The sequence below is a fragment of the Arachis hypogaea genome, chromosome 10 (genome assembly GCF_003086295.3).
Source record: "Arachis hypogaea cultivar Tifrunner chromosome 10, arahy.Tifrunner.gnm2.J5K5, whole genome shotgun sequence".
Lineage (NCBI taxonomy): Eukaryota > Viridiplantae > Streptophyta > Magnoliopsida > Fabales > Fabaceae > Arachis > Arachis hypogaea.
The window spans coordinates 104,434,116-104,506,204 of NC_092045.1; the positions used below are offsets into that span (position 1 = coordinate 104,434,116).

Consider the following 72,089-nt stretch of genomic DNA (forward strand, 5'->3'; position numbering starts at 1 on the left):
GTTAAGGTTTCCGAGATATTTATTTTTTGGATTAACTTTTCTTACCAACTATTTTAATCATGCAAGATTCAATTCATGGCAAACTATATGTGACTAAACCCTAATTCCTTAGACTTTTCTAGTCTCCTCTAACCTTCATCAACCGCCAATTCCTTGGTCACTTGATTCCAATTAGAGGGTTAAGTTCAATTTTAGTTTATATGCCACAGAAATCCTAATTATCCAAATATAAGAGGATTATATGTCATGTATCCCGTTAAGTCCAGATAATTAGAAATTTAGGAGAAATTATTTTCAAGCTATTGTTCAAACAAAGAGCTTTTTCAAGTTTTACTAGAACTCAATTAGAATAAACTTCCATTCCACCCAGATTTATAAGATAAAGAACGAAAATAGTTCTTGAAATTGAAATCAATACATGAATTAAAATAGAACAGTAATAGTATTAATCCATAGAATAAACAGAGCTCCTAACCTTAACAGTGGAGGTTCAGTTGCTCATGGTTCAGAGAGAAGAGATCCGAAAGAGCTAAAACTTTCCCTTTTATATCTAATCTTAATTAATTTAAAATATTTTTCTAAAACTAAATAATATATTTTCCTAATTATAATTAAAATAAATGTTTTAATCAATAATCAAATAAAAGACTCATGCATTGCTTCAATTGGCGTGGGGACCATGCCTTGATGATGAACTGGCGCCTAACTTGGGAAATTCCAAGTTAGGCACCACCCTTACAGTGCCTCCAGGGAGTGTTGTGTGTTGAACTGGCACCTAACTTCAAGAATTTGAAGTTAGGCGCCACTATGGTAGTCTTGAAGATGAGTTGTTGAGGTTGAACTGGCGCCTAACTTCAAGAATTTGAAGTTAGGCGCCACTATGCCAGTGTAATTTTGAAGAAATGGTAGACTATTATACATTTTGTTGGAAAGCACTAGAAGTTAGATTTCCAATGCCGCTAAAATCATGTCAATTGGATCTCTATAGCTCAAGTTATTCTTGTTTAAGTGCAAGGAGGTCGGGATTGACAACATCATTCGCTTTCTTCCTTTTTTACTACAAAACTCCGTCAAATCCATCCAAATGCTACCTGAAATAAATAGAAATTGCAAACAACTCAAAGTAGCATTCATAGTGGCTAAAGGTAATTAAATCTTGATTAAACTTAATGATTCAATTGTAAATTCACTAGGAAAAAGATAGAAAAGATACTCACGCATCAATAAGAAGAAAGGAAAGGGAAACAATAAAAATGAGGAGTTAGCAGAGGAAGACTTCGTGCCTGATATTAATGACCATACTCATGGATTGTTGCGTCTGTGAAAGGTTTAGGGTCATGGTGATAAGGAAAGTGTAGATCAGTTACGGGTTTTTGGTTGGGTGAGGGAGAGGAGGATATAAATCTTGCATTTCTTCCATATGCTTGATTTTAAGCATTTTTTTTATTTTAACTCTATTTTGATTTGACATTACCTTCAGCATTTTGTTTTCCCCCTTTCTTCTTTGATGTTAGATAAAAAAGATGAACCCTTCTTTTCTTCTCTATGCTTTACCCGAAACAACAAAGCTTCACTTGCATCACATTGATTTTCTTTTCTCTTCATGAAGCAAGTGAACTGTGTTGTGGACTTGGTTCCAATCAGCAGCCTTGGTTGCATATAGTTCTTCTTATTGGGCTGCTGGTTCTCTTTGTTCGGGCTACACAATAAAAGAGTGACTTGAGCCTGCAACACTTAATACATACATTAAACACACAAATTTGATTTTTAACCCAACCAAATATAATGTTTGTCATCATGATTAATTTTATTGTTTACTAAACTCAACAATCTTTCCCTTGATGACAAACACCATTCAAAATAGATATAAAGGGAATGAAATGCAAGATTCAGACTAGAGACTTCCCTTTGATGATACAATTTCAAATGTTGATCTGTTCTCCCTTTTTCTCATAAGAGATACTCTCCTTTAATGTGAGCTTCTCCACAAACAACACACATGTCATACTGATATGCAAAATTTTAGTGGCACATATAAGAGAATATTATTAAACATAAGAAAATTAATCAACAAATCATCATTTGATAATCTATTTGAGAATCTATTAATCTATCCTATTCATGACACTACTCCCCCTTTTGTCATCAAGGAAGAAAAATGATAACCAGTTCAAACCTACAAGAGATAGATTAGATGCCAAAGATAACATAACCAGATAAGTAGCATAGGTTTAGTTAAGAGTTACAATTATCTAAAAAGTAATAAAAATAGTAGCTAAAACCAAATTGTCTGAAAAATCTAAGTTCAACAGAATTTAAAGTCTTCAGCATGAGATATTCCTAGGCATCCGAGCCTTCATCCTCAGTATCTAGTGACTCCTCTTGATTAGTTGTCGTTGTGTCATCTTCATGAATGTTGTCCACATACTTCAGGAGCACTGCAACTCTATCCCTTGACTTTCACAATGCATTTTTATTGCGAACATCAAGCTTTCTCTCTTGTTGGCTCGGAAAAATGAGATGATTGGACAAGTTGACAAATTCCTATAGAACATCCTTTACAACACCATACAGAAGAGATTTGTGTCCAGTAGAGGCTGATGTTTGAGTGGTGGATTGAGAAGGAATGTCTTCGAGCTATTCATCTTCTTCATCAACGACCACTCTTTCGGATCTGATAGGTCTTTTCTTTTGTTGTTTCACTACACCACCCCCCTTTTAGGTAAGAGTTTCTATTTTCATGTGATTCATTAGAAAGGTCAACACCAAAATATTCAAAGAAGTAGGTTAAAAATGTGCCCTAGGAAAGAGATAGATTCTTATTACTCTTTATACAATCATACATGTGTCTCATCATCAAATAAGCAAATAAAATTTCAATTTCATAAAAATGGCATACAACACTAGTGCGTCACAAAATGAAACCCTTTGATAGGAACTATTTTGAGGAAGGATTATTTAGTTCATAATGCGATGAAATTGTGCACGAACAGGACCTAGAGCCTTATGGGTTGGAGAGAGACCATCAACAAGGGAGATGTTTACATAAACTAAGGCTAGAGCTTCTTGGTACGAGAGACTTAAGTCTTCATCCCATTTTTCGAAGTATATGCATTAACACCAACATCAGAATAACCTAGGACTTCACTGATAGTTTCACTGTTCGAATTTAATTCATGGTCTTTGACATATGAACATTTTCATTGTGATATCTCATGTTAGCATAGAATTCACGGACTAGATCAGGGTAAACAAGCTTTTTAATATTAAATAGATGATTTCAGTCCAAAATTTTTTTTTCACAGAGTCAAGTCCTTTCTTTTCTAAAGCAGGCAAATCAGTGAGAAAGAAGGGCACAGAGGATGATAAACAACAACTGCCCTATAAAACTCAAAGTTCATTGCTGATGAAAAACGAAGAAGGTTGTAATGTGAGTGAGGTACTATGATGCATGGACACAGGACACAACATGACACGGGACACACCGACATGCGAATTTTAAAATCTTACATGACATGGGGATACGCATACATATAAAATATAAAGTATTGTTTAGATAAACCGTAATAATATTTTAATATTTTGTTAATATTAAAATATAAATTAAAATTTTAAATTATTTTTAATGTCTTATTTTAATTATATCAATTATTTAAAATATTTTTTGTTTTGATAAATAATAATATATACTATATCTAAATTTATTTTAAGAATATATGTTAAGAATAAGACCGGACACGCTGACACGTGATGATATTTAGGTGTGTCCAAGTGTGTCTGGAGAAAAATTTTTTATTTTTTATTTAGACACGGTTTGGACACAGTAGACACGCGTGTCGAACAAGTGTCGGTGAGTGTCGTGTTCGAAATGTGTCCGACACCCAGACACGGCAACTTAGCAAAGTGTCCGTGCTTTATAGGTGAGGTAAGTTTGCAAAGTGAGATTTGAAAGCAAATCGGTCATTATCAAAGGTTCTTTGATTGAGCGAAGAAGGATACGATGGATATCTCTCTGAGAACGAGGAGGATGAGAAGCAAACTTAGGTTTAAATCGAGAGAAATCACAAACAGGAGAAGAATGTGTTTTTTCTTGGTCACAAGACGTTTTTCCTTCGAAGCATTGGGAGAGGAGGTGCATTGGATGGTTCGGCTACCTGAGAAGAGGAAGGACGACGGGTGGTTGTCTTGGTGCGAGCCATCGATTCAGTGTGAAGAGGAGAAGGAGATGGAGAAAGATTATGAGATTGAATGTGGATGTGAGTGTAGGATGGTGGAGTAGAACTTTCAGGTATTCTAGGAAGTTTATGAGTGAATGTGCTTCTTTAAATAGCGGTTTTCTTCCTCATCTTAATGACATAGGGGTGTTATAGTTTTTCAAAAAATGAAATAATGATAATAAGAAATGTGAAGAGACATGCAAGATATATGAAGAGGTTAACAACTTCAGCAAGTTAAGAGTGTTCTTGGAAAAAGAGAAGTCCAGAACCCAATAAAAACTTGATTTGAAAAGCATTTGACCCAAGGTTGAAAAAGTTGTACTAAAAAAATGATTTAAAGTGCAGAAAGACAAAAAACGAAAAAGATTTTAATGCATGACAAAACTAATGAGACCCAATCATATACATATAAATTCATATTGGGCCCAAGATGGGTGGTGTTTAAGGAAACAATAGGACCACTTTGAGATCAGAAAATAATGTTTGGCCCACTTGAAATTATTTTAAAATTTGAATCCAGATATAACGTTCCATATTAAAAGCTCTTCATCTGCCCAGAAACGTCTTGTTTCGAACTGTGAGACAAAAACTTCACACACACTAAATCAGCAGCATTAAAACAAAAAGTTATAACAAAGTATCCCCAAATTAGTTCTTAATTTGCAGAACCTATCTTCATTAAAAGGTTTTGTGAATATATCAGCAAGTTATTTCTCCGATTTAATGAATTGAATATCAATATTACCTTTTTGAACATGTTCCCTCGTAGAGTGAAATCTCACTTCACTATTTTTTGTTCTTAAGTGCAAAATAGGATTTTTGAAAATATTAATGACACTCATATTATCACAAAAAAAGAAAATATTTCCAGCTTTCAATTTATAATTGGCTAGCTGAGTTTTTAGCCATAACAATTGGGAACAACAAGATGAGATAACAATGTATTCGGCTTCGGCAGTGATAGAGCCGGTGGACTGCTTCTTGTTTGACCACACGTTTAAAGACCAGCCAAAAAAATAGCAGATTCCAGAAGTGCTTCTCCTGTGCACTCTATCTTCAGCAAAGTCTGTATTACAATACCCAATTATAGAAAAATCATTAGACTTAGGAAACCATAAAAACCAAAGTTGGATGTGTCATGAACATATCTAATGATTCTTTTAAGTGCAGAAAGATGTGAATCTTTTAGTTGTGATTGGAATCTTGAAAAACTCTAACACTTTGCACAACGTCCAGTCTAGAGGATGTAAAATACATAAGATAACCTATTATTCCTCTATACCTAGTTTTATCAACATCTTTCACAGTTTCATCCTTTTCTAACTGAGAGCTCGGATGCATTGGAGTGCCCATGGACTTGGTATTTTCCAATCCAAATTTCTTAACTAGTTCTTTGACATACTTCTCTTGATGAACAAAAATTTCATTTAAAGACTGTTTAATTTGAAGTCCAAAGAAAAAGTTAAGTTCACCCATCATGCTTGAAACAACCCAGCTTCGAGCATGTCATGACCAATGCTAGCCGGCAAGCACTACGTCACGACTTTCCTTAGAGACTCTACACCTTATATTAAATATATACATATGAGCCTGTAGCGCTAGTCGAGATCGCGTGTCAAATATATAGATATAATGAAATAGATAATAGTTAAATAGATAATATATACATATTTCATAGAAATTACAGAAAACATAATATCATACATATATGGTCAAATGCTCAATTAGTACATCATAATACACATAGGGTTACGTCATTGCTTATTCATGAAAAATATTTACAGACTCCATATTTATACTAACAGGCCTAGACTTAAAAGAGTCACTGTAGTCTGGGACCCATTCTAACTTGTTTATAAAGGTATTTACAAAAGCACCTAGCCCTCTAAAAGTCTATATAAAGCGAGGGCAAAGACAACAACTACCACTACTACTATTATAACCACTGCTGGTCATCGATCCCTGGTAGCTGAAGAAACACGGAAGGGCTATGTGAAAGTAAAAGAAGTCACTCTGACCCTCTGGTAATGCTACTGCTGCTCGCTAGTTCTAAGACTGGAAACTCAAAGAAGATCTCACCGATTTGAATCTGCGAAATGGGAAAGTAAGGGGTGACAACCTAAGGTTCCTAGCAGAGTACTACACAAGAAAACCTAAGGGATTCCGCAGCCTAAGTCTAAGACTCCTCCCTGTTAGATCAGTAAGTTACACAAACAAGTACAAGCAAAAATATATAGCAGAATAGTAACTAACCATAGAATACAAGAAGCAGAGACAAAACACAAACACAGGTACAAGTAAGCAATCACAAACATAGAGAATGCAGCAACTAAGTATGATGCATGCCTGGTCCTATGCAGTCCATGAGCTCATGTGTCGGTTGACTACCCGCAACCCGATGTTACCTAGGAACTAGTCCTAGATATGGTTTCCCAATTGCGTCCGTCCATGTATACGTGTCGATGTGGTTAAGCATACCACCAGTCTGTGACAACAGGCAATCGTCACAAAGCTTAACACCATAATATACGCACAAAAGGGAAACATAGTTTTAGCAATCAGTGGGTAACACCCGCCTCTAGACAACCTCTAACACCTTGGGGTTTACAATTCTTTTTCCGCGACACATCTCAATAAACTTTATCTCTAAGGGACTTCTCTATACTTCTTTTTAAATACAACTTGTTCCCAGTTTCTGCTCTTTAAATCTCAGTCTTTGTCACATTTACTACTTCACCTTAGTACTTTTATATATTTTCAATTTTGTCCTTTTGTACATGACTTCTCTTTTAGAGTTTTCTTTAGGTTTTTAGTGACTACTTCACCTTAGTACTTTTATATATTTTCTTTAGGCTTTTTACTAAAGACCTTCTTACCTTCTATTAAGTTAATTAATTTTTTTAATTTGATTTTATGCCTAAAATTACTAATATGCCCCCTAAGTACTCTATTTTTAATGTTTAACCTGATTTACCGTCGAAATATTACTAGGTTAATCCTAATATTTTTCTATGACCAAATTATCCATAATACTTTTAATTAATATCAATTCTACCCTTAAAGACCTTAAAGATCATTTTACTCTTTATTAATTTATTTACTTATTCTAGTTACCACTTTTTACCGCTTTACTTCTAACCTTTACTAAAACTTTTATTTAGATCCGAAACTTTGTTATAATTATAATTTTGACCCAATTAATTTATATGATTACTATTTTACCCCTAATGATACTAAGTTCAAAATTTTATTTATTTTTCATTTAAATTATATTTTTAACTCTCTATTTACTCAAAAATAACCATAACACCCTTTTTACTTTTACATCTTTGTTCTATAGGATTAAATCAGTTTTCTAACCTCTTTTTAACCCTTATATATGTGACTTTCATGATCATTTAGTGGCTGAATTTTCAGGGGTGCAGTTTTTCATTTTTATCCACTTTTAGTGACTTTTAAGGCTTGAAACTCAAACCCCAAGTGCTCCATTAATTTTTTGACTGTCCCGTACATTTTTCAGAGGTAAATAGCTTCATATATCACTCAAATAATAGTCCAAAAATAGAGAAGCATAACTGAATTTTCAGAATTAAAAATCAAGCACAAAATCGCCATAAAGTGGCTCATATAAGCACCGAAAATAAGCACAACCATACTCTAACTAATCCTAATCCTAACTATTACCTCTTATTGAATTCAGTTCTTAAACCTTTCACACAATAGAAAACATGCACACAAGGGTAGAAGCACAGATGGTGATGGTGCAGTTTTATTTTTGGCCGAAAGTGTCGCAAAAACGTCGAAATTCAACCACTTTGAGCTCAAATTTCTCTAATTTCTTAGGCGTGTTCCATGGATATTCAAGAGGAGTTCTTTATATGTGGAGGAGAGTAAGAATTCATCATGGCTACTATTTTTAATAAAAAGAAAAGAAAAGGATAAAGAACAAGAGTTTGCCTAGCCAAAATTTCGATATAAACTCAAAGATTAGCGAAAACGGACAACCGTTTGTGCTTGTATGGTTTGAGTCCTTGAAGAACACATGAAGAACAATGAAAGAAGAGTTGAAATATGGGCTCGGGCGCAGAGAATAGGTGCAATAATTTTCTCTCTTTCTCTCTCAAGAATTCGGTCAAAAGAGTGTAAAAATGTATAAAGTATTTTGTGAATTTTGTGGCAAATGCTTTCTTAAATAAAAAATCAAAGTCTTGCTGAATTTATGATGGTAAAAGGGGCTGGAATTTTCGTGGACAAGGGCTGAGCTTCAATGAATAAGGGGTGTGAAAACGAGGAAGCTTGGTCAGCGCTTACATGTCAAGCTTATCCCTAGTTAACCGCAATTAGTTACTCGAGGTTAAAAGCACAGCAGAGAGGGGTGAAAGGTTGAGATAGTCTTGACCTAGAGGCTGAGAAGGAGATACAAGTTACTTGGATGCCAAGTAAAAAGATTTGGGATCTCTAGGAGTCGTTTGCGGAATACTAGTCAAAAATTCGGTTTTGTAACTTTTACTGTGCGGTAAAATAATTAATGGCTAATATTTATTCTTAAAGAAATAAATCATGAATAAATAGCTAATATTAATCTTGGGACACAATTATCAAGGTAGAAATTATTTTTACCACTAGTTTGAAGTTTTCGGTTTCTAGGGTTTTTCTCGATGCACGCAAAACCATCATTAAAAGTGAATTCCCGGCTCAAAAGGTCTCTAGTGAGGAAAATAAACCAATGGTAAGCTAATATTTATTATTTTTGAGTCAAACTTGACTTAGGGGGATTAAAGTCAATTTTGACTTTATTAATGGCCTTTTTCTTTTTAATTTTTTTGTTTTTTCTTCCCTTTTTTTTTTAATTTTCATTTTTTACCGTTGGGTCAGCCTCACTATTTCTTATTGGGCCGTGATTCAAGATTTTGCAAAATAAATTTTAAAATAGCTAGAAAAGTCTGTTTACCAAAAACCGGGTTCTTACATTCTACCCTCCTTAAAGAAAATTTTGTCCTCAAAATTTTAACTATGCACATGAAATTATAAGGACATCCATGTCTTGTATTATGGTTAAGGTTCTTAATTAGCAAAACATTCACCTCAAGCAAAGTGACTAGATCTAGTGGCGCTTGTTAGTAGTCACGGTAAAACTTTGCTCTAGTGATAGGGTCTAGAGGCCCTATCTAAAATCCTGTTGTGGCAGTTCCTTGCCAGATGTCCCTCATTGTTGCAGTAGTAACATATATTTGTACCAAATCGGAAAGGCCTACCGCCATGACATTTTTCACACTTTAGGCATATGAGGCCATCCAAAGTTTGCTGAGGTTGTTCTTCCTGTACCCTTCCTAAGTCATGATTATTGTTACTACCATTGAAACGAATGGGAAGGTCGGCTCCAGGTCGAATCCAGTGTTGTTGTTACCCGTTAGATTTAAAATCTCTACTCCGAGGGGCTAGTCTCTGATCAAAACTTTGTTGTGCAACCTTTCGACGATTTGCTCGTGCAACTGCCAACTTCTTTGAACATTCTTCTGTCAGCTGACTCTTATTGACTAATTGAGCAAAGTTTCTGATCTTCATTGGTCCCACTAAGGCCAAAAGCTCCTTTCTAAGACCTCCCTCATATTTAATACACTTCCACTCCTCATATTCTGCAAGATTTTCCTGGCACACCTTCGAAAATCGACACAAGTCTTCGAATATCCGGGTGTACTCAGCCACCATCATGCTTCCCGGGGTCAACTATAGCAATTCCAACTCCTTTGCAGTACGGGCGGATGGAGAAAAATACTTTTTGTAGAACTAAGTACGAAAGTCAGCCCAAGTAATCTCAGTGCCTCCTTGTTCCAACAACTGGCTCACTCTCTGCCACCAATGTTGTGCATCCCCTTCAGCATGTAAGTAGCGAACTCCACTTGTCCTTCAGGGACATGTTACACCTGCAGAGCCCGTTCTATGGCATGAAACCAATCATCTGCCCCCGTCGAGTTGGTGGTTCCAGAAAAAGTGGACGGATTAACTTTAAAGAAAGATGCCAAAGTCATTAGCCTATCCCCATCGAGTATGCAGTTTTCCGATCCGCTTCCATTTCCATGGCCGTTCCCATGACCGTTCCCCTGCTGTTGTTCTATTCTTTCCACAGCTATGTTGGTTGCAGCAACGCAATCGTGCATGGCTGCAGCCATTGCGTTCATAAATCCCAACAAGGCGGCCGGATAAAATGCCAACTCAAAACTCAGACTCGATTGACGGGGACTACGCCTGTTTGCAGAGATTGAGGTCCTATTAATACCAAACGATCAATATTAAGGTGATCAGTCTTAATATATCCAGTTTAAGTGCTAACATTTCCAAAATGAATGCTTACAGACTATCATGCAAAATTTATCATTAGAGATACCCTAGCAGCATGGAAATACACAAGCAGAGCATGCAGTAAAGCATGGTCAGTCCATCCCCAGGCTTTACCAAGGACGAAATGCTCTGATATCATTTGTAACGACCCAGCTACTAGCATGTCACGACCAATGCTAGCCACCAAGCGCTACGTCACGGCTTTCCTTAGACTCTAGACCTTATATTAAATATATACATATGAGCCTGTAGCGCTAGTCGAGATCGCGTGTCAGATATATAGATATAATGAAATAGATAATAGTTAAATAGATAATATATCATACATATATGGCCGAAGGCTCATTTAGTACATCATAATTCACATAGGGTTACGTTATTACTTATTCATAAAGATATTTACAGACTCCATATTTATACTAACAGGCATAGACTCAAAAGAGTCACTGTAGTCTGGGACCCATTCTAACTTGTTTATATAGGTATTTACAAAAGCACCTAGCTCTCTAAAAGTCTATACAAAGCGATGGCAAAGACAACTACTACCACTACTACTATTATAACTACTGCTGGTCATCAATCCCCGGTAGCTGAAGAAACACGGAAGGGCTGTGTGAAAGTAAAAGAAGTCGCTCTAACCCTCCGGTAATGCTACTGCTGCTCGCTAGTTCCAAGATTGGAAACTCAAAGAAGATCTCGCTGATTTGCGTTTGTGGAATGGGAAAGTAAGGGGTGAGAACCTAAAGTTCCCAATAGAGTACTACACAAGAAAACCTAAGGGGTTCCACAGCCTAGGCATAAGACTCCGAGCAGTTAGGTCGGTATACAAGCACAAATATATAGCAAAATAGTAACTAACCATAGAATACAAGAAGCAGAGACAAAACACAAACATAGGTACAAGTAAGCAATCACAAACATAGACAATACAGTACCAAGTATGATGCATGCCTGGTCCTATGCAGGCCATGAGCTCATGCGTTGGTTGACTACCCGCAACCCGACGTTACCTAGGAACTAGTCGTAGATATGGTTTCCCAATTGTGTCAGTCCGTGTATACATGTCGATATGGTTAAGCATACCACCATTCTGTGACAACAGGTAATCGTTGCAAAGCTTGACGCCATAATATACGCACAAAGGAGAAACATAGTTTTAGCAATCAGTGGGTAACACTCGCCTCCAGACAACCTCTAGCACCTTGGGGTTTACAATTCTTTTTCGGTGGCACATCTCAATAAACCTTATCTCTAAGGGACTTCTCTTGCCTTCTTTTTAAATACAACTTGTGCCCGGTTTCTACTCTTTAAATCTCAGCCTTTATCATATTTACTATTTCACCTTAGTACTTTTATATATTTTCAATTTTGTCCTTTTGTACATGACTTCACTTTTACATTTTTCTTTAGACTTTTAGTGATGCTTTCACCACTAGTATTATTACTTTGTCATTCTACCCTCATATTTTTACTAAAGACCTTCTTACCTTCTATTAAGTTAATTAACTTTTTTTGATTTGACTTTATGCCTAAAATTACTAATATGCCCCTAAGTACTCTAGTTTTAATGTTTAACTTGATTTACCGTCGAAATGTTACTAGGTTAATCCTAATATTTTTCTATGACCAAATTATCCATAATACTTTTCATTAATACCAATTCTACCCTTAAAGACCTAAAAGATCATTTTACTCTTTATTAATTTATTTACTTATTCTAGTTACCACTTTTTACCGCTTTACCTCTAACTTTTACTAAAGCTTTTATTTAGACCCGAAACTTTATTATAATTATAATTTTGACCCAATTAATTTATATGATTACTATTTTACCCCTAATGATACTAAGTTCAGAATTTTATTTATTTTTCATTTAAATTACATTTTTAACTCTCTTTTTACCCAAAAATAACCATAACACCCTTTTTACTTTTACATCTTTGTTACATAGGATTAAAATCAGTTTTCTAACCTATTTTTAACCCTTATATACGTGACTTTAATGATCATTTAGTGGCTAGATTTTCAGGGGTACAGTTTTTCATTTTTATCCACTTTTAGTGACTTTTAAGGCTTGAAACTCAAACCCCAAGTGCTCTATTAATTTTTTGACTGTCCCTTACATTTTCCAGAGGCAAATAGCTTTATATATCACTCAAATAATAGTTCAAAAACAGAGAAGTGTCACTGAATTTTCAGAATTAAAAATCAAGCACAAAATTGCCAGAAAGTGGCTCATATAAGCACCGAAAATAAGCACAACTATACTCTAACTAATCCAAATTCTAACTCTTATCTCTTATTGAATTCAATTCTTAAACCTTTCACACACTAAAAAACGTGCACACAAGGGTAGAAGCACAGATGGTGATGGTGCAGTTTCGTTTTTGGCCGAAAGTGTTGTAAAAACGTCGAAATTCAACCACTTTGAGCTCGAATTTTTCTAACTCCTTAGGCGTGCTTCAAAAGGAGTTATCTATACATGGAGGAGGGTAAGAATTCATCATGGCTACTATTTTAAAAAAAAAGGAAAAGAAAAAGGGAAAGAACAAGAATTTACCTAGCCGAAATTTCGATATAAACGCAAAGATTAGCGAAAACGGGCAACCGTTTGTGTTTGTATGGTTTGAGTCCTTGAATAACATATGAAGAACGATGGAAGAAGAGTTGAAATATGGGCTGGGGCGCAGAAAATAGGTGCAAGAATTTTCTCTCTTTCTCTCTCAATAATTCAGTCAAAAGAGTGTAAAAATGTGTAAAGTGTTTTGTGAATTTTGTGGCAAATACTTCTTTAAATAAAAAATCAAAGTCCTGCTGAATTTATGATGGTAAAAGGGGCTAGAATTTTCGTGGTCAAGGATTGAGCTTCAATGAATAAGGGGTGTGAAAACGAGGAAGCTTGGTCAGCGCTTACATGTCAAGCTTATTCACGGTTAACCGCAGTTAGTTACTCGAGGCTAAAAGCACAACAGAGAGGGGTGAAAGGATGAGATAGTCTCAGCCCAGAGGCTGAGAAGGAGATACAAGTTACTTGGATACCAAGTAAGAAGATTTGGGTCTCTAGGAGTCGTTTGCGAAATACTAGTAAAAAATTTGGTTCGGGTAACTTTTACCATGCGGTAAAATAATTAATGGCTAATATTTATTCTTAAAGAAATAGATCATGAATAAATCACTAATATTAATCTTGGGACACAATTATCAAGGTAGAAATTATTTTTACCCTGGTTTCGAAGTTTTCGGTTACTAGAGTTTTCTCGACGCACGCAAAACCATCATTAAAAGTGAATTCCTGACTCAAAAAGTCTCTAGTGAGGAAAATAAACCAATTGTAAGCTAATATTTATTATTTACTAGTCAAACTTGACTTAGGGGATTAATTACCCTTATAAACTCAATTTTGACTCTATTAATGGCCTTTTTCTTTTCAATTTTCAATTTTTTCTTTTTTCATCCTTTTTTTGTAAATTTTTGTTTTTTTACCATTGGGTTAGCCTCACTATTTCTTATTGGGCCGTTATTCGAGATTTTGTGAAATAAATTTTAAAATAGCCAGAAAAGTTTGTTTATCGAAAACTGGGTTCTTGCAATGCTCATGTTAAATTCAGTTGTCATGAGTTTGCTAAAATTAGCACAAAGGGACTCATTGGCTAAACCAAAAATTATATCATCAACATAAATTTGCACTAGAATGAAAAAATTATTAGAATTTTTAATGAAGAGAGTAGTGTCGGTGGTGCCTTTTTGAAAACTATTTTTCAAAAAAAAAAAAGAACCAAGTCTTTTATACCAAACTCTTGGAGCTTGTCTTAAACCATAAAGTACTTTTAAAAGCTTGAAAACATAGTTTAAAAATTCTTTATTTTCAAATCCAGGAGGTTGCACTACATACACTTCTCTATCTATGATATCATTCAAAAATACACATTTCACATCCATTTGAAAATGTTTAAAACCACAATGGGCAGCACATGCGAGGAGAAGCCTTATAGCTTCCATTCGGGCCATTGGTGCAAAGAATTTATCAAAATCTATTCCTTCCTCTTGATCATATCCTTGAGCCACCAATCTTGCCTTGTTCCTAGCTATGCTTCCGTCTTCACCCAATTTGTCGACACTTGATTCTTCTCAAATTGTTGTAACTCTTCTTCCATGGCTTTGACTCAAAAAGGATTACCAAGAGCTTCATTTACATTTAGGGCTCAATTTGAGAAAGAAATGCCAAATTGTTTTTATCAGTTGCTCTTCTAAAAGAGGATCTATGGGTGACACCTTATGAGGGACCCCTATGATGAACTCTTGAGGATAATTCTTTAGAAATCTCCACTCTTGGAGTTTTGGGAATTTAGGAATAGATTCAGACATGTTTGGTTCATTGGTATTGATATTCCCAGAAATTTCATCAGTTGCAAGAGATAAAATGAGATTGTCTCCTGTAGAATTGTCTGCAACAGCATATTCAAGGACAGGTTGTCCAGATTCACCTTTTTCTTGATTTTGGGCTTCACTCATGTTGTCTTCCACTTGATTACCTGTGTCACCATCTTTCAGAACACTTAGAACAGAATTAGAATCACAAAATGTAATATGTATGATTTCCTCAACGGTCCTAGAGTCTTTGTGGAACACGCTAAAGGCTTTGCTAGAAGTTGAGTATCCAAAAAAAAATACATTCATATGACTTTGAATCAAAATTTTTCAAATTATCTTTTGTATTTAACTCAAAGCATTTACATCTAAAGACATATAAATATTTAAGATTTGGAGGTGTTCCTTTCCAAAGCTCATATGTGGTTTTCTTTAAAAACTTTCTAATAATTGTTCTATTTAGAATATAACATGTTGTGCTCACAGCTTCAACCCAAAGGAATTTAGGTACATCACTTTCACAAATCATTGCTCTAGCCATTTTTTGAAAGCTTCTATTTCTTCTTTCTCCAATACCATTTTGTTGTAGTGTTCTAGGACAAGAGAAATTATGTCATATATCTAATTCATCACAAAATGATTCAAAAAATTAGTTTTCAAATTCTTTTCCATGATCACTTCTAATAGAAGCAATTCTTAAATTCTTTTCATTTTGAACCTTTTTGCAGAGAATACTGAAAGCTGAAAACGCATCATTCTTATATGTTAGAAAAAAATCCAACCAAATCTAGTATAGTCGTCAACTACAACTAAGCTATAGTGTTTGCCTCCAAGACTTTGAGTTATAGTAGGATAAAAAAGATCAATGTGTAGCAGCTTCAGAGGTCTCTTTAGTTGAGATATCTTCCTTTAATTTGACAGAACTTTTGGTTTGTTTTTCCATTTAGCAAGCATTGCAAGTGATGTCTTTGTCAAATTTAGTTTTAGAAAGACTTCTAACTACTTCCTCCTTTACAAGCTTAGAGATTTGAAACATGCTTGTATGTCCCAATCTCTTGTGCTATAACCATTTTTTCGAATCTATAGAGGTGAAACATGCTACATTTTGATCTCTAAGTTCCTTTAAAGTGAGACTATACACATTATCATATCTTTTTTAAATAAACAAAATATCACCAAAAATTTCATTTATGACCAAGCATTCAGCCCTTTTAAAGGTAATCCAATATCCCAAATCACACAATTGACTAATGCTAAGAAGATTGTATTCAATCCATCAACCAAGAAAATATTATCTATGAAAGTAGATAAATTCTTACCCACTACCCTTTCCATCATCACTTAAAGTCACAAAACCACCATCATACTTGTTGATTTTGATGAAAAACGAAGATTTTTCGATCATGTGCCTTGAACATCCACTATCAATATACCACGTGTCTCTTTTCTTCTTGGATGCAAGACCAATCTGCACAAAGTTTTAAGTGATCTTAGCTATTTAAATAAATTTGGATCCTTTGATGTTAATCCACCTTAGTTACCCAAGGGCATTGAAATCACTTATCACTTTTATATACTTTGTTTCCTACTTTTCTTTTAACAATGAAATATTGATAAGATGAATGACCATGCTTTTTGCAATTAGACAATGATTTTCTGTTGTAGATTTTTTTAAAGCAATTTGAAGTTTTGAACTTTCTGGTTCATGAAGTTGATACTTCAAATTTAACAAGTGATTTTTCAAAAACTGCATCATTTTTATTAAAATAACTAAACCAGATTTCTTAAGCAAGGGTTTGGTTCTTGAAGATGATGCCTTGGTTTTAGCAAATAGTTTTCCCAAAACTGCATCACTTTTGGTAACATAACCCAAACTAGATTTTTCAAACAATTGTCTTTGATTAGCTAGCAATTTGTCTAAGTTGTTGGAATTTTGTGCAAATTGTGCTAAACCTTGCTTTAAATCTCTAATCATTTTATATAATCTATCTTTTTCAGCAATAAGATCAAGTGAAGCATTGGCCGAACTTTTGTCTTTAAATATTTCAATTTTCAGACTTAAGAAATCTATTTTCTTAGAGGCACTTTCGGTTTCCTTCACCTTTTCTTTAAAAAAAATCAATTTTCGCTCTTAATACATCATTTTCAGCTGTGCATTTGTTATATTTTTTCAAAATGTTACTAACATGGGCAGTTAAATCATCAATCATCATATGCAAGTCCTCGTTGGATAGGTCAGAATATTTCTCTAATAATATATCTCGTACTTAAAAATTAACAATTATCTGTTATACTACCAAGAGAGAATTATATTTGATAGTTATCTATTTTATGCAAAGATTTTGTGCTAACTTAAGAGCAACTATAAGTGCCTCGTATTTTACTTGACTGTTATTGGTATTGAAGGCAAATTATAGATATTGCTCTATGACTGTTCTTTCGCCATCTACGAGTAATACCCCGATTCCAGAACCTTGCATATTTAAAGCTCCATTAAAGTACAATATATATGTTTTTTTTGGTAGTGTCAATTCTGCTATAAAGTTGGCTCATGCTTGAGATTTTATGGAATCTTGAGCATGGTATTGAATATCGTACTATGAGTGTTCAATGGACAACTTGATTAATCTTTCAGCGAATTTTAACCTTGTCAAAATTTGCCTTAATGGTTGTTCTAAATGGACTATGATGGTGTGACTTTGGAAGTAATGCTTCAAGTATCTAGTTGTTGTTATTAGGGCTAGAGCTAGCTTTTCTAACTTTGCGTACCAGATCTCAATATTGTAAAGTGATTTGCCGACGAAGTATATTGGTTATTGTTGTTTATTGTAAAGTGATTTACTATGTTCTAGCTTTCGAAGTTTTACAGGTGACGATAGTATAGTATTGAGCTTGTCAAAGGCTTGTTCGCATGCCTCTGTCCAGGTAACTCCTTCTGTTTTCTTAGTTATAAAGAAAGTATATGATAGATAAGTTATCCAAGGTAAAAAACTATGATAAGGCAGCTAATTGACCAATTAGTTGTTGGACTTCTTTTATTGATTGAGGACTTTTCATGTCTAATATTGCTTTGTATTTCTCTGAGTTGGCCTCTATACCTCAGCAGGTCAGCATAAATCCCAGAAAATTTCTACCGTGTACCCCAAAGGTGTACTTTTTTGGATTCAATTTCATGATATAGATTCTAAGTTGTTAAAAAATTTATTTAAGGTCTTCTATATAGTTTTATGTGAATTTGGTCTTTTCCACCATATCGTCAACATATACATTGATATTTCGGCCGGTCTGGTTGGTAAAGATCTTATCCATTAGTCTTTGGTATCTAGCACCTACACTTTTAAGCCCAAAAGACATAACCTTATAAGTTATAACAAAAATTTTTTTAGTCAGTAACAAATGTAGATTTATCTTATCGGCAGAGTACATCATTATCTAGTTATAACCAAAATAAGCATTCATAAAACATAAAGTTTGAAAATCAGAGGAATTATCAGCTAGTTTGTCAATGCAAGGTAAATGATACGCGTGCTTTGGACAGGCCTAGTTGAGGTCAGTAAAATCGACACACGTCCTCCACTTCTTATTGTGTTTTTTAAAATCACAACCTTTATTAGCCAACTGGTGAATATGATTTCTTTGATGAAACCGACAATCAATAACTTTTGTGTCTCTTTTGGCGATGTTTTCTTTATCTGTTCCAATGTATCTCTTCTTTTGAGCTATAGGTTGGATAAATGGGTTGAGCGTCAATTCGTGATAGATAATGTTCAAATGGATCCCTGGCATTTCAAGATAGGTACATGCGAAAAGGTCTATATTTTGTCATAATAAATCAATGAGTTGTTCCTTTTCTGTCCCATGCAGTGCATTTCCAATGTAGGTGAATTTGTTCTCATCCTCATTTAGAGTGACCTTGGTCAAGGTATCTGTTGGCATAGGTTGGTCTTCCATATCTGAACCAAGGTCGAGTTCTGCGAATGGTGGGATGTTTTTTGAGTTATAAACAACATGTATATATGGTTGCTCTAGAGGCTTTATGGAGCTTGTCTTAAAACTCACGTTATAACATTACTGAGCTTCTTTTTGGTTGGTATAAATTGTTGCAATTACAATATCTTGCACACAAGTGTATCTAGAAACAATAGCATCAAAGATATTCAAAGAAGGTCTCCCTAGAATAATATTAAATAGAGTTTGATAGTTTATAACAAAATATTGTATATCTAGGATTTTACAGTTTGGAGATCACCTATTGTTGTTTGCAACCATACATAACCAAGTACTAGAACACGCTCACCTGAGAATCCTACCAATTCACTTGTGGATAGTTGCAAAGTTTTGTCACTTAACTTCATTTTTGATATGTGAAATATAATAGGGCATCTGCAATATTTCTTGGAGGTAGAGACCTTTTGCACCAATACGTCTCCCACCTGGAGTTATATGACTACTGGATGTCTATGTTTTTGTCCACTACTTTAAAGTCAAATGGCTGAAAAGTGATTTTTGAAACAACCAATTGGTGGCTAAGGTCGGCTCGGATCCAATCATTAACATCATGGCCTTATAAGATCTTTTCCCGGCAGAGTTACTACTACCTCCACCTGTAAAGCCACCGAAATTTCAATTAATAATACCACAGGATTGTGTAGGGTTTTTAGCTACCTTTTTCCCTTATCTCTGTGGCTATCATTTGTCTTTGATGGTTTGCCGAGCTATTTTGTGTTTTTTCTCTATTCATGTCCGTTAATGTATTTGTTTAGAAGGCTTTGCCAAGGTAATTTTTCGAGGAGGTCTTTTACTATGATGCAGTCATTTGTGGTATGTCCATCTGGCGGAAGGTGTAATACTTTGACTTCCCGCATATCTCTGGTCCTAATAAGTTCCAACTTTGTTTGGAGGTTTGATTAGTTTAGAATATAGGATATCCTTAATAATATCCTCTCTTTTAGTGTTGAGTGGAGTATATGTGTCAAACTTTGGGGTTAGCTTAAACGACTTTCGATTGTTCCTGTTGTCTCGGTTCCTGCTTCGTTTGTCATCTTCTTGACTCAAAGCTAACCTCTCTGATTACAAAACTTAGTGGAGCTCTTCTATCTCGATTTGGCCTACTGTTTTTTTTCGTAACTCGGGTAGTTTTTGGTTTTGCTACCGCAATGGTCTCTTGAAATTTCTTAAGACAAACACTGCTTTTCAAGAATTACAGATGGATGAGGTATATTTTAGTTCCAAGAGAACAGGTGACAATGAACATTTGCAAAGACACTCTAACACTCAAATAAATAAAAGTGAGAAATGAGTAGTGTGTATTTAGAATGTGTATTTAGAATGAATCTTTAGAAATTTTGATCTTATAGACTATTGTGATTTGAATGTGGTATGTTGCCGTTACTCCTTTTCTTAAAAGTAGTGACATGAAGAAACAAACAAATTACTATTTGTTCAATCTTTATTTATATATTAATTTAATTTTATCTTACCATCTTATATAACTTGATATGACAACTACTTAATCTAATCATAATGTATAATTTATTTTAACACGTAATTAATTGATAATTTGTCTTTTAATTAAATCAAAGATTACAACTAAAATAATTTTTTTAATACCAAATCAAAAGTTATAACTTAGCTTAGCTTAGTTATCCAATTTACCATCTTATCAGCTTGTTTCTTCTAAACTTATCAAGTTATGTTTGTTGGTAATTATGGTTAACCAAGTTGAAGTTTTGTTATACCACCACTTGTATCAACTTCATGTTGATCAAATTATAGTATCATTTTTTTTACTAAAACTTTGATCATGCAAGTGACATATAAGTCATCGTGTCATAATGCTTCATGACTCTTCTACTTGATAATCATCAAATTGGTAAATATCAATTTTAATAAGTTCACACATGAATAAATTCTAAAAAATTCCACTATTTTAAAATTCTTCCATCTTCTATAGTATGTTGTATTTGTTTTTGTTTTTAAAAAAATTGAACTCTTTTTTCACATAATATAGACTCTTTTTTGGATTTTATAAAATAAAATTTAGTTGAATTTAGATTGACAAATGACTTAGTCAAATATTGGGTCAAATTCTGGTCAAATTTTTACATGCCACAACGGAATTAGAGGTAATCTTGTAATAAAGTAGTTTTATATATTTTTTTTAAATATAAAAAAATTTAAATTTGTCTTAAGTGAATATAAAAAAATTATGTTATTTAAATTATAATTTATTAAAAAAAATCAATTATTTAATAATTATATTATGTCTGTATAAAAAATTAGTTATTAATCAACATTTTGTATAGAAATATGTATTTTATATTTATAAAAACTTTTTTATTACGCTATTAAAAATAAATTTAATTATTGGTATATTATGAATTTGACTATTCTAATAATTAATTATGTAATTAAAAATATATAAATTAATATATATAAATATATACAGATATATAACGACAAATTTAAAGATACTTTTTTGGTATACATAAAGTGCTCTTTTATTTAATCCATAATAAATTTAATTTTTTAAACAATAGATTCTAAAAAGTAATATCTTAATCGTAAAAATAATCTCCTTTAAATAAAATACATAAAATATACAGAATCACAATTTAAACAACTTTTAAAAATCACATTTTAATGCGATTTCTTATAAATTTGTTTAAAAAAATTGATTTTTTCTTTTTAAATGTGATTTCTTTTTTACTGTATGATTTTTTTTAAATTAAAAATTTGAAAATTAAATTTCATTTCAATTTTTTATTTATAATTAAATATTTAAAAAAAAACTAGATGAAAATTATGAACTATTTATAATTTTAAAGAGAAAAATACAAATAAAACATTAACTTTTTTTTATAAATATATAAATATTTTAAATTAATTTTGATACATTGTCAGTATAAAATAATTTTACACATTTATCTAATTATATAATTCTACACCAACAAAATTAAATTCTAAGTTATTAACTAAAATTAAATATTTATAAATTCCAACCATTAGAATAATGAAACGCATATTTTTTTGTTTACCAATAGAAAGTCCTATCTACTTAATTACCTGCCTCATTTTTCATCCATCAATAAAATATTTGTACAATATGTACAATGAACTATATGAATTAACAAATGAACATCACTTATACTATTCAAAATAATGATTGAGTACTAAGATAATAAACATCTCGTCATAAAACCACTCATCTTAAAAGTTTAATTTAATTTTGGGGTTCACTAATGATCGAACTTTTGACCTTTCGAATATAGAGCTGATGGAAAAAGGTAACACTAATAATTATATCTCTAATACTAAATTGAACATCCCTAAACCTTTATTGTACACATTGTACAAATATTTCATTAACTCCCTATACTTCTTTTTATAAAAAAATAGTACATATTATATTGTTAAAAAGCTTTTAAGTATATCAATACACTAATATTTTATGATCTTAATTATATATATATTTTATTATTAAAATTAATAATTAAAAATTATTGAAATACCAGCACCGGTAGACTTAAAAATTTTTCTATACTATTATCCGACAAAAATAATCTTTTGTGGCCAATTTACAATTTGCTTTTTTCATGGACCATTTTATAAAAAAAAAGTGAAGTTTTGAGCCCAAAGTAATTATTTACTATCTTCTTCAAAGGTAGCTTCACATTTTCAGTTGAGTGTTTCCCTCGTTTCTGTCTTCCCACTATTCGTCTCGTTTCCTCCACAAAAGAGAAAAGAAAAGAAAAGAAAATCGAAAAAAAAAAAGAAAATGCATGAGAAGCCGCAACATGATACGGTGGGTTCGGAAGAAGAAAAGAGCAAACCTAATAATTCGTGTGCTTCTGAGTCTGAATGTGAAGACAACTCGTCCTTGACTCGCTCTCAAACTCAGTCCAATTTGGATCGCGGACTCTTCAACGACCTCGTCCAAATTGTTTCTCTCGTTCACTCCCTCTTTGTAATAACCTTTCTTTGGGTGATACACTGAAGAGTGTAAAAATCTTATGGAATTTATATTTTAATTGATTTATTTATTCATTTAATTGTGGACTCTGTTGATTAAATTGAAATTTGGATTATTAGGATAGTAAAGAAAGCAGTTCATTTAGGCGTCGAGGTTCTATGATCTGCACCAAGCCACCATCAAGAGACTCATTGGCTAGAAGAGTAAACTATTTCTTCCTTTTTCTTTTTTCCAATTCTATGTTTCTATTAATTGAATGACTATTCACGCATACTCTTTATGCGGTGAATACGGTGAATATGAAAATTACCAATTTTTGCTGGCATAGCAATATGAATCAAGAAGTAAGACTGCATTTGTTCACGAGAACAAGACAAGAATAAGACATATCCAATACAGATACAAAAATTAGTGTCTTTATATTTTGTTTGATATAAACTAAAATAAATTGTGAAAGTTTAATTTATTCTTTTGTTTTCATCTACAAAAATCTAAAAAAAAATAACAAAAAATATAATTATAAAAAATTAATGAGAATAATAAAAAAAATAAAAAATAAATGGTGTCTTTTGTTAATATTTTGATAAAAAGACACTAATTCAATATTTTTGGACACAAGATTTTGTGTCTCTGTCCAGTGTTTCTGCTTATAAACAAATGTAGTCTAACTGCTTGTGTAATATAAGTTGTATTGTATGACCAATTTCGATGTTTGAGTTTACATCTTCATATGAAGTCTGTTTAAGCATCAAAATTAGAGTCATATCAAGTTTAAGCGGTTAACGAATTAGTTTTGATACTCTGTTTAAGTCTAAGAATATTTTCATACCATCAATTGATAAAAACCCATTATGTATGTGTCTTTTAGGATGGTATATCGCATTGTATTGTATGTATAAGTCAAATGCATATAATACTGTAGTAATACCTTATTACTGTCTTTTTCTTTCTTTCTTTTTTTGTTTGTTTACTGCAGATCATGATTAAATTCAACATACAGAAATTATTAATAAAGTGTCATGTCACATGGGATCATCAATTATGAATGTATGGAGATATAAATATAATGCTGAAAATAATCATCTAATTGTAATAGCGTAATTTACTTTACATATATACATGAAAATATTGCAAAAATAAGTTATTTTTCTTCTGAACTTTTTGTTATCACTGTCATAAAAACCTTTCACGTTTTGAACTACCACATTGACTATTTGCTATTGGTTCTTAAATAATGTATGTTATGTTATATAGATGTCTATGCTCAGGAAAAAGGAGAATGGAGAACTTACCCTATTGAGGAAGCAGGTGGAGGAATTGCAAATGAAATTATTGGTGAAAGATGAACTTTTGGAGTCAGCAGAAAAGTCAAGAAACAAGTTGAAGGCTCTTAATCCAAAACTTGATGAGCTTAAAAACATGGTATCAGAAAAGGACTCTTTACTCAGGTCTACTCAAGGGCAACTCTTTGATGTGAAGGTGCTGATGACCTTAATCTACTTTTTATGTTGCTTTCGCGTAGCATATACTCTTTGCATAATTGCAAGTCTTTGGAACAGATTCGCCTAAAGTGAGAAGATTGGTAACTGCCAAAGGTAGTTTTTATATGCGGGCAATGACTGGTAATAAATGTTCAGAGTTGGATCATGAAACAATTAAACCATCATGTAGAACTTTAATGTGTGCACCATGGAAATTGTTAATTTGGGGTTTGTTATTTTTACTTTCACACTTCCCTGAAAACTTATTAATCCTTCAAAATGCATCAAAATCTAAAAAAGTTCCCAGTCCCAATATGAATCTTCCTACACCAAAAAATTGTTTTGTTCAGATTATACTAATTCTTTTTACGACGAAAGTTGTGAAATTTGTGTCTCTCATCAATGTCCACAGATGAAGCTTGCAGACAAACAAGCTGTCTTGGAAAAGCTACAATGGGAAGCAATGACATCAAACAAGAAAGTGGAGAAACTGCAAGAAGAGCTAGATTCTGTGCAAGGAGAAATTTTATCATTTACATTGCTGCTTGATGGCTTGAAAATAACTAATAATGATGGACTGTATACTGATGATTATGACATCAAGCCTCATAACGTCAATTCCCTACCTTCTACAGTGAGTTCAGTAACATTTTTTTCTAACTATTATGTGCAACATATTTGATATTTATGCCAAATTGCCAATGAATAGATTTGTTTCACATTCTTGGTAACAAGGCTCATGCATATTTGATATTTGACATCTATTTGATATTTTCTTTTCATGGACTCATTAGGATGTCACATATCTTTCACGAATTAAATTGACCTGACAAAATTCTTTGGAACGAAATTCATTTTACAAATCTTTTAGGGATGAAAGTAATTTTACTTCACATGTAAATCTGAGAGACCAAATTGCTAGTTTAGTCTTTTTAGATTCGGGTTATATACTAGCATTTTAGTGTACACATTTGTTTGATTTCTCTAAGCACCATTATTTCTCAAAACAAATTGGTGTTAACTGTTAAGTATCAATGCATATGTAATTTTTTAGATGTATATGGATGAGGTGGAAATGCAGAAAATGGAAGAAGCGAGAAAAGCTTATATTGCTGCAGTTGCTGCTGCAAAAGAAAAACAGGATCATGAATCAATTGCTATTGCTGCCAATGCTAGGTTACACTTTGAGTCATTTCTCTTCAAACCCGAAAATTTAGAGAGTTATTTGTGAATCCATGGTTGGTCAATGTGACCAAATTTATAAATATGTGACCATAAAATATATGGCATGCTGTGAAATTGAAAGGATTTTCCGTTAGTAAATTACAGTTTATTTCATTACAAATTATGGAACTGAATTGAATGATAAATTATTTATATATTATCGTATAATACATTTGTTTTGCACACTTTTAATACATGAAATAATTAAAATTTGAATAAAAATAAGCTTTTAACATGCACTAAATATACTCAAGATTACACAAGCATGTATCAAGTTTTATAGTCTTATAAGAATGAAAATGATATGATAAGTTAATTATTTAACATTCAATTCAAACATGATCTTTATAATTAAATAAAATATATAAAAAAAATTTAACATAAAGCATTTTTTTGTCACTAACATTTGTAATTCTTTTTAAAAATACTAATAGTTAATTTCATTCAATTTTGTCCCTAATATTTTAATTCTTTTAATTTTATTCATAACGTTTTCGATTTGTGTTAAAATTATTCTTAAAAAATTTTAATTTTATTCCTAACATTTTCTATGGAATTAACCTTCATAGATAATTTTGATACAAACAAAAAATTTTAAAAATAAAATTAAATATAACTAAATATTAAAAGTTTTTTTTAAAAAAAATTAGAAACGAGTAAAAAAAAATACTTTATCCAAATATTTATTTTATATGCCAAATATATGTATAATTAGACTTATTATGCATCTACGTGATAATATACAAGAAATAGTAATTTACCATCTAATTTATATAAGAATAATTGTCTATACTTAATTGTTTCATTAAGGACTTTTATTTTATGTTATTTTATTTTTGGTATAATTTTTGTTGACCAAACTATCAAGCATCAAAGATTTAAACTATGACATATTCTAATTATAAAAAATGAAAATCAATTTGATATCCATTAAAAATTGAATATTTATCAAATTTAATCTCATCTTTAATAAGTATTAAGTTAATTTATACTTTTTTATTAAAATAATGGGCGCTTAAAATTTCGTATGATTAGATATCGGCTATAATATTATAGACACAAATTATCTTCAACACATTTTGAACATAACATTTATCTATTATTTGACATTAGTTTGATACAATTTTTTTTACAACTCTTTCTAAATAAAAAATAAAAAGTATTTCTTCAAACATCTTTAAATACGTTTGTCTAACCTTATTCTAATATTTTTAATTAATATATTTAAAATAAATTTAAAATTAATATTTTTTATTAATTATTAATATAAAAAATTATCAAAATAATTTATCTAAGTAAAAAGGCAAACAAAATATTTTAAAAAATTCATTTATCTTAAATATTTTATCCTTTGGCACTAGAAATGGAAATGGAAAAGGGAAACGGCAGAGAACATTCCCCGCCAAAAATGGCGGCAGAGAGCAACGACATTGAAATCCAAGTCCGAACCCTAACCGCCGAATCCATCACTATCCCAATCCCTGCTTCCGCAACCGTACAACGCCTCAAGCTTCTCCTCAACCATTCATTCCCACCCGCCACCAACTCCTCCCATTTCCACCTTTTCTTCAAGGTACTCTTCTCTCACCTCTAACTACTTTTGCTTACGTGGCACCACATGATTGGTTCTCTTGTACCCTAACTGCGCATTGAAATTAGTGACGCTGCAAGTTAATCGTTTTTCTGTACTTAGCTGCACTAGTATTGAACTCATAGTGTATGGAGATAGAAATTAAACTGTTATGAAATGGCACTATTGCATGGTTTGATACATGAAATTGATCTTGTATTTTAGATGCACTATTTAGTGAGAATTTATTATTTCATTTTCATGTAATGCAAACTTTAGTCCTAATGAGAAATTGCTTGATTGTGATTCCAGGGTGAGAAATTGAGACCGCAGGCTCAGATTGGATCTTACACAATCCACAATGGGGAGTTTCTTGTACTCGTTCCATTTGCTAAGAAGGATTCCAAAGCTCACAAATCGGACTCACTTAATGCTCCTTCAACTCCCTCTAATGCTGCTCGTGGTGGTGATTCAGCTACCGATCTCGCGGATTCAATGTGGTCTAATATAAAGGAGGATCTATTGCATTTGCGCGAGGCCACTGAAAGTGATACTTTGGATCATGATAATAGCTCTGGTTTCGAGTTCAGGACGGTTGCTTCGGAGCCAAGAAAAGAGAAAGTGGATTATGAGGTCAGTTGGAATCAGGCTTCGAGGGCAAATGACAGAGATGCTGATAACCGGATTGAGCTTCCATATCATCTCATATTGAACACACTGGAGTGTACCAGTGAGGGTGCCCTCGGCAAGCATAATTGCGAGGTCTTTTTGAAGGTTTTGGACTCCGTGAATTGTTTGTCAGACCTGCCTCTGGGACACTGCAAGTTGTTCAGAAGAGCTCGTTCGCTGGGAGGTGATGGTGGATTGCAGCTAGGTGCCAATGGTAGTAGTAGTTCATGCTTGTGTCCTGCATGGTTGAAGATTGTAATGAAAGCATTTGCTTTCATAAACATCTTGTCCGGGTTTCTTCATTTGCAGGGTAGGAAAGTGACCTTGCGTCTGCTTGAAGAAGCGTTGAATGAGCTTGGAATGTTCGGAGTCAAAATTGGCCTCCAGGACGTGAAGCATCTTCCGCTTCTCTCACCTCAAGTAAATTGATTATTTTTCTTGTCATTTCCTTTATTTTAAGATTTATTGTTAATCTTTCCAAAGGTGATAGTGTAAGCATGCCTTTACACCTTATAATCTGTGGTTTAACTTAAACGTGATTGTACGGGATGCCTATTGTATGCTAAGGCTACAGGGATAAAGAATGTTGTGTGAAGTAATTATTCCCCCTTGAATGCCTTCACTTTTGTTATCACCAAGTTTGCAGTGGTTTTCTTCAATATTGCATTTTCCTGCTCTAATTTTGGTGCTTAATCCTCTGCAGCTAGTGTGCTTTGAAAGTGACATAGAGAAGGCAAGTTTTGGCAATGTCATTTTTGTCAGTAACCATTCATCAAGTGATGAAGAACAAATTGAAATCAATCCTAAAACAGGTGTGTTGAAGATGTCTTGGGGTTTATTGTGGTCCTGAAGCTTGCTAATCTTCTTCTCCATTTGTTTGTTTATTTTAGCTTTTGTGGTTTGTCCTGTCTTGTTTAATAGCTCTATCAAAGATTGTTCGGACATTGAAGAGTAGGGATAGTTCTTTCCGAAATAATCTGTGGAAGGCTTTTGAGCAGCTTCCGGTATGTTTATTTAACATACAATGCCATGAACTATTTATTGTTGATTTGATCTTTACAATGGATACTGAAAAGTTTGTGTTTGGCCTGATTTTATAAGAGATGCATATTGCAACCTGAACTGAACTTTGAGCACAAAAGTAAGGATCATTATTCTGATGCATTCATCTGCCTATTGTGACTAGTATTTAACTTGATAGTCTGATATCACTATTTTTTACACTTTAAAGAATGGAAATTTTCTACCTATCACTATCAGACCCTTCTTTTTCATGATATTATTCTTAAACTTTGGTGAGCAATAACAATTGTTAAAAGGTTGGTCATCTTTCACTTGTATTAAGATATTGTGTCTTTCTTTGCTTTGTTTTTTACTTCATTTTGAATTTACATTAAAATAGAGTTAAGTTTTTTTTATTATTCTTTTATTTTTTAATTGTTATCATTCTAAATTTACAATTGTTACTGGTGAAAAGATTGACTTTGTAAAATTGTGCATTAGGAGTACATTAGTATGGTGGTTCATTCATAAAACTGAAGTTACTTAGCTTGGTCAGAGACGACCTTTTCGCTGTAGGTGCTATGCGTGAGTATAATTTATATTGATATCTTCTGCAGTTTATTTCAGGAGATCAGCTGACTATGGGAATTTCCTTGGAAAAATTGCTTGCAATATGCAAAGACCATTATTTTGTTGTAAATGAAAACAAATCAAAACGTTTAAAGAGAAGCTTGAATACCACAAAACCTGATTCAAATCACATTCGGTGTCATGTATGTATTCATCTCTGTTACATATTTATTTTTAATTTTTGGTCTTCTATGAATGAGATAGACGTTGCAATATTGCTTTATATTACTTGTTCTTGGTTTGGCAGGACACAAAGGCACTGCTAGCTGTGGACATGGTTGAACACCTTGAGAAAGGAATTGGATCTGAAGGACAGGTGCTCTTTTTTTTTTTTTGTTATAAACATCTTTTGAGCTTTCGAGAATATAACACATCAAACCTTTAATTCACCATTGTTTTGCTGGATATTCAACTAATGATGCATTGTAGAATGGATAGACAGTAATTTATATAATCATTAATTTAATGTAACTCTATGTTCTTTTTTTTCGCTCATGAATATATATCAAGGCATTTCATATTTTGCAAGTGCTACATTACGAAAGTTTGGTTAATGCAGATTGTGCATATTGAAGACATAGGCCCTAGAAATGCCATTCATGCAGAGATCCCAACTGAACTATCGGAAAAGATGAGATCAGCACTGAAGTGTATAGGAGTTTCAAAATTGTATAGTCACCAGGTACAAATTGAATATGTGAAAATGTCTTCCTAGCTAATGATTTCTTACTCTCAGAATCAAAGATGTTCTGCTGTTTGGTTTAGGCAGAGTCTATACAAGCCTCCCTTCATGGGAAGAATGTTGTTGTGGCTACAATGACATCTAGTGGCAAATCTCTTTGCTATAACCTGCCAGTTCTAGAAGTTTTACTGAATAATCTGTCATCATGTGCTCTTTACATATTTCCTACAAAGGTTTGTTGCAGTCTATCAGTTAATTTCTCAATTCTAAAATCTAAATGCTCGAGTTGATCATAATCTGTTCTTATTTTCTCCGTGGGGGTTGTAATTGGATAAGTAAAATATTTCCTACATGCAGGCATTAGCTCAAGATCAACTAAGATCTTTGTTAAACATGACAAAAGGATTTGATGTTGAGTTAAATATTGGTATATATGATGGTGACACTTCCCACAGTGACAGGACTTGGCTACGAGACAATTCTAGATTGGTAATTTTACAACTAATTTCTCCCTTAGACTGGATGGACACAGGTGAAATGTGCTTCATGTTATATTATCATGCAGTTGATAACAAATCCAGATATGTTACACATATCGATCTTGCCCCACCATCGTCGATTTAGTCGGATTTTATCAAATCTAAGGTAGTTTATATGGAGTGTTTCAAAAACCATATTAATTATAATTATGCTATAGGCACTTAATGTGGAATATTAGTTGACGGGTTGTTATTAATAAGAGGCTTACTCTCTTTCAATTCATTAGGTTTGTGATAATTGATGAAACTCATACTTACAAGGGAGCATTTGGATGTCATACTTCCCTTATATTAAGGAGGCTCAGGCGACTGTGCTCGCATGGTTTGTTTAGATTCTGGGAATGTTTCAATAATTTATTTCTCCTGTTTAAATTTTAAATGAAAATGTGAATAACTGAATGTGCCACTTGCTTCTATTTGCAGTATATGGATCTGATCCTTCCTTTGTTTTTTCTACTGCAACTTCTGCTAATCCAAGTGAGCACTCTATGGTAAATACATGTCTTGGAAATAGTTAACGGTGTACACTTAGTATTACATCTCTTACAACATTTTCATTTTAATATTTCTGTGCATTATGCTGTCTTTCCTGTGTTAGGATTAAAAGGCTGCTGGGCAATCTTCTCAAAATTGGCATATTGCTATGCTCAAAGTTAAGTTTAATAATTGACTTCCTGTGTTCTAGGAACTTGCAAATTTACCAGCACTTGAGCTATTTCAGAATGATGGAAGTCCATCTGCAAGGAAACTTTTCATCCTTTGGAATCCTAGTCTGCATCCGAAAGCTGTGAGTTGAAATTCTAATTTTGTTATAAAAATATGTCTCTTATAGTGTTAAAGAGTAAAGACATATTTCTAGAAACTAATTGTTGATATTACTTGATTGTAGATGGTGAAGAAAGCCAAGTCTGTTATCCATGCTGATAATTTGGAAGACGAAAGTGACAATTTTGTTCGTTCAAGGTATAATCCTTCATGTATGGATTCGGATGATACAAAAGTTTGCAACTATTGATTTTGATGTAAATAGATTTTGTTTACCTGCATGCTTTAAACAGTGAAAAAGTTTCAGCTTGAATAATTTGGTCAATTCTTATATTTGATAAAGGATTAGAAATAGCTTTTCTTATATTTTAACATCCTTCCTCATGTAAGCGTTTTGGCAATAGCAAGTATTAAGGTTTGAATAGTAACACCATTATACTTATCAAATTTAGTTCATACCATCAAATCATCTTAACATGTTTAATAGATGATGTGTGATGATTACTGGATATGATTAAGAATTTCACAAGTTTATCTTTAGGGTTTGTTGTAATTGAGTATTTTTAGTATGAATGCCATGAGCCCTTTTGTTATTTTCGCAGCCCAATTGTGGATGTTTCGCGCCTTTTTGCAGAAATGGTTCAGCATGGTCTTCGCACCATCGCATTTTGTAAATCAAGGAAACTTTGTGAGCTTGTTTTATCATATACGTATGTCAGTTCAAATTTATATATATATTTGTATGTTCAAGTATAATCAATACTTTGATCAAAATTCAGATGGCTTGATTTGCCTATATTCTGTTTTGGTTTATCTGATATGCTTTTGGGAAGTCTAGTTTATACCCTTATTCTAAAAGCAAGATGCTCATGCTATTGAATTGCTGTAAATGATATAGATGTGAAATTCTTCTCGAAGCAGCCCCGCATCTGGTTCATTCCATCTGTGCATATCGTGGTGGCTACATCGCAGAGGTCAACTTTCCCCAAATGTTGAAATAGGCCTTATTATTATTTTGTGTGTGTGTGTGTGTGAGCATGCGTGATATTTTTTAGATCATTTATCATTTCAATCCAATGGTAGTGCTTATTCTTTTTGGTTTGATTTATGGACTGATGAATTGTGGAGACTTAATACTGGCTACTTCACATTGACAGGAAAGAAGAAAAATAGAGACTGCATTTTTTGGTGGTAAAATTTGTGGTGTTGCTGCAACTAATGCTCTTGAATTGGGCATTGATGTTGGAGAAATTGATGTGACTCTGCATCTAGGATTTCCAGGTAGTATTGCAAGGTATCGTCACAAGTGCTTTCAGCTCCCAATCTAATTAAACCTTTAAAATAGCTTTTTTGTGTGGAATACATTAAAGAGTTTCTTTACAATAATTTATCCTCTTAGCTTGTGGCAACAAGCCGGTAGGGGTGGGAGGAGAGATAGGCCTTCTCTTGCTGTCTATGTTGCCTTTGGTGGGCCTCTTGATCAGTACTTCATGAAACACCCTAAGAAACTTTTTGAAAGGCCAATTGAATGCTGTCACATTGATTCCCAAAACAAGCAGGTTTGTAACTTTTAAACCTTTCCTTCTATAAGATTATAAGAGAGTTTTTAGCACATGGAAGGGTTTAGGCTTATTATGGAAGAATTTGTTCAGGTTCTTGAACAGCATTTGGCCTGTGCAGCTCATGAACACCCTCTGGCTGTGCAGTATGATGAGAAGTATTTTGGTTCTTGCTTAGAGAATGTTTTAAATTCTCTAAAAGCTAGAGGATATTTGAGTCCTAATCAGTCATCTGATTCTTCTTCTAGAATTTGGAACTACATTGGTAATGAGGTATATTGGATTTTTTTCACAACATAGGATTCGTGTCTATCAATTCTGGTTGACTTCATTATTATTCAGCATTGTAAAATATTTTTAAGGGTTAAATATGTTCTGAACCCTACTAAAAATTTGGTTTTTGTTTAGTCTCTCTGTCTCTCTAAGCAAGATTTTTAGTGGAGAGGAGAGAAAGGCTTCATGAATTCGGCACAGTTCAACTTCATAGTTGAGAATAAATTATTTAGAATTATAGACAGAGTAGTTATACAAATGTATTTACAGATATTATAGAATATATTCTATTTCTCTAAACGTATTATTTTGTATGGTATCCTAATTTATTCTATTTACATATTCTAGGATTAAAAACTTATTTATAGTTGAGGAAACCTTGGTGGTAGTAGTAAGGTTGCCTTGTAACTGTTAGTCACAGGTTCAGATCTTGTAAATAATCTCTTTACTTAAAGGGATATACTATCTCTAGTCCCCACTAGGTCAGGAGTTTCATATAGTTTGTACAGTCTTTTTATTATATATTGCATGTTTTTTATGGTATTTTCTCTTTTCTAGAAATATCCTTCTCATGCGGTCAATATCCGAGCAATAGAAACCGTAAGATACAGTGTCATAGATCAGAGAAAAAATGAAGTCCTTGAAGAGATAGAGGAAAGCAGGGCTTTCTTTCAGGTATTGACTTGTACATGCGATATATGCTGAAGGATTTTGCTACATCAAATCAAAGTATATCTGTGTTACCTGATTCAGGTATATGAAGGTGCTGTGTACATGTGTCAAGGGAAAACCTATTTGGTCGAGAAATTAGATCTGTCTAGCAAGACCGCTTTCTGCAAAGTGGCTGATCTGAAGTATTATACAAAAACTCGAGATTACACCGATATTCATGTCACTGGGGGTAATATTGTATGTAATCTGCATCTGTAACAGTGATCTTTGAATTAACTTATTTAAGTTATAGCATGCAATTAGAATATAGCAATGTTGAACTTTATGCTGCCTCCTTAATACGGCTGGATAATTTTGATGAAGTTTAGATCTTTAAAAACTCATCATTCCTGTTACTATTACCGTTACTGTCAGGCTTATCCTACAGGAGTTTTGAACATGTTTCCTAAAACAAATGCGCGGGCTCATATATGCAAAGTAACAACTACATGGTTTGGTTTTTATCGTATTTGGAGAGGGAGCAATCAAATCTTTGATGCTGTTGACCTAGCCCTTCCTCAATATTCATACGAGTCACAGGTGAATTCAAATACTTTTAGGTTTACCTTCTTTTAATTTTGTGCCACATCTGTGAATCTTTTAACATTGCTGTGTTCTTTTCTCTAAACAGGCAGTTTGGATTCCAGTGCCACAATCTATCAAAGAAGTAGTACTCAAGAAAAATTATGATTTTCGTGGAGGTTTGCATGCTGCTTCGCATGCGGTTTTAAATGTAGTGCCTTTGTAAGTTTCTCAGAAATATTAGGTTTAAATTTTTCTCATGAATATAAGATTCTAAATGATAATCATGGCATGTTCCTTACTTCTCAGCCAGATTTCCCCCCTCTTTTTCTGGTAACTCCTGTTAATTTTTTGTCAATATATATTATGATGCGTTTTGCTTGCAGACACATAACATGCAACTTATCTGACTTGGCTGCCGAGTGCCCGAATCCTCATGATAACCGCTATTACCCAGATCGAATTCTCATTTATGATCAACATCCTGGAGGGTGTGGGATTTCAGTTCAGGTGAGTAACATGTAAACTGTAGCATAGGATTTGGCTTTTCTTTCTCAGTTCCTTAATTAATATCTATCTGATTCTTTAGTAAGATGTTATATGATGAACAAGAAGTTTCTGGTTTAATAATCTTACCAAGTGTTAATCAATGTAGAGATTTCACTTAATGTATTTTGAGTTGTTTGATAGGTTCAACCGCGTTTCACCAAGTTCCTGGAAGCTGCACTTGATCTTCTCACTTGTTGCCGCTGCTCAGCAGAAGTTGGTTGTCCTAATTGTGTTCAGGTCTGGATCAATGTTTTTCAGATTTAAATAAAAAAAGTTTCCACCATTCTTTCAGAACTTCTACAGGTAAAAATAGACTGAAGTCTGCATAGTGTCAATTTCATTTATAGCTTTTGCATTATGTAGAGTTTTGCTTGCAATGAGTATAACGAGGTCCTACACAAGGATGCGGCCATTATGATTATCAAGGTTGTTACTAAACCGAACCTTTTATTTTTTAGTTTTTTCCATTTATTTTTCTCTTCTCTTCAATTGATTATTGCATTCCCGACTTCAATTTGGTTACAAAATATGTCCATTCAGGGTGTTCTGGAAGCAGAAAATGTGATCAATGCTGAGGAGTCACCTTTTTTATGAATTGGTTAATAGTCCTTGTTACCTTTTTTTTCCCCCTTGCTAAGAAAGGGAGGTGGATTCAGCTGTAAAAGTTTACTTATTTAAAATAAATTCTTTATAGTCTTAGCTTAATATTGATCCATTTACTTATTTATTTTAGAGTTAACAACCAAAAACGTTTTGAAGTTGATAAAAAAACCCTAAAATAAAATAAAAAATTGATAAAAAAAAGGTACTAAAAGATATAAAATGTTTGTCAAAACATCTCACAACTTAACAGGTGAAGAATTAATCCGTTGCGAATCAGATTGCTAGCCAATAAATTGATTTTATGTATTGATGCATTAATGCATTCACGGTTGATTTTATGTCTCTGGAGCTTGTACTTATTCTCTAGATTATCGATTTTGCTCTTGTACTGTTGTTGTTATGTAGGACACTCTGTTAATGTTAAATAAATTTTTTTTGGATTCAAATAGGACATTTTAAACCTTAAGGACTAAAATAAAATTACGCCTAAATATAGAGAACCAATTTAGTACTTTTACCCTTTAAATAATATTTTCGTGCCAAAAAACACTTACTGTATGCTTTGGTAATTAACCTTTTATAAAATAAATGTATAATTTTTATTTTCACCATACCTTTGTCCTTTCTTTTCTTTCCTTTTTTCTTAAAAAATATTGTTTTTAAAATTGTAGTTTAATGTAGTTTTGATTTGTTGTTCATATGTTTAAATTTTAGAGTAATTATTCAAATTAATTTTCAAGAATTTTAAAAATGGATATTTTAGTTTTTAAGAAAAATTAATAAACAAAAACATCTCTAAGATTTTATCTTCGCAGACAAATCAGTTCTTAATTCATTTTCTAACGGAGTAATTATCCAAATCAGTCCTCAAGAATTTTAAAAGTGAACATTTTAGTCCAAAAAAAAAATAATATACAGATTAATTCCTAACATTTTTCTTCGTTAGACATAATAGTTTTCAGTCTATTTTCTAACATGATTCACTAAATTCTTCAAGTATTTATTAGAAAAAGAATATTAGAAGATATTATAATCAAATTAACTACTAAATACCATAATAAATACCATATTAAAAATCAAATAGGTTTAACTACTAAATATCATATTAGAAATCAAATAGGTTTAACTTAATCTTAAAAGTTAATTTGATTATAATATCTACTAATATTCTTTTTCTAATAAATACTTGAAGAATTTAGTGAGTCATGCTGAAAAATGGACGGAAGATTGTTGGCTCATCCTTAAACGCTCCTTGCTAAGTATGGAGTGCTGCACACCTTGTAAATTTGTTAAATCTAAACTCTTCATTTATTATATTTTATTTGAATGGTCTGGATTTAAAAAGGTAACCTGTTAATCAGGTTAATTATTTTTTTTACAAATTTTAAATTTTTTTGGCAAGTCTCAGATATTGGGATGAAGTTCAAAATAAAAAATTAGTATATAAATATTAAAAACAATATGTCTGTACAAAAAAAAAAGTTATTGGACTTTAAAATTAAAATAAATAATACATAAAAAATAAATTAAAAATTTATGTACTAAATCCAAAAAAAAGATATATTAGAATCTTAAAAAAATAATATTAAATATATATTATGTATATAATATTAAAATTTAAATAAATTTTGTTTTGTGTGAAATAAAATATAATATTAAATATAAACACAATGATAAAAAAAATTGTGTTATATATATATATATATATATATATATATATAATATTAAAATTTAAATAAATTTTGTTTTATGTGAAATAAAATTATAATATTAAATATAAATATAATGATAAAAAATTTTGTATTTTATATATATATATATATATATATATATATATAATTTTATTTTGTGTGAAACAAAATTAAAACATTAAACATGAACAGAATGATAAAAGATTTAGAACTATATAAATTTAATTAAAAAAATATTTATACAACGTAAAAAGCAAACAAACATATAATAATTTTATTTTGTGCAAAACAAAAATTCATGTAAAAAAATATTTATATAATTTTTTATTAACAATTTTTTATTGAAATATGTTATTTTACTATATTTATAATATATTATTTGGGATAATTATATTATTTTAGTTAATATATATTATTTAAAATTTATTATTTTGTATTAAGAATATTATTAAAAATATAGTATTATTTTTTCTTGAAATAACATTTTCTTTTCTTTCGTTCAAATACTATGACAACAAAATTTTTTGTGTAATTGCTTCTACTTAATAAATATTATATTCATTTATTTTTATATTGTATGTAAAATAAATAATTAATGTTTAAAAAAGTTAATAAAGGAAAGAAGTATTTTTCTTTTACCAATTCTTAGGTGAATATAAAGAGATTATGTCATTTGAACTATAATTCGTTGACAAAGAAAGAAATACTCTTAATTATATATTAAATAGAATAATTATTTATTAGGCTCATTTTTATACAAATAAAAATTTTTCTTAGTTTTATATCTGTAATATTTTATACCAATTAGCTTCAGAATTTAATTATTTTTTGAATAAATTAACAAAAAAATAATACAAATAATTGTTTAAATATAATTATATTTTACTTTTTCATTCTATTACGTACACGTTGAGGTTAATTTGAAATAAAAGATAATGGACTTGTTATAACTGCCATGCATATTGTGCTTTGACTGCGTCGTCATCTGAGAATCATGCGCCTTCATGGAAACTGGAGTTCTTCTACAGAATCCGTTTTGCGTTTGGAATTAGCTAACCAGCAGTGGCGACAGACATGCGTCTTCCTTTTCTATGGCAGCAATTTTTCGGACTTTGATGGTCATTTATGGTAGAAGTGGAATAGGGTGGGTTCAAAAGCGTCAAAATATAGCTAGCTAAAACGACAGTGGAAGCACCTGCCATCAAACAAAACAGTGAAAATATTTGAAGACATCACATCGACAATAACAGAGTAACAGAGGAATTAGTCTTTTTGTTAGTGCTGGTTTGTTTGTTCAGCCCATGACAAAAAAAATAATAACAATAATAAATAAATTAAATTTACCTGATAACTTTTGATAGTAGGTTAACTTTTAAGGAGTGCTGCACTCCCTATTTTATCTGGAGTGCACTAGCTTTCGCCAAGATTGTTATGTGATAGAAAAAATGTTGAATTATTGGAAACTAAAATGTCCGTTTTAAAAATTTTTTGAAGACTAATTTGGGATATTATTCTGTCAAAAAATAAATGGGGACTTGTGGACTGATTTGGATAATTATTTAATGTAAAATATATTAAAAAAGTTTATTTCTATAAAAAATTTCAATAAAATCTCCTTTTTTTAACTCTAATAAAACTCTTTTTTACTCTTTTAAACATATTTACTTCTAAAATATTGTTAAACTTATTTTTACTAAATAATAAAAATAAAATAATATGATATATATGAATAATAATTATTAATTAAGATAAAATATAAATATAATATAAATTATTTATTTATTTATTATTTGGTGCAAATTCACAGATACATATTTGTGATATCTAGAATTCAATCTGATTATAGTACAGATTATCTTGTGAATCGGATCATATTTACAAATTATGAATTAGATACGAAAAAATACTCTCAATTTATAGATATCTATAAACACTCCTAGAACTTAAAACCTTCTTCTTGCGTTGCACATTTTTTCTCTCCCCTCCTGATATTTCCCTTGCTATGTCTTTTGATAGTTTTGGTTTATTTTAAGAATAAGGGGTACTAGTTAGTAGTTAGTCTCTGTTTTTCTTTTTTTGCGTTCTTATTTTTTTTCTGGTCTTTCACTCTCTTTGTCCGTCCAAAAAAAAAATTAAAGGAAAATTAATCTAAACTTTAAAATTAAAAAAAAAAGGAAGAGACGATAGAAACATAATATAATTGATCACGGCTACCGCTATATAACTCACCATTATTTTTACCAATTCAAAAGGTGAACAGTGTAGCTGTTACATATTATTACTAACATTTTATACGACAATAGCATTTTTGTGTTTCACAATATGCTCTTGCAAGGGTTCCATAAAGGCTCTTGCATTCTGCCTCACATTGCATCCCATTATTTGCACAGCTAGTTGCAAATTGTGGAATTAGACAATCTCTTGCCTCTGTTATAATTCGGCTTCCTACAAAATATTCCATTAAACAAGATATTAATAAAATCACAAAAATAAAATATTGCACAAAAAATAAAAATAAAATTGTGTTGAATATAATTGTTTTTGGATGTGGTGCATACCAAAACCAATGGAAATAGCAAGTAAAAGGAAGGAAATATAGAAGGAGATTTTCATCTTGAGAAATAGCTTCCAGCTTTCAATGGTGATATCACATTTCAAGAGAAGTTCTTATATAAAAAAATTACTATGAAACTTTCTTTCTGAATTCAATGATCTTAAATTATTATCAAAATAACAATTAATTTCGGTCAACAAGAAACACACAACTTAATGAAAGCGTTAAACACATTTTAATTAATATTCCTTATTTCTTCTTTACGGTTTTTTTTACCATCTAATTAATGTTCTGTATGTCGACACATTTTTGACATAATATTCATTCGACATGTATATTTTTTATGTCTAATTGTATTTTAATAAAAAATAAAATATTATTTTTTGAACAAACTTTAAACAATAAACACACATAAAATATTATTACGTGTTAGTATATCTAACTTTATTATTCTTAATATATATTTGTGAAATAAATTTAGAAATAATATATATTATTATTTATTAAAATAAATAATATTTTAAATACTTTATAAACTAAAAAAAAATATTAAAAATAATTAAAAAATTAATTTATATTTTAATATTAATAAAATATTATTATAATTTATCTAAAAACTATTTTCTTTATATATATATTTTGTATCAATGTATCTTATAAAAATTTAAAATTTGTATCTTCATGTATTTTGTATTATATTGTGCTCTGCATCCGTATTAATATTCCTACATAATAGGTTATGCCAGTTCACACATTCTAATTACTTTTATACATTAAATTTATCATTAAATTAAATTAAATTCTGTGATTTTCAAGCTTATTTCAGGTATTTTTTATTTTTTTTATAAAGAATTACCTAGGGAAACCAAAATAATTTACTTTGCTCAAACATTATTTAAAGCGATGGAATAATAATAATAATAATAATAATAATAATAATAATAATAATAATAATAATAATAATAAGAAAATTAGAATGATTAATCAATTTAATCAAAGAAAAGGAAAAACATATATAAAGTGATAAACTCAAAAAAGTGAAAGAAAAAAAATATTATAGACATATAAAGCTATAAAGATATATAGCATAGAGGTAAAGTGTGAAAATTAAAAAAAAAATCGTCACAAACACAATTATATATTTCATTCTTTTAGATTGAAAATTAAATAAAAATATTAAAATTCTAGAATAGAATTTCCGAAACCTTAGCCAGAGAGTGGAAGTTAACAAATTTTATTCTCCTTAGCATATCAAAATAAAAATGTATTAATATTTTCTTCAATTTCATATCCTATTAATTTATTAGGAGAATCGATCATAGCAACTAATTAATTATAATTCAGTTTTATTAACAGTATATCTAGTTTTTCGAGTGATTATGACTTATGAGTAATGATCTAAATCAGTTTTTAAATATTTTAAGAATAGATATTTTAAATTTTTAAAAAAATTAATACATAAAAATATTCTTAAGGTTTTACTCTCACAGATAAATTAATTCTCAATTTATTTTTTAGTAGAGTAATTATCCAGATCAGTCAAAAAATTTAAAAACAGACATTTTAGTTTTAAAAAAAAATTAATACACAGATTAATTTTTAATATTTTTCTCTATCAAACATAACAGTTTTCTATTTATTTTTCAGTATGAATTACTAAATTCTATAAGTATCTATTAGAAAAAGAATATTAGTAGATATTATAATCAAATTAACTTTTCTAAAATTGAGTTAAACCTATTTAATTTTTAATATGGTATTTATTATGGTATTTAGTAGTTAATTTGATTATAATATCTACTAATATTTTTTTTAATAAATACTTAAAGAATTTAGTGAGTGATGCTAAAAAATGGCTGAAAGACCGTTATGTTTAATACAAAAAATATTGAAATTATTAATTTTTTTTGGACTAAAATATCTGCTTTTAAAAATTTTAAAAATTGATTTGAGTAATTATTCTATTAAAAATGAATTAGAAATTAATTTGTCTGAAGTAAAACTTTAAAAATATTTTTGTGTATAAATTTTTCTTAAAAACTAAAATATCTACTTTTAAAATTTTTGAAATTAATTTAAGTAGTTACTTTAAATTTTGATTGCCAATTGTAAACTATTTCGTTCGAAACATATCACTAGAAAAGAATTTTTCTAGAAATTTAAAACTTTTTTTTCAAAAAACTAAAATTTAATGATAATAAATGGTAAACACTAAACAGACCAAGAATTAGAGAAAATGGCACTCACATTTTTTCTATTTTTAGAATATATATATTTTTTCTTGTAACAATTAAATAATTGTTGTAAAATAAATAAAAAAGAGGTAATAAAATAAAGTATAAATAGAAAAACACTATTGTCAGTATTTATCAATATTATTATACTACTATAAAGATAATATATTAATATTATATTAGTAATATACAAAGAGAGAAAGTAAAAAATACTTTATATTGTAGTATATATAAAAAAGAGAGAATATTTATTTGTATTATTGCTGTAACTGTATGTTATTCATTGAGATTTAACTTCTATTTATACATGCAAAGAGGCTTCTTTTTTCACTATCATTAAATGTAAGAACTTTGGTAACATAGCATTTCAGTATGGAAAAGATGAGCCACCCATGGTCATCCATTTCATTCTTATCGCAACACTTCCCTTTGGATGACCATTTGGGATTATACCTTGTTAAAATCTTACTAAAGAAAATCCAATGGGAAAAACTTTAGTGAAGGAAAAAGAGTACAAAATCCTTTGTGATGGAGACTGCCTCATTAAAAACCCTGTCAAGAAAAATCCAATGGGAAAAAACCTGACTAAGAAAAAAAGAGTACAGTCTCCCTCTCTTGTCGACATCATTTAATATCTCGAAATCGATGCATCCCAATCTCATGTACCAATCTTTTAAAGGAGTATTTTGGGAGTGACTTTGTGAATAAATCTGCCAGATTGTCACTTGAGCGGATCTGTTGGATATCAATTGTCCCTTGATTTTAAAGATTATGAGTGAAGAAGAATTTGGGAGAAATATGCTTTGTTCTGTCACCTTTGATATATCTGCCTTTAAGTTGAGCAATACATGCTGTATTATCTTCAAACATGACAGTTGGAGCTACCTTCTGATCAATCAATCCACGTGATGACAAAATATATTGGATCAAACTCCTCAGCCAAAAACACTCTCGACTAGCTTCATGTATCGCTAGTTTTTCAGCATGATTAGAGGATGTTGCTGCAATCGTCTATTTTGTGGACCTCCATGATATAACTGTACCGCCATATGTGAACAGGTATCCTGTTTGAGATCTCTCTTTATGTGGATCAGACAAGTATCCAGCATCTTCATAGCCAACTAATTGTGACTTGGATTCATATGGATAAAACAATCCCATATCAACCGTTCTATGAAGATATCGAAAGATTTGTTTGATTCCACTCCAATGTCTTCTAGTTTGAGAGGAACTATATCTTGCCAGTAAATTCACAGCAAATGATATATCAGGTCGTGTATTATTAGCAAGATACATTAGTGCTCCAATGGCACTAAGATATGGTACTTCAAGACCAAGGATATCTTCATTTTCTTCCTTAGGACGGAATTGATCATTTTCCACATTCAAAGATCTTACAATCACTGGGGTACTTAATGGATGTGACTTATCCATATAAAATGTCTTCAAGATCTTTTCTGTGTATGTTGTTTGATGAATAAAGAGCCCACTTTTTGTATGCTCGATCTGCAGGTCGAGACAAAATTTAGTCTTTCCAAGATCTTTCATCTCAAACTCTTCTTTTAGAGTTTTTATAATTGTTGGAATCTCTTCAGGAGTCCCAATGATATTTAAATAATCAACGTACACAATAATTATAATGAATCCAGATGCAGATTTCTTTGAAAATACATAGACAAATATCATCATTTTTGAATCCATTTTGACCAGATACTCAGTAAGACGATTATACCACATTCGTTCAGATTACTTTAGACCGTATAAAGATCTTTGCAATTTGACTGAGTATAACCCCTATGAATATTCATTGGATGGTTTAGATATCTTTAGTCCTTCAGGGACCTTCATATAGATATCCCGATCTAATGAGCCATATAAATAGGTTGTTACCACATTCATTAAATGCATATGCAGTTTATGATATGCAGATAAACTGACCAAATAACGCAATGTTATTGCATCCACTATAGGGGAATACGTTTCTTCATAATCTATACCGGGCCTTTGTGAAAAATTGTGTGCTACAAGTCGGGCTTTGTAGCGCACAACTTTATTTTTCTCATTTCGTTTTCTCACAAATACTCATCAGTATCCAACAGGTTTTACATCTTCAGGTGTATGGATTACAAGTTAAAGACTTCACGTTTTTCAAGTGAGTATAATTCAGACTTTATGGCTTCTTCCCATTTTGGCCAATCATTTCTTTGTCGACATTTTTTGACTGATCTTGGCTCAAGATCCTTACTTTTATGTATGATATTTAATGCCACATTATATGCAAATATTTCATTGACAATTGTCTTATTTCGGTCCCATTTCTCTCCTGTAAAGACATAATTTATCAAGATCTCGTCATTTTCACAATTTTCAAGTACCTGAACATCTTTTGGCGTTAAAACTATATCAGAATTTTGGACAACGGCAAGTGTCTTTACTATGTCTTTCTCGACAGGAATAGTATTTACCTCTTTTCGCTTTCGAGAATTTTTGTCTTTGGAACCAACATGCCTGCCATGCTTCTAGCGTGTATTTGCTTTAGTGGCAATTTGTCCAACTGAGAAATCAATTCGAATTGGGACATTTTCCGCTGATATACAAGATTTGGTTATCCTCTTTGTATCAGAAAATACATCAGGCAATTCATTTGCTATTCTTTGCAAATATATAATCTTTTGAACTTCTAGTTCACATTGTCCTGATCGAGGATCTAAATTCATCAACGATAATGCATTCCAATTAAGTTCATTTTTAGGAAGCTTATTCTCTCCCCCCAATGTTAGAAATTTTGATTCCTCAAAATGACAATCCGCAAATCGGTCTTTAAATACATCTCCAGTTTGTATCTCAAGATACCTCACTATAGAGGGAGAATCATATCCAACATATATCCCCAATTTTCTTTGGGTCCCATTTTGGTGCGATTAGGTAGTGCAATGGGAACATATATCGCACATCCAAATATTCTTAAATGGAAAACATTTGGCTGCTGGCCAAAATCTAATTGCATAGGAGAGAACTGATGGTAACTCATTGACCTCAAACGAATAAGTGTTGTAGCATGTAAAATAGTATGCCCCAAACCGAGGTTGGGAGATTCGTTCTCATAAGTAAGGGTCTAGCAATTAATTGGAGGCGTTTAATAAGTGATTCTGCTAACCAATTTTATGTGTGAACATGAGCTACTGGATGTTCAACACTTATTCCATTAGCCATACAATAAGAATCAAAGACTTGGGAAGTAAATTCACCAGCATTATCAAGACGAATTACTTTGATTGAATTTTCTAGAAATTGTGCTTTTAATAGAATAATTTGAGCCAGTAATTTCGCAAACGCCAGGTTGCGAGAAGACAATAAGCACACATGTGACCATCTCGAAGATGTGTCTATCAGGACCATAAAATATCTAAAAGATCCACATGGTGGATGAATAGGTCCACATATATCACCTTGAATCCTTTCTAGGAATTTAGGAGACTCAAATCCAATCTTTACTGGTGATGGCCTTAAAATTAACTTCCCTGGCCTTGAGAACGTGCAACACAACAAAATTCACTAGATTTAAAAATCTTTTGGTTCTTTAGTGAATGTTCATGGGAGTTTTCAATAATTCTTCACATCATGGTTGTTCCGGATGACGCAATCGGTCATGGCAAGTTATGAATTCATTTGGGCTAGTAAATTTCTGGTTTACAGTGGCATGTGATTCAATTGCACTAATTTTGGTATAATATAACCCAGATGAAAGTGAGGACAACCTTTCTAATATAACCTTTTTATTTAAGTCATGAGTTGTGATACATAAGTAGTCATGATTTTTTTCATTCATAGTCTCAATATGATATCCATTTTGGCGAATATCTTTAAAACTCAACAAGTTTCTTAGAGACTTGGTAGACAATAGTGCATTATTTATTATGAATTTTGTTCCTCCAGGAAACAAAATTATAGCTCTTTCAGAGCCTTCAATCACATTGCCTGAGCCAATAATAGTATTAATATATTCTTCTTTTGGCACAAGATGGGTAAAATATATATCACTTTTGAGAATGGTGTGCGAACTTGCACTATCTGCAAGGCATACATCTTCATTATATATCCTGGCCATTTTCTTCAAAGACAAATAATAATAATAAAATGAGTAGTATGTACAGTTAAATTGAATACTTGATCGAAATTATTTTTCTAAGAAACGTGATGAGCGGATAATTTATACGCTTTTTGGCACTATTTTTAGTATGTTTTTAGTACATTTTAGTTAGTTTTTAGTATGTTTTTATTAGTTTTTATTTAAAATTCACTTTTCTAGGCTTTACTATGAGTTTGTGTGTTTTTCTGTGATTTCATGTAATTTCTGGCTGAAATTGAGGGACCTGAGCAAAAATCTGATTCAGAGGCTGAAAAAGGACTGCAGATGCTGTTGGATTCTGACCTCCCTGCACTCGAAGTGGATTTTCTGGAGCTACAGAAGCCCAATTGGCGCACTCTCAATTGCGTTGAAAAATAGACATTATGGGCTTTCCAGCAATGTATATTAGTCTATACTTTGCCCGAGATTTGAGGGCCCAAACTGGCGTTGCAAATCAGCTTCAGAATTTCCGGCGTTTAACGCCAGAACTGGCACAAAAATTGGAGTTAAACGCCCAAACTGGCACAAAAGCTGGCGTTTAACTCCAGGAAAAGTCTCTACACATGAAAGCTTCAATGCTCAGCCCAAGCACACACCAAGTGGACCCCGGAAGTGAATTTTTACGTCATTTACTCATTTCTGTATACCCTAGGTTACTAGTTCACTATTAATAGGACCTTTTGACATTGTATCTTTACCTCATGACACTTTACACGTTTCATACTGTACCTTCTATAGAATGAGTCTCTAAACCCCATGGTTGGGGGTGAGGAGCTCTGCTGTGTCTTGATGGATTAATACAATTACTACTGTCTTTCATTCAATCACGCTTGCTTTCATTCTAAGATATCACTTGTTCCTCAACTTGATGAATGTGATGATCCGTGACACTCATCATCATTCTCACCTATGAACATGTGCCTGACAACCACCTCCGTTCTACTTTAGATTGAGTGAATATCTCTTGGATTCCTTAATCAGAATCTTCGTGGTATAAGCTAGAATTGATGGCGGCATTCAAGAGAATCCGGAACGTCTAAACCTTGTCTGTGGTATTCTGAGTAGGATTCAAGGATTGAATGACTGTGACGAGCTTCAAACTCCTGAGGGCTAGGCGTTAGTGACAGACGCAAAAGAATCATTGGATTCTATTCCAACCTGATTGAGAACCGACAGATGATTAGCCGTGCTGTGACAGAGCGCGTTGAACATTTTCACTGAGAGGATGGGAGGTAGCCATTGACAACGGTGAAACCCTACATACAGCTTGCCATGGAAGGAGCCTTGCGTTCATGAAGAAGAAGACAGTAGGAAAGCAGAGATTCAGAAGATAGAGCATCTCCAAAACCTCAACCTGTTCTCCATTACTGCAAAACAAGTATTTATTTCATGTTCTTCTACTTTTCACAATTAAACCTGAGAATTATTGATATCCTAACTAAGAGTTACAAGATAACCATAGCTTGCTTCAAGCCGACAATCTCCGTGGGATCGACCCTTACTCACGTAAGGTATTACTTGGACGACCCAGTGCACTTGCTGGTTAGTTGTGCGGAATTGCAAAAGTGTGATTGCAATTTCGTGCACCAAGTTTTTGGCATCGTTGCCGGGGATTGTTCGAGTTTGGACAACTGACGGTTTATCTTGTTGCTTAGATTAGGACTGTTTTATTTTTGTTGGTTTAGAGTCTTTTATTTGAGTGTAATTTCATATTTTAAGTTTGATGTCAATTGCATGCTTTTGTTTTTCTTTTAATTTTTCGAATTTGCATGTTCTTAGTCCCTTCTTGATCCTTAAAAATTCTAAGTTTGGTGTCTTCTTTGTGTTTTCCTTTAGGTTTTCAAAAATTTGTGTGTGAATTTCTAAAAATTTCTAAGTTTGGTGTCTTCTTTGTATTTTCCTTTAAATCTTCGAAATTTTGCATTAATTTTCAAAATCATATCTTTTCAATCATATCTTTTTCGAAATAATTTTCAACCATATCTTTTTAATTGCTAATTCCAAAATCTTTTTAATCTAGTTTTCAATTTGCTTTGATTTTATTTTCTTTTAGTTTTCAAAATTTTATTTTATTTTCTTTTCTATTTTATTTTATTATTTTCGGTCATTCCTAAAAAAATTAAAAAAATTAAAATAAAATAATATCCGCATCATTTCCCTTTCTCCATCATGGACCTAAGTGGAATTGAGCAGTCCAGGAGGACTCTGGGGTCATATGCTAACCCCATTACAGCTGCATATGGGAGTAGCATCTGTATACCTCCCATTAAAGCAAGCAGCTTTGAGCTAAATCCTCAACTCATTATCATGGTGCAGCAAAATTGCCAGTATTCCGGTCTTCCACATGAAGAACCTACTGAGTTTCTGGCACAGTTCTTACAAATTGCTGACACAGTACGTGATAAAGAAGTGGATCAGGATGTTTACAGATTATTACTGTTTCCATTTGCTGTAAAAGATCAAGCTAAGAGGTGGTTGAATAACCAACCCACAACAAGCATAAAAACATGAAGACATTTATCAGACAAATTCCTGAATCAATTTTACCCTCCAAAAAGGATGACACAGCTAAGGCTAGACATCCAAGGCTTTAAACAAGAGGATAATGAATCCCTTTATAATGCCTGGGAGAGGTATAGAGGTATGCTAAGGAAATGCCCCTCTGAAATGTTTTCAGAGTGGGTACAGTTGGACATCTTCTACTATGGGCTTACAGAAAAAGCTCAGATGTCTTTAGACCACTCAGCTGGTGGATATATACACATGAGAAAGACAATTGAAGAGGCTCAAGAACTCATAGATACTGTTGCTAGAAATCAACATTTGTACTCTAGCAGTGAGTCCTACATAAAGGAAGAGGCCAGGGCATTAATTATTAATCCTAATCCTCAAGAACAAATTATTGAGCTTAATCAACAATTACTCCTTATGACAAAACAATTAGCAGAATTTAAAGAGATGCTCCCAGACACGAAAAATGCTAACAAGAATATGGAAGCACAATTGAATCAGACAAGACAGCAACTATCTAAACAGATAACAGAAGAATGCCAAGCTGTTAAATTAAGGAGTGGGAAGACATTGAATGTATCAAATCAAAGCAGCAGAAAGCTAAGAAAGGAACAACTGACAGAGGATGACCAACCAACTACCCAAAATCCCTCTGAGGACAGTAAGAGCCCAGAGAGGAATGATTCTGGCATTTAAACGCCAGAAAAGGGTAAGAAAGTGGCGTTAAACGCCCAATGGGTAGCCAATTCTGGCGTTCAAACGCCAGAAAAGGGTTGCAATCTAGCGTTAAACGCCCAAAAAGCACCCAATCCTGGCGTTCAAACGCCACAAAGGGGTTAGACACTTGCAAGTGCTGACAATAACCCCTTTAAGCAGGTTTCTCCAACCACTTCTGTAGGAAATAAACCTGCAGCAACTAAGGTTGAAGAGTATAAAGCCAAGATGCCTTATCCTCAGAAACTCTGCCAAGCGGAACAAGATAAACAATTTGCCCGCTTTGCAGACTATCTCAGGACTCTTGAAATAAAGATTCCGTTTGCAGAGGCACTTGAGCAAATACCCTCTTATGCTAAGTTCATGAAATAGATCTTAAGTCATAAGAAGGATTGGAGAGAAACTGAAAAAGTTTTTCTCACTGAAGAATACAGTGTAGTCATTTTAAAGAGCTTACCAGAGAAGCTTAAAGATCCTGGAAGCTTTATGATACCATGCACATTAGAGGGTACTTGTACCAAGAAAGCTCTATGTGATCTTGGGGCAAGTATCAACCTAATACCTGCATCCACTATCAGAAAGCTTGGCTTGACTGAAGAAGTCAAACCAACCCGAATATGCCTCCAACTTGCTGATGGCTCCATTAAATATCCATCAGGCATAATTGAGGACATGATTGTCAAGGTTGGGCCATTTGCCTTTCCCACTGACTTTGTAGTGCTGGAAATGGAGGAGCACAAGAGTGCAACTCTTATTCTAGGAAGACCTTTCCTAGCAATTGGATGAACCCTCATTGACATCCAAAAAGGGGAATTAACCCTGAGAGTCAATGAGGATGAGTTCAAGTTGAATGTTGTTAAAGCTATGCAGCATCCAGACACATCAAATGACTGCATGAGCGCTGATATTATTGACTCTTTGGTGGAGGAGGTCAATATGACTGAAAGTCTCGAATCAGAGCTAGAAGACATCTTTAAAGATGTGCAGCCTGATCTGGAGGTACTAAAGGAAATAAAAGAAATTCTGAAAATTCCTCAGGAAGAAGATAAGCCTCCTAAACCCGAGCTCAAGCCATTACCACCATCCCTGAAATATGCATTTTTGGGAGAAGGTGACACTATTCCAGTGATCATAAGCTCTGCTTTAAATCCACAGGAAGAGGAAGCACTAATTCAAGTGCTAAGGACACACAAGACAGCTCTTGGGTGGTCCATAAGTGATCTTAAGGGCATTAGCCCAGCAAGATGCATGCACAAGATCCTATTGGAGGATGATGCTAAGCCAGTGGTTCAACTACAAAGGCGGCTAAATCCAGCCATGAAGGAGGTGGTGCAGAAAGAGGTCACTAAGTTACTAGAGGCTGGGATTATTTATCCTATTTCTGATAGCCCCCGGGTGAGCCCTGTCCACGTTGTCCCCAAGAAGGGAGGCATGACAGTGGTTCATAATGAAAAGAATGAACTAGTTCCTACAAGAACAGTTACAGGGTGGCGTATGTGTATTGACTATAGAAGGCTCAATACAATCACCAGAAAGGATCATTTTCCTTTACCATTCATAGACCAGATGCTAGAGAGACTAGCAGGTCATGAATATTATTGCTTTTTAGATGGCTATTCAGGTTACAACCAAATTGCAGTAGATCCTCAGGACCAAGAGAAAACAGCATTTACATGTCCTTCTGGAGTATTTGCCTACAGAAGGATGCCTTTTGGTCTGTGCAATGCACCTGCAACCTTTCAGAGGTGCATGCTCTCTATCTTCTCAGATATGGTAGAGAAATTTCTGGAAGTCTTCATGGATGACTTTTCAGTATTTGGAGACTCATTCAGCTTCTGCCTTAACCATCTAGCATTTGTTCTGAAAAGATGCCAAGAGACCAACCTAGTTTTAAACTGGGAAAAATGTCACTTTATGGTAACTAAGGGGATTGTCCTTGGGCATAAAATTTCAAACAAGGGAATAGAGGTGGATCAAGCTAAAGTTGAAGTAATTAAAAAATTACCACCACCTACCAATGTTAAGGCAATCAGAAGCTTTCTGGGGCATGCAGGATTCTACAGAAGGTTTATAAAGGATTTTTCAAAAATTGCAAAACCTCTGTGTAATCTGCTAGCTGCAGACACGCCATTTATCTTTGATAAGGAGTGTCTGCAGGCATTTGACCTTCTGAAAGCTAAGCTGGTCACAGCACTAGTTATCTCTGCACCAGACTGGACATTGCCATTCGAACTAATTTGTGATGCCAGTGACCATGCCATTGGTGCAGTATTGGGACAGAGGCACAACAAGCAACTACATGTCATTTATTATGGCAACCGTATTCTAAATGATGCACAGAAGAACTACACAACCACAGAAAAGGAGTTACTTGCAGTGGTATATGCCATTGACAAGTTCAGATCTTATTTAGTAGGAACAAAAGTGATTGTGTACACTGACCATGCCGCTCTTAAATATCTACTCACAAAGCAGGATTCAAAACCCAGGCTCATAAGATGGGTGTTACTTCTGCAAGAGTTTGATATAGAAATAAGAGACAGAAAAGGGACAGAGAATCAAGTAGCTGATCACCTGTCCCGGATAGAACCAGTAGCAGGAGCATCCCTCCCTCCTACTGAGATCTCTGAAAACTTTTCGGATGAGCAATTGTTTGCTATTCAGGAAGCTCTGTGGCTTGCAGACAGTGTAAACTGTAAGACTCAAGGTTCTCCTTCTGTAACCATGGAGAGGAAGCATGAAAAGCTTCTCTCAATACAAAGTCAAACAAAACCCCCACATTCAAACTCTAAGTTTGGTGTTGGGGGGCACAACCAAACTCTAAGTTTGGTGTTGGGAGGTTCTAACATTGCTCTGAACATCTGTGAGGCTCTATGAGAGCCCACTGTCAAGCTACTGACATTAAAGAAGCGCTTGTTGGGAGGCAACCCAATGTTATATTTATTATTTTCCTTTGTTATTTTATGTTTTCTATAGGTTGATGATCTTGGAAAGTCACAAAATCAATTGAAAAAGCAGAAACAGAATGAAAAAATAGAAAGAAAAATAGCACACCCTGGAGGAAAACTTGCTGGCGTTTAAACGCCAGTAAGGGCAGCAAATGGGCGTTTAACGCCCAGTCTGGCACTATTCTGGGCGTTTAACGCCAGAAAGGGGAACCAGACTGGCGTTAAACGCCAGGAAGGGGCAAGAAGCTGGCGTTAAACGCCAGAAATGGGAACCAGCCCGGCGTTTAACTCCAGAATTGGCATAAAGAGCATTTTTGCTCGCCACTTGGTGCAGGGATGAATTTTCCTTGACACCTCAGGATCTGTGGACCCCACAGGATCCCCACCTACCCCACCACACTCTCTCTTTTTCACCCATTCACCAATCACCTCAACACCTCTTTCCCAAAAATCCATCACCTATCAAATCCCACCATTCTCTTCACCACTCACATCCATCCTTCATAAAAGCCCACCTACCTCACCATTCAAATTCAAACCACTTTCCCTCCCAAACCCACCCACAAAGCCCCCTCCATCTCCTCCATTTTCTTTTTCTTCTACTCCCTTCTTTCTTCTTTTGCTCGAGGATGAGCAAACCTTCTAAGTTTGGTGTGGTAAAAGCATTGCTTTTTGTTTTTCCATAACCATTTATGGAATCTAAGGCCGGAGAAACCTCTAGAAAGAGGAAAGGGAAGGCAAAAGCTTCCACCTCCGAGTCATGGGAGATGGAGAGATTCATCTCAAGGGTGCATCAAGACCACTTCTATGAAGTTGTGGCCAAGAAGAAGGTGATCCCCGAGGTCCCTTTCAAACTCAAAAAGGGTCAACTTTGATCAAAGGGTGGACCAAGTCCTCATGGATACCACTAAGAAAGAGGATGGAGCAAACAAGAGAGTCCACTCATGGACCTCAACAAAAGCAACCATTATCCTCCATGAAATCAGAGAGGAGTAACAAAGGCAAGGAAGAGACATTGAGGAGCTCAAGCACTCCAAAGGATCTTCAAGAAGGAGAACTAGCCGTCATCACTAAGGTGGACCCGTTCTTTAATTTCCTTGTTCTTATTATTCTGTTTTTCGATTTTTATGCTTGATGTTCTATCTATGTTTGTGTCTTCACTACATGATCATTAGTATCTTAGTGTCTATGAGTTAAAGCTATGAATGTCCTATGAATCCATCACCTCTCTTAAATGAAAAATGCTTTAATCACAAAAGAACAAGAAGTTCATGATTTCGAATTCATCTCTGAAACTAGTTGAATTAGCTTGATGTGGTGACACTACTTTTTGTTTTCTGAATGAATGCTTGAACAGTGCATATGTCTTTTGAATTTGTTGATTAAAGAATGTTAAACTTGTTGGCTCTTGAAAGAATGATGGAAAAGGAGAAATGTTATTGAAGATCTGAAAAATCATCAAATTGATTCTTGAAGCAAGAAAAAGCAGTGAATTCAAAAAAATTATTGTTATATATAAAAGGTGATCCAAGGCAAAAAGAGTGTGCTTAAGAATCCTGGACACCTCTAATTGGGGACTCTAGCAAAGCTAAGTCACAATCTAAAAAGGTTCACCCAGTTATGTGTCTGTGGGATGTATGTATCCGGTGGTAATACTGGAAGACAGAGTGCTTTGGGTCACAGCCAAGACTTATAAAGTAGCTATGTTCAAGAATCATTATACTTAACTAGGAGAATCAATAACACTATCTGAATTCTGAGTTTCTATAGATGCCAATCATTCTAAACTTCAAATGATAAAGTGAGATGCCAAAACTGTTCAGAAGCTACTAGTCCCGCTCATCTAATTGGAGCTAAGTTTCATTGATATTTTGGAGTCTATAGTATGTTCTCTTCTTTTTATCCTATTTGATTTTCAGTTGCTTGGGGACAAGCAACAATTTAAGTTTGGTGTTGTGATGAGCGGATAATTTATACGCTTTTTGGCACTGTTTTTAGTATATTTTTAGTACATTTTAGTTAGTTTTTAGTATATTTTTATTAGTTTTTATTTAAAATTCACTTTTCTAGGCTTTACTATGAGTTTGTGTGTTTTTCTGTGATTTCAGGTAATTTCTGGCTGAAATTGAGGGACCTGAGCAAAAATCTGATTCAGAGGCTGAAAAAGGACTGCCGATGCTGTTGGATTCTGACCTCCCTAAACTCGAAGTGGATTCTTTGGAGCTACAAAAGTCCAATTGGCGCGCTCTCAATTGCGTTGGAAAGTAGACATCCTGAGCTTTCCAGAAATATATAACAGTCCATACTTTGCCCAAGATTTGATGGCCCAAACTGGCGTTGCAAATCAGCTTCAGAATTCCCGGCGTTTAACGCCGGAACTGGCACAAAAATTGGAGTTAAACGCCCAAACTGGCACAAAAGCTGGCGTTTAACTCCAGAAAAAGTCTCTACACATGAAAGCTTCAATGCTCAGCCCAAGCACACACCAAGTGAACCCCGGAAGTGGATTTTTACGTCATTTACTCATTTCTGTATACCCTAGGTTACTAGTTCACTATTAATAGGACCTTTTGACATTGTATCTTTACCTCATGACACTTTACACGTTTCATACTGTACCTTCTACGGCATGAGTCTCTAAACCCCATGGTTGGGGGTGAGAAGCTCTACTGTGTCTTGGTGGATTAATGCAATTACTACTGTCTTTCATTCAATCACGCTTGCTTTCATTCTAAAATATCACTTGTTCCTCAACTTGATGAATGTGATGATCTGTGACACTCATCATCATTCTCACCTATGAACGTGTGCCTGACAACCACCTCCGTTCTACTTTAGATTGAGTGAATATCTCTTGGATTCCTTAATCAGAATCTTCGTGGTATAAGCTAGAATTGATGGCGCCATTCAAGAGAATCCGGAAGGTCTAAACCTTGTCTGTGGTATTCTGAGTAGGATTCAAGGATTGAATGACTGTGATGAGCTTCAAACTCCTGAGGGCTGGGCATTAGTGACAGACACAAAAGACTCACTGGATTCTATTCCAACCTGATTGAGATCCGACAGATGATTAGCCATGCTGTGACAGAGCGCATTGAACATTTTCACTGAGAGGATGGGAGGTAGCCATTGACAACGGTGAAACCCTACATACAGCTTGCCATGGAAGGAGCCTTGCGTGCATGAAGAAGAAGACAGTAGGAAAGCAGAGATTCAGAAGATAGAGCATCTCCAAAACCTCAACCTGTTCTCCATTACTGCAAAACAAGTATTTATTTCATGTTCTTCTACTTTTCACAATTAAACCTGAGAATTATTGATATCCTGACTAAAAGTTACAAGATAACCATAGCTTGCTTCAAGTCGACAATCTCCGTGGGATCGACCCTTACTCACGTAAGGTATTACTTGGACGACCCAGTACACTTGCTGGTTAGTTGTGCGGAATTGCAAAAGTGTTATTGCAATTTCGTGCACCAAAACGCTATACATAAAAATAATGTCATATACTAAAATTTTATTTTAAAACTTGACACATTTAATGATTTCAAAATTCATAAACATTAGTATTTCATTATTTATATACATCATATTTAAAACTTAATACATAGAAAATAAAACTTAACAATAAGTTCTTTACATTATTTATTTACATGGATACTTAACAATCCCACATATTAAACTATTCCATCATTGATCAAATGACCAATATTTCCTTCAGGATCCTCAAAAAAATCAGATACATCATAATGAGTGGTGGAATTTTCAGCATCATTTGAAACAAAATTCGTTTCTTTTCCTTTGTCGTCCTTTTTCAAAGATGCTTGATAAAGATCAACTAGGTGCCTTGGTGTACGACAGGTATGCGACCAATGGCCCTTTCCACCACAACAGAAACACTTATCCTCTGTTGATTTATTTTGCCCAATATTTCTTTCTTTATCTTACTTCTGGTGAGATCCTCTCTTTTGAACATAATTCATTTTCCTTCCATAATTTTTCTTGTTGCCAAAACCTTACCATTTACCTCTTCTGGGTAATAATTTGCCGCATTTACTTCAGAAAATGGGGCAGCTCCAGTTGGGTGTGCTTCGTGATTATTTAAGAGCAACTCATTGTTGCATTCAACAACAAGAAGGAAATAAATTAACACAAAATATTTTTTAAATCCTTTTTCTCGATACTACTGCTGCAGGAGCACATTCGAGGCATGAAAAGTTGAGAAATTTTTTTAACATATCATTATCAAATATCTTTTCCCCACATAATTTCATCCGTGTGGTGATTCAAAACATTTCCGAATTATATTCATTTATAGATTTAAAATCCTGTAGACGCAAGTGCGTCCATTCATATCGGGCTTGAGGAAGTATCACCATCTTTTGATGATTATACTTTTCTTCAAGGTCTTTCCAAAGATCTGCAGGATCTTTTAATGTGAGATATTCATTTTTCAATCCTTTGTCAAGATGACGACAAAGAAAAATCATGGCTTTGGCTTTATATATCCTTGTGGGATGCATTATTTTCAGCCTTAATGGTATCTCCAAGATCCATTGAATTAAGATGGATTTTGTAAGAGCCGGTTAATTAATGGCTAATTAACCCATAAATGAGAATTTATTCTAGAAAGCCAAAATTGTAATTTTTATGGCTTAATATGATAGAGAAAATTGAGATGAGAATTTCGGTACCAATTTTATAGAAATCGGACCAAGATTGGACTGAACGGGCCAAACCGGGCCAACCGGACCCAAAGTGGGCCCTTGGCCCAATATAACTAAACCAAAACCCTAGTTTTCAGCACTCTCTCTCCTCCTCACACTCTCTTTCACGCTGAAAATTAGAAGGAAGGGGGGAAGAACACTCTCTCAAGTTCTTTCTTTCATTTGATCTTCAAACCACCATAACTTTTGATCTAGAGCTCCGATTGCCGCACCATTTGTGGCCACGCGTTCACCATAGAGAACTCTACAAAAATCATACAATCAATCTTGAGGTAAGCCACGTTTTGTTCTTCAAATTTCCAACCTTATTTTTGAGTTTCATGAGCAAAAATGTTGAGATTTTGGGCTCTTTGATGTTATAGGACCCAACTCTCTTGAAGAAGAAGGTTAATCTTGTCTCCTTGGACCTTGGGTGTGGTAAGATTATCAACCCTAGTATAATTTGTTGTTCTATGATGTTTGGGTATTGAGATGTTGTGTATGGGTATGATGATTGTGGCTTAGGTTGTGTGTATGTGAATATTGGGGCTTGATTGAAACCTTGAAAAGTTTGAAAAGAGATTTTTGGTGGTAAAAATATGTGCTTGGAGGTGTTGAGACCTAGAGGGCTTGTGGACAAGTGGTTTGGAAGTGCTCCGGTTGAGCTTGGAAAATCGGCTAAGGTATGGTCTCGGTTTCTCGTATATAATATGTAATGTGGTGGGAAATACTTAGGCTAGAGACCCTAAGATAAACATTGAATTGTTGATGTTGTTGAATGGTTGAGATATATGATGTGGTCATATATGTGACGATGATTATTGATGCCTTGATGGTATGATGTATGAGAATTATGCATGTTGTGATATATGCTTGATGAGTAATTGAGGTTGAATTGTGGGAGACACCATGTTGATGGTGAGTATGATATTAAGTATGTGTAATGATGGTTAATTGGAAATAGTATTATTGGAAATTGGGATGAGAAAGTATGTAAGACATGTTTATGTGTTTGTCTTTTAGCCATTTGATTAAGAAGTGTTAAAATAGTGGGATGATGTTTTGTGAATTGTGGTGAAGTGTTGATGTGTGAGTTGAGGAGGCTTGATGTCGATTTTGATACATTTGATTGATTTCCAAAAAGGGTTGAAATTGGCATGTTTTGGTTGATTTTGAAAAAGGGTTAAAAATGGCTTGTTTTGAAAATGGCACTTTGTGGTTTTGTATGAAAACATGGTTTATGGGCATACTTTGACGGGACATAACTTGGACTACGGATCCCCGTTTTGTACCAAACTTATTTAGAAATAAAATTGGATCTGGGATGTCCATGCCATCAGAAGAACAGGCAGAAAACGATTTAAAATGAGAAAGTTATGTCCGTTGAAAGATTGGGAGTTGAATTTGTCAATTCTGCAGCTTTTAACTTAGAAAATTTTTAGCAGAATGACCCTTCGCGCGTAGGCGCAATTGGCGTGTATGCGCCGCTTTTCTAAAAGGCACCATCCACATGTGCGCGTGGCGTGCGCGTGCGCGTCGATGTGATGCACCCAATGCCCAAGCCATTTTTCTGAGAGTTGTGCCAGTTTTGTGCTTGGGGCACAAATGTACCCGCGCGTATGCGTGGCTGACGCGTACGTGTCGTTTGTCTATTTTTCAATCCGCACGTCCGTGTGTATGACGCTTGCGCGTCGATGAGTTTTGTGGCCATCCACGCATGCGCGTGGAGTGCGCGTACGCGTGGCCCTATTTTCATCCCAAAGTTGATTTTTGAGTTTTAAAAGCCAAATTTCACACTTTAAAGCCTCCGATCTCACCACTTGTGTCTCAAATCATTATGATATGCCTAGAAATGAGAAAATGAGCTAGAGGATGTGGTAACTTGCGAGTGAAGCAAGGGAAAAATGAATGATCAATGAGGATCAAAGATGATTATATGAGATGCGGAGGATGGCGGTGGAAGTGCTTGTTATGCCATGGGCCGAAGGGCCGTAATTGTTAATGAATTGGCTGGTTATGGATTTAACCGTGAGTCGGATGGCTAGATTATTACCGTGTTACGGCGGAGCCATAATTATGGCTAAGTATAAATGCATATATGTTGTTGAATGAATTGTGAATGTTTGCACTTCCACTATCGGAGATGAGAATTTCTCTGGGAGGAAGCAGTGGCTAGCCACCACGTGCTCCAGGTTGAGACTCGAAGCTCTTTTGACCCTATGTCGTCAGGGTGGCTGGGCACTGTGAAAGCCCCGGATGAGCTCACCCCCATAAATATTCACCAGTAAGGGTGATGGATATGGATCATGATTATGATCAAGTTTATATTGAGTATAACTCGAGTTGGGGAGACACGACAGAGGGACAGTCCAATGGTTAGCTACCAGGACTTGTCGGGTTGGCTCTATAACCGACAGATGATATCATCAGCCATTAGGGACATGCATTCATCATATGCATACTATGTGAATTGTTTGAGATTGCCTATTTGACTGCATATTACTTGCTACCTATCTAAATGCATTATTTGTTCTTATTTATATATCTCTTGTCTGATATAACTGTGTTTGCTATATTATACTCCTGCTGGTGGTTGAGAGGTCTGAAGAAATTGGAAAGGGAAGTATTAGTTAGACTGAAGGATCTTTAGTCAGATGCCCTTTATGGTTTATCTTGTTTATAAGCTTTGATTTTATCTGGAGGGAGTTCTAGGATTGCCTTCCGCTTTTCTCTATTATTATATATTATATATGTGGAAGCTGTTACCATGCTGGGAACCTCTGGTTCTCACCCATGCGGATTTTGTTATTTTCAGATGCAGGACGTGAGGTTTCTCGCTGAGGCATGCTGGAGACTTCTGGATTAGCGAAGATCCTTTGTTCTCGGGACTCTGTTTTGATTTTATGATTTTTCTTAGATACTTTATCTCCATTGAATAATACAAACTGTGATGACTCCTCTTATAGGAGATTTTGGAGAATAGGTTCTCTGTCTTTGTGTCCCTTTGGGTTTCCTTGGGGTTTCCTTATTTTATTTACTTGTATATATATGTTGCTATGCTCGGACCGGTTATCTTTACAACCGGATTTTGTGTTTTGATATTCCTCTTTTTGGCACTCTTTTGTATATATATAATCCCACGTTAGTTTATTCTTGTTCGCTACGTTATCGATCGGAGTGTTGCGCTTTTCGAGTTACGAATTTTGTTTACCCCTTTTTCTTAAAAAGGCTCATAGTTATAATCATTTTTCACAATACTATTCGTACTAAATTTTTATTTTAGAGGTCGTAATACCTTGCCATCTCTGAATTATGACTTAAGCATAAGACTCTGTATGGTAGGGTGTTACAGATTTTAACATCTAATATTTATGATAAATAATTATTTCCAGATATATCAAGAGCATTGAATTTAAGATGACAGAGTTTCGACATAATGAAAATTTGATACCCGAATCTTCCTAAAAATTTGATCAGAGTCTCGTGCTGATAACGTGTTGTAAAATAAATAAGGAAGAGGTAATAAAATAAAGTATAAATAGAAAAATACTGCTATTAGTATTTACCAATACTATTATACTACTATAAAGATAATATATTAATATTATATTAATAGTATACGAAGAGAGAAAGTAAAGAAGTACTTTATATTGTAGTGTATATAAGAAAGAGAGCGAGAGAATATTTACTTGTATTATTACTATAACCGAGTGTTATTCAGTGAGGTTTAACCTCTATTATACATGCAAGGAGGTTTCTTTTTCCACTATCATTAAATGTAAGAACTTTGGTAACATAGCATTTCAGTATGGAAAAGACGAGCCGCCCATAGTCATCCATTTCATTCTTATCGCAACAATAACATTCATTTTAATCTATTTGATTAAAATACTCTTTAATAATTATTTTTATATATAAATTAGTGATAATTATTTGATTAATTTCAAAAAAAGAAATAATTATATAAAATATATACTTATTATTATTGTAATAAATTTTATTTGTTTTTAATATTTTAACTTATTACAAAAATATTTAATTCAAAATTTTTGTTATATATTTTATGATTATCAAAAAATATTAAAATTTATTATATTAATAGTAATATATTTTATCTTATTATTAATATTATTATAGTAGTAAAAATAACAATTTAAAATACATTTATTATTATAATATATTTTATTTATTTTTAACTTTTTATCATTAATCATGAAATATATAAAAATTTTAGATTAAACGTTTTTACAAAAAGTTAAAATATTTTATATTATGTAATAGAAATAATAATAATAATATATTTATTTTTAAAATAATGAGTTTTGTTTATTTTTAATATTTATCATTAATTATAAAATATATAAAAAAATTAAATTAAATATTTTGTAACAAGTTAAAATATTAAAAATAAATTAAATTTATTATATTAATAACAAATATACGTTTTATATTATTATTACTTTTATATATATATATATATATATATATATATAATTATTACAGAGTATTTTAGTCAAATAGATTAAAATATATGTTAATTATTACGAGAGAAAAAATATAAATTTAAAAAAAAATGTCATTTAAATATCTCACCGTGAAAAAAAATATCATTTTTTCTAAGAATTAACAAGATAATAAAGTGAAAGTAAGTTAATATTAGACTTATCTCTCCTTAATTTCAACATCGAAAAAATAAAATACTGTTAATTTTGTTATAAATGTATTTGTTATGGTTGATTTGGATTGTGTAACTATATTTTAATATTTGATCACATAGAGTCAATTATAAATGTTAACTAGCTAAATTAACTAAAAGTTGGATTTTGACTATAAATAATCTTCTTTTGATATTTTTTAGAAAACATAATTATTAATAAAATTATTTTATTATTTTTTTATTCTCTTTCTTTTTTTTTCAAACTCTAATTCTTATTTTCGTAACACGTTATCAATACAAAGATCTATTTGTATCTTATTAGTTTTATACCTTTAGATATTTGGACTATAGAACTAAATTTTACATTTTATAAAAAAAGTTAATTCAGTTTGAATTGTGTCTTTTTATTTTGGTCAATCATCTTTTTATTTACATTCTTTGACAGATTTTGATTCGTAATCTTTATCTTATTTTGCTAGTTCAATAACAATATTATAAACAAAAATATTATTAATAACAGTATTTTTTTCGCTCCCATATTTTTTCGGTAGTGATATAACGTATCGAGATCTCTTCATTTTTAGATACCTGAACCTCTTCTAAAGTTTCATCGATATTCGAGTACTTGCCTCCATATTGTTACTATCATGATTAATTATCTCTCTTTTTTCTGAGATGTTTATCTTTAGAATCGATTGATCTTTCAGGTTTTAAACATGAATTATTTTCATTTGAACTAACAACTTGTTCGTTTAAGACGCTTATTTTTGTTAGTGCATTTGTAATTGGAATGTGAGATTTTATTACTTTCTTTAGATTAATAAATGCTTCTGATAATTAATTTGCAATATTTTGCATTAATTTTTTGCCATTCTAGTTCATATTGTTTAGTGTGAGAATCTAAATAGGATAACGACAATATATTTCAAGTAGTTTCTTTTTTCAGTTACTTATTTTCTCTCCCTAATTTTAAAAAAATTATTTCACTAAAGTGACAATAATCTTACCTTAAATAAATCAGTCGTCATGAGTTTAAGATATTTTACAATTGACGTCATAACCAATATATATCTCCAATCTTTTTTGAGGTCTCATTTTTGTACGTTGTGGTAGAATAATTAGGACATAAATCACACATCTAAATATTTCAAGATAAAAAATATTTAGCTCCTAATCGCAAGCCAATTATAATGAAGAGAATTTAAGGGACTGGTTGGCTTGACCATTTTTATTTTCATTTTCAAAAAAATTAAAAATGAAATATAAAAATATATTTAGTTGAGCATTTTAACATTATTTTCAGCAAAAATATTTTCAAAAAGGAGTACATATTTTTTAATCTTATTAATTTTAGAGATATCGTAAGAAAAGAATAATCGACAAGGTCCTTAGATTTATTTAAGGCTTTTGAGGAGGCATACGAGGTGAAAATCTCATTTACAATTCTAGAATAGCAATGGAGACAATAACATTCTCACCGACAAGTATTATCTAATAGTTTAAGTACAACTGACATAGTTGTCAGAATCGAATCGGTAATCAAATCGGTCAGATTACTGGATCACTTGGTTATTGGTTCAATCGGTAAGTTACTGGTTGAACCAATTAACTCGGTCCTATATAAATAAAAAATAAAAAATAGTCAAAAATTTAAAATTAAAAATTAAAATACATATTTTTACTAATATTTTAAGGATATCTAGCTATTCTAAAATAATAAAGAATAGAAACAATAAGTATTTTGTTAATTTTACTCTATCATAAATATTTTTGTTTTATTTTTATATTAAAATAACTATTATTTTCAAATTTTAATAATTTATTAATTAATTTATATCTATTATACTATTATATACTATAAGTATTTATTAAAAAATAATATTAATAAATATTATATAATTATGAAAAAAAAATAAGTGAATTTATAATTATTATTAAATAAAAATATAATTAATTTACGAATAACTGAGTTTATAATTAAAATTAAAATAAATTAAATAAAAATAAACTATTTGATTATATATATATATATATATATATATATATTAATTATAATTTGCACATATAATAGCAAGAAGCACAATAGCTAAGTGACAATGGAAGACATTATCATAATTGATATAGTTGATACTCAATCAAAATATAATTTTTTGGGATAAAATTTGTGGCGACAGCCTATAGGTTTAGTCGTTTTCTAATTTCTTCCTTAACAAAATGTGAAAGATTACCTTTTGATTTATCAAAAGCGGAAGAAGAATTAGTAGTGAGTTATTAAACTGAATATTCAGCTATCAAATTTAGTTTATTTTATATTGCTTCCTATTTAAATCTATTAATTTCGATTTATCTTTGTAAGAAAGGAAAGTTCTTGTTCTCACTTTTTAGTCTTATTCTCCATACTTTTTAATGCGGTTGTTTGGCATCTTTATAATTTTAAAAATGATATTTTTTATTTTTAACTTTTTTTAGTAGAGAAATGATAAAAATATTTCCAATCCAAAATATGTTTTCAGTTGAGAATTCCGTGATTTATCGAGTTCGATTATTCACTTTTCTTATATATCTCATAAACTAAAATTAAATTGAGAATTCCGTGATTTATCGAGTTCGATTATTCACTTTCCTTTTATATCTCATAAACTAAAACTAAATTCTTACTCACGTATTGTGAAAAATACAAAGACAAGCTCCTCCAATTCTTTTTTCACTCTCTTTCATTGGTTTTTTTCGGTGGTTCTTCTAATTCTTATAGCTTTCTTCCATTTCCTTTCATCGACCTTTTTATTTTCTCCTTTTCATTTAATGGTAAGAGATCTTTTTTAAGCTTTCTTTTGTGTTTGGTTGAATATTTTTTGTTATATTTTTCTAATTGGATTTGATAGTGTCAAATTTGAGTTCTAAAACTAACGCTTAGCTCTCTGTTCATATTAACAATTCGTTCTCTATTAATTACTTACTTGCTGCTAGTTCTCTTTTACTGTTTTTTTTATTCTCTTCTTTTTATTCAAAGGTACGTAAAAGAGTTCTTTAAAATTTTATTTTTATGTTCTTGAAAATTTTTATTATTTTAGTTTTATAAATTAAATTTGAATATTAAATGATGTGAAATTTGAGTTCTAATCTTTTATAATATTCAACTTTTTTTTAATTTCAAATTTTTTTCTCTCTATCTTCCCATCTTTAATGCCCTTCAAGTTTTTTCTTTTTTAAAATTTTTGTGAAGATGTATTTTTCGATTCGATGGAAATATGATCATTTTTATCTTTTAACTAATTTTTTCTATTGATACATTTTTTGGTGTTTCTTTTTTAATTCAAAATCCCGATAAAATAAAAAATATATCTAAAAAAAGAGTGAATTCGATAATAATTGATAAGAGGTATAAAAATTTATTTGTATTTGTATTCAATATGATGACTCGTGTGTATTCTTATTCAATATAATCTCCTCTTTTTCAACCGTAATTCTATTTTTAAAGCCATTTTTAACCATACTCTTTCTATTTTGTATGTTTTATTTATTTTATATTTATACCTCATATTTATCTTTTTTTTCAAAGATAAATGTTATTTTATTAATATAAAATAAAAGTATTTCCATAAGGAAGTACAAAAGAATTGGGTATTCCCATTTATCACCAACTGTGACTGAAAGACTAAGAGTTTAAAGAAGAGTAAAGTAAGAGTAAAGAAAATTAGCAGCATCTATCAGGTATGGCTCACGAGTACACGCACTAAATTGCTGGCTTCTTTCACTATCTCTGGTGCCGGGCTTATTACCTTCTCAAAAACACACTGATTCCTCGCTTTCCAAGTGCTCCAACACAGCACCGCTATGAGGAGGGTCTTTTGTCTACCGTCTAATTGAGCCGCTGCCCAGGATAAGACTCGTTGCCACCAATTGAAAAATGTCTCTTCTTCTCTCATCCATAGGTCAGGGGTTATTAAGGTTAGTCTCCATATTATTGAAGATAGGGGGCATTGGAACAAAGCATGAGAAATTGATTCAGCCTTCAACATGCATCTTGGACAAGTGGCAGGAGTGGATGCGAACCGGCTGTGGACTTGTTGCAACACTGGAAGCTTTTCATGAAGACTTTTTCATAGAAAAATCTTAATTTTATGTGATAATTTCAACTCCCAAATGCTATTCCAGACTCTGTTGTGTATGTTCTGGGGCCTCAATGAAGTAGGAGAATGAAAGAATCCATAAGCAATTTTGTATCCTGACCCAACTTCATATATACCAGATTTTGTCCAGCACCAATTAACTTCATCCTCCTCCTCTGTTGGTTTGATTGAAAAAATTTTATTGCATATATCAACTGAAAAAATCGACTCAATTTTCTATTCCAGCTTCGATCAGGATTTAGTAACGTACTAACGTAATACACTTGCAGATCTGGCGGGATTGTGAGTGCATTTTGAGGGACATTAAAGGGCACTAGTGGTGGGTGCCAGGGGTCATGGAAGATGCGAACATTAGTGCCAGAGCCTATTTTCCATAACAAGCCTTTCTCGATCACCTTGCGCCCTTCAAGAACACTTCTCCAGCCCCACGACGGTACGCTTCCTATCTCTGCATGTAGGAAATCTGTATATCTGAAATATTTAGCTTTGAGCATTCTTGATAGAGTAGAATTAGGGTATTTCATTAGACGCCAACATTGTTTTCCCAATAAAGCCAAATTTTGCGTCCTTAGGTCCTTGATCCCCAGCCTGCCATCTTTCTTCGGTCTCGTCATTGTGTCCCATTTAATCCAAACCATTCTTCGTTCTGCGCCTTTTTGACCCCACCAAAATTGCGAGAGCATGCTATGAATCTTAGTCAACAGCGTGTCTGGGAGCTTGAAACAAGAGAGTGTATAAATAGGAATCGCCTCCCCCACCGCTCTCAATAGCGTGTGCCTACCACCTGATGACAATAGACTTCTTTTCCAACCCATAATCCTCTTCTAAACTTTATCCTTGATAGCTCCAAAGGTTGCTTTCTTTGATTTTTGAACTATAGAGGGCAGTCTCAGGTATTTGTCTTGTGCTCCGATATGTTCAATATTTAGTGTCTGAGCAATTGCTAGTCTTGTGTTCTGAGGTGTGTTGTGACTGAAAAAGATAGCTGACTTATTCAGATTGACTTTTTGCCCACTGAAACCTTCATAGATCTCTAGCAATTCTAGAATACTTTGGCTTGTATTAGGTGCACTCTTGCAAAAAATGATTGAATCATCAGCAAACAAAAGGTGATTAACTGTTTGACATCTCCGATTAACTTGAACTCCTTGAATTAATCTGTTTTGCTCTGCCTTGTGTAGCAAGAAGGAAAGCCCTTCTGCACAAAAAAGAAAGAGATATGGAGATAGGGGGTCACCCTGTCGGATGCCCCTATTTGGCCTAAAATAGCCAAAAGGTTGACCTTCCACAACGACAGAGTAAGAAACAGTCGTTACCAATTCCTTAGTCCAGTTAATCCATTTAGCATCAAAGCCCAGCTTATCCATAATATACCATAAGAAATACCATTCGACCCTATCATAAGCCTTGCTCATGTCTAGTTTTATAGCCATCTCATGCTCTGCCCCACTTCTCTTATTTTTCAAATAGTGCATACATTCGTGGGTAATTAGGATATTATCTGAAATGAGTCTACCTTTGAGAAACGCACTCTGATTTGGGCTTATAATTTTATTCATAATACCTTGTAATTAATGCACCATAACTTTAGAAATAATTTTATACATAACTGAAGACAAGCTGATCGGTCGTACCTGAGTCATGTCATTGGCATTTGGCACCTTTGGAATCAAACAAATTTGAGTATGATTGAAGCTTTTTAGAATTCTGCCACTGTGAAAGAAACTTCTTACTGCCTTAAAAATGTCACCTCCAACTATATCACAGAAAAAGTGAAAAAACTTAGCTGTAAACCCGTCATCACCAGGAGCACTCTGAGCGTGAACACTAAATGTAGCTCTTTTGACCTCGTCCATAGTTACTAGCCTTTGGAGCCTACGGTTCATGGAAGCTGTAACCTTTGGCTCCAAATCCTCTAAGTATGGATTCGGATCAGCCGAACAAGAAGAAGTAAAAATATCACAAAAGTAGTCTTCAGCTATCTTTGCAATATCCTCCAGTTTCGATGCAATCTTATTGTCCCTCCCCACTAATCTCCAAATTTTGTTCCTTCGCATCCTTGATTGAAATTTCTAGTGAAAGAATCTAGTGTTCTGATCTCCTTCTTTTAGCCACTTGACTCTAGATTTTTCTCGCTAATAGCTCTCTTCTTTCAAATATGCCAGCTCCAACTTCTTCTCCAAACTGGTAACCTCCTCTCCCCCATTGATTCCAGCCACCCGCAACTCCTCTAGTTTAGCTTGAAGGTCCTCAATTTCTTTTCGAGAGTTTGCTTTGTGAGTTTTCTGCCATTGAACTAGTCTATGTCTACAGACTTTCAACTTTTGGGCCAAGGAGAACATAGCTGAGCCTACAACTTCCATTCTCCACACTTCACTGACAATTCTCTTGACATCCTCTTCTCCACACCAACGTTTTTGGTATTTAAACTGCCTTTTACTATGCCAGAATTGAGGTTCGGTTTCCATCAAAAGTGGAGCATGATCCGAGCCTGACTCTGTGAGCCTGTGCACCACTGCATTCGGAAACTTCAACTTCCATTCCATCCCAACTAAATAGCGGTCAAGCCTCTCCTTCACCAAATCCTCTCCTTGTCTTCGATTTGTCCACGTGAAAGGGTGCCCCACCATTCCAATATCCACTAATTCGTTACTGTCAATAAAATTAGTGAATATTGCAATGGTGGTTGCTGATTTTTGGCCTCCACCCTCCTTTTCCGCTTGGCCTTTTATAGCATTAAAATTGCCTGCTATTACCACTTTTCCTTCCAGGTGTTGGCTCATTGTTGTAAGCTCTTCAAACTGTAAGGATCGAATTGTTCCGAACAACTCAAATGGACACCAATGAACGCCCATACCTCACTGCTTCCGACTTCCTTAATTTCGGCTGCCACAAAGAATTCTCCACTACTAATAATTTGAACACTGATGCTGTCCTTCCAAGCTAGCACAAGTCCTCCTGCCACTCCTGCCGGGTTAACAATATGCCAGTTTTCGTAGCTGCATACCCGAAGTTTTGCTTCCACCTGTCGAGATTGGTTCTTTATTTCACTTATAAACACAATCTCGAGGGAGTGGGATTTACAGATCCCTTTTAAGATGTGAATTGTCAGGGGTCTCCCCAAACCCCGACAATTCCAAACTATAGTTCTCATGGCGCCTTGGGTGCCATTTGTAGGCTGGCACCCTCCACCATCTCTTCAACTGCATTTTCATCCTCTATTCTTGCTTTCTTTGTAGATCCTTTAGCTATACCACTCATCAACCTTTTTTTGGGTTCACTTTTAGTATCTGACTCTGCAGCACCTTGTCTTGCTAACCTTTTCCACTTTCTACCTTTCTCTGTGGTGAGACACCGCCCAATAGCGAATTGCATAAGCTACCTTTCATCCTCCTTGGTATTGGATTGACCAGCTATGATAACCTCCATGCATTCTGTTCTAGAATTGGCTGATTGAGGTGACTCAGGTGCTGCCCTATTACCAGTGTCTTGTGGTTTCAAACTTTGTTTCCCTTCTTGCATTGACATCCCTGCAAATTCTTTCAATAAGCAGTTTAAGACCGATTTTTTCTTACGTTGAGTGGCCTTATTCTGGTTTTGGGTTGAGTTGTTGAATGCTCTTTCTCCTTCAGAGTAGATTCGCATTCCCACTTGGCTGGCTTTAACCCATTCGCCAATGTCATCCTCTATTACGATATCACTCTCTGTGTCCTTCAGCAGATCATGGCAATTTTTCACCTCGTGCCCCAATTTTGCACAATAAGTACAGAATTTTCCAAGTCTCTCATAGCGCAGTGCCACTTCTAACTCTTTTTTATTAGGTCCTGCCACTATTAACTGATCTCTCACTTTCCTGGCAGCATCAATATTGATTTTGATCTTCACAATCCTAGTTTCTCTGCCTCGCATCTGAAATTTACCTACCTCCAACACTGTGCCCAATTTTTCTCCCAATTTACGTCCAATTTCGAGGGTTTTAAACGATTCTGGCAAACCCCAAAATTGAACCCAAATTGGAAAATTGGAAATAATATCTTCATCACAGTTCTGATCTTCCTTCCATCTCTTGACATGGAGCACATAATCTTTGAATGGCCATGGAGAACCACGTTCAACACGCAAGACATCCACTTCTTTATTAAAAAAGAATTGGAAGGAATTATCCCCTTTATCACTCACTCTAAATCCTTCCGGGTTTCCCCATATAGCCTTTAAGGCATTCCCCATGGTTCCAATTGAGAAGATTTTGGAAGCAAAGAGTCTGCCATAGAGACTAGTGGAGCAAGCGTTAATACCTTCTGATATGTCTGCCTCTTCCAGTAGAATCACATTCCTACCTCCTTTCCGGTTGTCTTCCTCAATCCGATATTCATCCCTCGTTGTCTCAGCCATGCAGATTACGGAGACTTGTATTGAGATTTAATTGACGTTGACAATGTAGCCTTGACGGCAATAGGAACTCCGTTAAAAAACTCTAACAGAGCACTAGTAGTCTACTTTTAATACCTCATATTTATCTTTTAATATTAATATAATTTATTTTTGTATTTAAATATATTAATTTTAAATTTTTTTATTTTAAAATATCTTTTTCATATTATTTTTTTTCAAATACGATGACCATCTCTTCTTTAACAAAACAAAAAAAAATAATTTGTTATAAAAATAATTTATTTAATCAACAATTAATTAATAAAGTATCAATAAATAAAAATTAAAATAGACCAACCAAACATATTTTTATTATTTTTAATGTTTAGAAATGAAGTCTATTCTTATAAACTAATCGCATTTTCTAAAATGTAGAAAGTTGAAAATAAAAATTATTTTTAAAAAATAAAAATAAAAAACAAAACAATATGCTCCATGCTAAAATAAGTAGTTTAGTTCTCATAAGTAATGGTCTAGTTATTAATTGGAAGCGTTTGATCAATGATTCTGTTAGACTATTCTGAGTGTGTACATAAATAACAGATTCTTCTATCGTAATTTCAGTTGATACCTAATAATAATTAAATGTTTGGGACTTAAATTCACCGGTATTATCAAGACATATTATCTTTATAACATAATTTAAAAATGAGTAAAATAAATTTTTAATTTAATTATTTGAGTTAGCAATCTCGTAAATATCATGTTGTGAGTCCATAGTAAACAAACATGGAACCATCGTAAAAATACATCTATTAAAATTCTGAAATATTTAAATGGTCCACATGGTGGATGAATGGATTCACATATATCATCCTGAATACGTTCTAGAAAAGATGGTAATTCGATCCCAATTTTTTCTTGTAATAGTCCTATAATTAATTTTTCTTGAGAACAAGCAACACATGAGAATTAATTAAATTAAAGAATTTTATGTTCTTTTAGAAGATGACCAAAAAAATTTTCGATAATTCTTCTCATCATAATAGAACTCGAATGTCCTAATTAGTCATGAAAAATTGTAAATATATTTATATTTGTAAACTTCTGATTTACTATGGCATGTGATTCTACATTGCTAATAGTGGTATAGTACAAACCAGAAGAAAGAGCGGGTAGTTTTCCTAACATATATTTTTCACCTGATATCATAATTGTAATATAGAGATATTCATTTTCTTCTCTTATAGTTTCTACATGGTATCTATTTTAGCAAATATCTTTACAACATAACAAGTTTCTATGAGACTTAGTGCTTGTTTGGACGCTATCAAGGGCTTGTTTGCGTGAACTTCTAAAAAAAGATCTTTTCTCGAGTTATCTTTTTTTAAAAGATCTTATGAAAAAGTAAAAATAATTTTATGTTTGGATATCTCTTGCAAAAAGATCTTTTTATCTATCAATTATGTTTGGGTATAACAATATAAAAGTATTTTTTTATTTATTTATTACATAAAAAAATATTTTTTTATAAAGAAAAAAGATCTTTTAAAAAAAGATGTAAATTGTAACTTCTCAAAAAAGATGTTTTTTTTATTTTTCTAGTACTTTCACTTTTACTACTAGAAATTTACTAAACACGCAAAAAAAGATATTTTTTCATTGAAAATTTATCTTTTTGTTATCAAGAAAATGACACCCAAACAAGCACTAAATTGATAAAAAAAAAACGATCTTTTTTTTATTTTTTAGTGTGTTTGGAAAATTTC

The 72,089-nt window shown here is 32.9% G+C and overlaps 2 protein-coding genes and 1 long non-coding RNA gene across 7 annotated transcripts; 2 read left to right on the plus strand and 1 right to left on the minus strand.

Annotated features, from left to right (window-relative positions):
• The first annotated feature begins 22,564 nt into the window (after window positions 1–22,564).
• LOC112716249 (protein MICROTUBULE BINDING PROTEIN 2C-like) lies at window positions 22,565–25,722 on the plus strand. Its single transcript, XM_025768117.3, has 5 exons — window positions 22,565–22,890; window positions 23,016–23,099; window positions 24,151–24,375; window positions 24,790–25,011; window positions 25,432–25,722. The coding sequence occupies exons 1-5, from the start codon at window positions 22,702–22,704 to the stop codon at window positions 25,606–25,608; spliced, it is 897 nt and encodes a 298-aa protein (XP_025623902.1). The 5' UTR covers window positions 22,565–22,701; the 3' UTR covers window positions 25,609–25,722.
• Window positions 25,723–26,958: 1,236 nt separating this feature from the next.
• LOC112716250 (uncharacterized) lies at window positions 26,959–35,777 on the plus strand. 5 transcript variants are annotated; one of them, XM_072205270.1, is made up of 28 exons: window positions 26,961–27,174; window positions 27,484–28,054; window positions 28,150–28,260; window positions 28,544–28,652; window positions 28,762–28,844; window positions 29,460–29,615; window positions 29,720–29,788; window positions 30,032–30,154; window positions 30,238–30,387; window positions 30,512–30,643; window positions 30,720–30,799; window positions 30,921–31,015; window positions 31,117–31,184; window positions 31,379–31,480; window positions 31,583–31,656; window positions 32,061–32,168; window positions 32,357–32,432; window positions 32,616–32,752; window positions 32,858–33,017; window positions 33,111–33,290; window positions 33,849–33,965; window positions 34,044–34,199; window positions 34,377–34,541; window positions 34,633–34,745; window positions 34,910–35,033; window positions 35,214–35,309; window positions 35,436–35,498; window positions 35,613–35,777. In XM_072205270.1, exons 2-28 carry the CDS (start codon window positions 28,052–28,054, stop codon window positions 35,664–35,666), a joined length of 2,904 nt encoding a protein of 967 aa, XP_072061371.1. In that variant the 5' UTR covers window positions 26,961–27,174; window positions 27,484–28,051; the 3' UTR covers window positions 35,667–35,777. The 5 variants fall into 5 exon arrangements, 4 of the variants coding, with proteins under 4 accessions (XP_025623904.2, XP_025623903.2, XP_072061371.1 ...); XM_025768123.3 differs by having other exon boundaries at window positions 26,967–27,174; window positions 28,731–28,844; XR_011866858.1 differs by having other exon boundaries at window positions 26,959–27,174; window positions 27,484–28,260; window positions 34,044–34,191.
• Window positions 35,778–39,558: 3,781 nt separating this feature from the next.
• LOC112718337 (uncharacterized) lies at window positions 39,559–40,033 on the minus strand. Its single transcript, XR_003160766.3, has 2 exons — window positions 39,925–40,033; window positions 39,559–39,811 (listed from the first exon to the last, which is right to left on the minus strand). It is a non-coding gene; the product is annotated as an uncharacterized lncRNA (long non-coding RNA).
• Window positions 40,034–72,089: the final 32,056 nt, after the last annotated feature.

Bases quoted from the DNA above. Each gene is read 5' to 3' on its own strand.
- LOC112716250 (XM_025768118.2), top strand. From the start codon at position 26,965: ATGGAAATGGAAAAGGGAAACGGCAGAGAACATTCCCCGCCAAAAATG. The intron at 28,261-28,543 runs GTAAATTGATTA...AATCCTCTGCAG, and splicing joins TTCCGCTTCTCTCACCTCAA to CTAGTGTGCTTTGAAAGTGA. The intron at 35,310-35,435 runs GTCTGGATCAAT...TGCATTATGTAG, and splicing joins GTTGTCCTAATTGTGTTCAG to AGTTTTGCTTGCAATGAGTA.
- LOC112716249 (XM_025768117.3), top strand. From the start codon at position 22,702: ATGCATGAGAAGCCGCAACATGATACGGTGGGTTCGGAAGAAGAAAAG. The intron at 22,891-23,015 runs GTAATAACCTTT...TTGGATTATTAG, and splicing joins CTCTCGTTCACTCCCTCTTT to GATAGTAAAGAAAGCAGTTC. The intron at 25,012-25,431 runs GTGAGTTCAGTA...GTAATTTTTTAG, and splicing joins TCAATTCCCTACCTTCTACA to ATGTATATGGATGAGGTGGA.